This window comes from Zingiber officinale, chromosome 7B, assembly GCF_018446385.1.
Source record: "Zingiber officinale cultivar Zhangliang chromosome 7B, Zo_v1.1, whole genome shotgun sequence".
Classification (NCBI taxonomy): Eukaryota; Viridiplantae; Streptophyta; class Magnoliopsida; order Zingiberales; family Zingiberaceae; genus Zingiber; species Zingiber officinale.
Genome location: NC_055999.1, coordinates 75,019,306 through 75,091,394, shown reverse-complemented (window position 1 = coordinate 75,091,394; position 72,089 = coordinate 75,019,306). Strand labels below are relative to the sequence as shown.

The 72,089-nt window shown below is 38.6% G+C and overlaps 2 protein-coding genes across 2 annotated transcripts; both read right to left on the bottom strand.

The window, feature by feature from the left end:
- Window positions 1-29,323: 29,323 nt before the first annotated feature.
- LOC122003835 (non-specific lipid-transfer protein 1-like) lies at window positions 29,324-30,075 on the bottom strand. Its single transcript, XM_042558832.1, has 2 exons — window positions 29,698-30,075; window positions 29,324-29,530 (listed from the first exon to the last, which is right to left on the bottom strand). Exons 1-2 carry the CDS (start codon window positions 30,039-30,041, stop codon window positions 29,521-29,523), a joined length of 354 nt encoding a protein of 117 aa, XP_042414766.1. The 5' UTR covers window positions 30,042-30,075; the 3' UTR covers window positions 29,324-29,520.
- A 26,507-nt stretch (window positions 30,076-56,582) lies between these two features.
- On the bottom strand, window positions 56,583-57,310 carry LOC122003834 (non-specific lipid-transfer protein 1-like). Its single transcript, XM_042558831.1, has 2 exons — window positions 56,933-57,310; window positions 56,583-56,789 (listed from the first exon to the last, which is right to left on the bottom strand). The coding sequence occupies exons 1-2, from the start codon at window positions 57,274-57,276 to the stop codon at window positions 56,780-56,782; spliced, it is 354 nt and encodes a 117-aa protein (XP_042414765.1). The 5' UTR covers window positions 57,277-57,310; the 3' UTR covers window positions 56,583-56,779.
- Window positions 57,311-72,089: the final 14,779 nt, after the last annotated feature.

The following is a 72,089-nucleotide window of genomic DNA, read 5'->3' as shown; positions in this document are numbered from 1 at the left end:
CTCGCGCCTTCCTTCGGAGGCGCATGGTCACGCCGATCGCCTCGGGTCCCCGAGCGCAGACACTGATGCACTCCGCCTGCTTGGGTGGACGCCGGCCGAATAGCCAAGATGACTCCCGGGCAGCTCGGCGACAACAACCACCGGGGTATGCTCTGTTTCTTTGTTTACGTATTTAAATTATGTTTTTAACCTGCCCACATTTGCTAGCAGAACTGGGTGGAGCAGATCGCCATTAGCGATCGATTGGCCGAACTGGAGGACGAGTTGAAAAAAAAAAAGCTGCGGGGGGTGCCGGGCCGTCGACGGCCGCTCTGGAGAAGGCCAAAAAACTACTGGATGCCGAACGGAAAAGGGCTTCCGATCTGGCGAGCAAGGTCGTTCGGCTTGAAACGATGATCAAGCAACGAGATAAGGAGATCAAAACGGCGACCACTCGGAAGCAACAGGCCATCAATGATATGGACCGCATGAAGGTGGAGATCAGGGGGCTGGAACAACGCATCAAAGATTTGGACGCCCTGCTAGCCACCGAGAAGGAGAGCCGCTCGGCCGATCTCCAAAGATTTGATGGAGATTTGAAGGATCTTCAGGCCGCCAGCGACGCTGCCCACGCCGCGCTCAAAGAATATCAAGAGGGGGAGTCGGCTCGCTCCGAAGAAGGGAGGAAGGCGTTCCTCCGCTCGGAAGACTTCGGAGAGAAGTTTACCGACAAGATAGCGATCAAGGCGGCGGTGGGCTATCTGAAGACCAAAGGCCACCTGCCTGCCGAGCTAACCATCCCCCCCGAGGACCTCGCGAGCGTGATGGACGCCATCCCCGACGCTCTTTTTGATTTTGATGTGTGAGGAGCGTTTTTATGAACTTTTTTGTATTCCCTCCGTTCGGCCCAACTTATTTCTGTAATGACTTATTTGATTTACCTAATGAGTAATAGATGACCTTCTGCTCCTTTCACTTCTGTTTTAGCAAGGCGTTTTTCCGTCGTCACGCCAAAGTGTTCTTTATATCCTTTCCGCTCGGCACCACACTTCTGTCCGGCTCAATTCGATCGTCTTAATGACATCTATCATGCGACCGCGCAGCTGCTAGGCTTTCGAACGTAAACGCTCGGCATTTACATGCTAATATCCCTAACTTCCACTGACCCACTTTTTCTTTGTGCCTTACCCCCAAAGGGTTTTTCCGTACATTTTTGATAAGCCCGCCACCAGATAACCTGTGCTATCGCTGATTGCATCATGACCGCTATCCGCCGGACGCTTATAGACGCCGCCTCTCGATATTTAACGCCGAGCTCGACGGTCTTCCGCCGGACGCTTATAGACGCCGCCTCGATATTTAACGCCGGAGCTCGACGGTCTTCCGCCGGACGCTTATAGACGCCGCTCTGCCTCGATATTTAACGCCGGAGTCGACGGTCTTCCGCCGGACGCTTATGACGCCTGCCTCGATATTTAACGCCTGAGCTCGACGGCCTTCCGCCGGCGCAGACGCCGCCGCCTCGATATTTAACGCCTGAGCTCGACGTCTTCCGCCGGACGCTTATAGACGCCGCTCGCCTCGATATTTAACGCCGAGCTCGGCGCCTTCCGCCGCTTATAGACGCCCCGCCTCGATATTTAACGCCTGAGTCGACGGTCTTCGCCTTGAGAGGAGCCCGCCGGTTGGAATTTCTTTTTCCCGCCGCTTGCTCTTCCACGCTGATGTATTCGCTCCCGGTGTAGCATGTGATCATAGTCTCGGGGCTTCGGATGAGCGATCGAAAGAAATCCCCATCCACCAGGCCTTGTGTGAAGGCGCTCATCATGGTTTCCGAGGTGGCCGTTGGAATGTCCATCGCCACTTGGTTGAACCCGGATGTAAGCTCGAAGCGATTTATCTACGGCTTCTTACTTGATGGCGAACAGCTCACGCCGTTCTCGTAGCGTGATCGCTTGCAAAATGGTGGAGGAAGGCCGCTCGGAAATCTTTGAAGCTTGTAATGGATCCGGCAATCTCCGAAACCACCGCTGAGCCGAGCCCGAGAGTGGTAAGAAAACTCAGACTTTACTCCATCCGTATTGATGGAGAGTAGTCGTTATCGAACTTACCCGGATGATCATCCGGGTCGGTTGTTCCATTGTACTCGCCGATCGTCGGAGGCGCTAGTGCTTTGGTAGAGGGTCTCGTAGGATAGCCTCCGAAAATTGGCGATTGATCCGCCGGGGTTTTCCTTCGTTATCTCGCCCAGGCATTTCATCCAAGAAGATCCCTATCCTTGGTCGCCACGGCCATGGGTGCGAACAGAGCCCGATGAAATGCGACGGCAGTGGTGCTTCGCCCTACCGCACGACGCCGGGTTGCTTGTCGCCCGGCCACCGGGTCACGCCTTCGCTTTTTGCTCCACAAGTCATGCCCTTATCTCGATCGAGGCCGAGTTCTCACCGAAAGTGTCACCGCTGTTGTCGCTCATCGCCCATTGTTTCCGATCGGATGCGGAGCGTTCCCACGACGCGCCAATTGATCCCGTCCGAATCACAACCAATGGACGCTGGGCACGTGGCGCCTCCTAGTCGATGGCACAGCCTCCAAGTCTGGACGATCCCGCAGTAAGTCGGGCCGAAGGGGTTCCCGCCACCTCCGACGCCAAGTCGTAAGTAGGGAAAAGGAGCTCCCAAGTTGTAGAATGCGTAGCTCCGTGCCAAGTCTACTTCTTTATATAGGGCGATGAAAAGCTCCTACACGCCTACCGAGGCGCAGCGCGATCCGTGCCCCATGCTTCGGTGTGCTCGTTAGAAAACTTACCGACGCCATATCGCATCAGTCCCATCGCGCCTTCGATGGGACAACAAGACACCCCGTTGTCAGACTAGGAGTATGACTTAGTCATGTGACTTGACGGCTATCAGGAGATGTTCCTGTTCTCCTTTACCGCCGACCGGGACGTACGTCTGGACGGCTGGATGGAGAACATCGTCCGGACGGCCTTCATCCCTTGCGCCGGCCGGACGGCACGCCCCTCACATCTCGCCTGTCGCTTGTGCTGAGATGCCGGGGAGACTTCCAGGCGAGTGACTTCCTCTCGGCTCTGAGACATTGTTTCATTGAGCGTCGGAACCCCAACCCGGTCAGGGCGCCTTTTACTACCGAATGTCCATTGGTCGGCCGATCGGCCTTATCCATTTCTTCCAAGTCCGGTCGGCTCACCCTTCTCCAGCGGGCTAGTTGGTCATTTGACCTCCACGTGGCGTTGACCCCTCGTTAGGGGGTCCCGGGCTCTTACCACCGGATCAATCATAATCAACATGTAAGCTAGCAATAACTAGCAGAGCAAGACAACATCAGACTAAATCTAGAAATACCTCAAAACCATAACCAGAAATCGAAATAAGTCACCATAAGAAGCATAACACCAAAGGAAATTGGTTCACCACCTAATCCTTCTTCCGAGCATTATAAAACAAAGTGTTTCAATTTTTCTGAGACATCCAACCCTTACCTCGATGAGTCCACGCCAATAATAAAGGATACGCTTGAAGGATGCACTTGAACCATCCAGGAAAAATTCCAAGAAAGAAATCCTATTCCTTAACAAACTGGAAAGAAAACATCAAGAATCGAAGTCCATACACCGGAAAGAAAAACTACCGAGTGAAAACCAATTAGAATCCATTCCTTAACAAACTGGTTACACAAACTCAAACCAACAGCAACGACACTGCAATTGCAACCCAAAAGAACACCACGAGACATCAAAACGATCTGAGTTTTGCAAAGCATCCCCCATCCATCAAGTTCTTCGATATTCTCATGAGCAGCAACAAATCAAAACCTGTAAGAAACCCCAAAAAAACACAGACATCACCTTCGATCCAACCTTGAAACCAATCATCGACTCCCAAATCCGCAGTATTTCAGCTTCGCAAAAATAGAAAATAAGCCACATCAAAATCAATTGAAAGCTCAAATCCTTGCGGAACTCCAAATAAAGCCATCGTTTGATTAGAACGTCACCAAAATCAATTGCAATCCAAAACAAAAACCTCAAAGGAAACACCCACTGAATCAAGCACAGAAACCGTGAGTTACTTCAAGAACATCGCAAGATAAATATCGAATCGCGAGGCATTCTATCAGCAGATCTTATATTCTATACCTCATGGATCTCGCACTAACATAAGGAATGAACTTGCCTTCTTTCTTCTTGTTCCACTGCCGTAGCCTCGCCTCAGCCGTTGCTGTGCCGCCGGTGTGGTGGTCGATGGACTCCACGCCCGCTCGCAAATCTCCTGCAACCCTCCGAGATGGTGTGATACTGGATCGAGGTTCGGAGCTCGGTGATGAGCCCGATCAAAACTGGTGGTGTTGGGAAGAAGGAGGCGAGATGGTGATTTCGGCGATGCACAGTGACAAGGAGCAGGGGAGTTGCTACCGCTTATACCTAGGTTTTAATCCTTCTACTTAGGGCAATTAACCATAACCTAGGGTTGTTTTCATTTTCTTAGTGTTAGCTTAGGGTAATTTAGGTTAATTATTCCTCTATTTGTCTCCCTTGATCTTGTCGATTCTTTCCCTTAAGCCGTGTCGTACCAGTTCATATATATATATATATATATATATACTCGAGGAGATCTTACAATTCTCACCCCTTTAAAAAAATTTCATCCTCGAAATTTTAACTTACGGAATAATTCCAAGAAACGATTGCGCATATCTTGTTCAGTTTCCTAGGTGGTCTCTTCCATCTGCTGATTTCCCCATAGGATCTTCACCATCTTGATCTCCTTATTCCTCAGTTTTCAGACTTGGCGATCAAGGATCTGTTTCGGCCGTTCCTCATAGGTCAGATCTGGCGTCCATTGCATGGACTCATGTCAAATCACATGAGATGGATTAGCAATGTATCGCCTAAGCATAGATACATGAAACACATTGTGTACCTCGGACAGATTTGGTGGTAGAGCAACCCGGTAAGCTCGAGTTCCCACCCTATCCAGGATCTCAAAAGGCCCAATATATCTTGGACTGAGCTTCCCTTTCTTTCTGAACCTCAGTACCCGTTTCATTGGCGACATTTTAAGGAATATGTGATCCCCTACTACAAATTCCAAATCTCATCGTCGCTGATCAGCATAATTATTTTGATGGCTTTGCGCTGCCTGCATTCTGTTCCGAATTTTCTCTACCAGTTCCACTGTTTGGGTTACTATGTCTGAGCCCAGAACTGCCATCTCTCCGACCTCATCCCAATGCAACGACGTTCTGCACTTTCTTCCATACAACGCTTCATATGGAGTCATACCTATTGTGGCCTGATAACTGTTATTATAGGTGAACTCTATCAGGGGTAGCTTTGACTCCCAATTTCCCTTGAAATCCATTATACACGCTCGTAGCAGGTCCTCCAAAATATGAATCACCCGTTCGGACTGGCCACATCTAGAGATGGAATGCAGTACTAAAAGTGAGTCTGGTACCCATTCCACGATGCAGACTTTCCCAGAATCCGAAGGTAAATTTTGGGTCTCTGTTTGACACAATTTAGGCCGGAATTATATGTAGCCGCACTATCTCTCGTATATACAATTCTGCATATCATGTCATTGTGAATGTAGTCTTTACCAATAGGAAGTGCGCTGACTTTGTCAATCGATCCACGATAACCCACACCGCATTTGATCCCCTAGGTGAGGTTGGTAGTCCCACCACAAAATCCATAAAGACCTCTTCCCACTTCTAGATAGGTATCAGAAGTGGTTCCAGTAGTCTTGCTAGCCTCTGATGTTTGGTCTTTACCTGTTGACATGTAAGGCATTCATGTACTACTTTGATTATATCTTTCTTCATACCTGTGTTGGAGTGTATACTGAGAGCCTAAGCTTTGTAAACATTCATTATGAATAAAGAATCACATTTGGTCTAATTATCTACATTTGTTTGTAGTTGTTCATTTAATTTATATTGTAGATAACATAGTATGTGGTGTCACATACAGAAGATGATGTTATCAGTACCTTATAAATTATAAACAGTAGCTCACGACCAGAATGGAAAGGAACAAACCATTAGAAAGTCGTAGTGTAATTAGGTATTAGTTTATCTTGACTATATAATTACACTAGTACACTCAGAGTGTATTGAGTAGGACCATTTGAGGTCGTTCCTTTTATACTGACTTTATAAAGGAACAAAGACCTCAGTTATTATGGAAGTGTGTGCTCTTAATCCTAATATAATAACAAGCACATATGTTTGATATTTATTTCTTTAATTTATCAATGGGTGAGATTTAGTTCGATGAATCAATAAACCCGATAAATTGGGAAATGGTATCACTCATAGTGTGTGTTGTTGATTATAGAAGGAAACTGTGTCCTAGTGATACTAGGTTGATAATGTCCTCAAGAGGAGCTCATAAAGATTGTCATGTTAAACCCTGCGCAGTGGACTTAGTCCGACATGATAATAAGGTTGAGTGGTACTACTCTTGGACTTAGATATTAATTAAATGAGTTGTTAGTAACTCACTTAATTAGTGGACATTCGATATCTTAAACACAGGGAGACTAACACACTCATAATAAGAAGGAGCCCAAAAATGTAATTTGGGATTGGTGCGGTAGTTCAATGATAGTTCTCTAGTGGAATGAATTATCATTGATAAAATTAAGTTGTGTGTTCGGGGCGAACATGGGATGCTTAATTTTATCGGGAGACCAAAACCAATTCCTCCTCTCGGTCCCTATCGTAGCCTCTTATTTATAGAGTACTATACCCACATATACCCACCTTTTATACCCACCTAAAGGGGGTCGGGAACCAAGCTAGGGACGGCCTCAGCTTGGGTTTAAGGTGGACGGCCCTAAATTGCACACAAGCTAGTAGGGCCGGCCATAATTAAATCAAAAAAGAAATTTAATTTTAGATTTTATTATTCTGTGGAAGATATATTTTAAAGAGAATTAAAATTAAAATATCTCTTTGTAAAGTTTTTAAAGATTAAAGAAAGAGATTAGATCTCTTTCCTTATTTGTAGATTGAGAGTTTTATTTTCTCTTTTAAATTATTCACATGTTAATAAAATTAAAATTATAGATATTTCCTTTATTAACCATGAAGAGATTTTTAAAGAGAAATTTTATTTTTAAATTTCTGAACAATAAGGAAAGTTTTAATTGTTGATTAAAACTTGTCCAATTTGTTTCCTCTTGATGTGGCCGCCATCATTGTTTAATTGGGGAAATATTATTTTATTTTTCTCAATTAAATCATGTCAAGGAAATTAAGGAAAATTTGTTGTAATTAAATTTCCTAATTTACCTAGGCCAAGGAATATAAAAGAAGGGTGAGGTGCCTTCACAAGACACAACATCTATTATTCCTCTCCTCTTTTGCTCCTTGGTGTGGCCGGCCATCATCTCCTTCTCTTCCTCTTGTGGTGGCCGAACCTCTCTCTCCCTCTTGGAGTTCTTGTGGTGGCCGGATACTACTTGGAGAAGAAGAAGAAGAAGGAGAGAAAGCTAGCATCTCTTGGAGCTTGGTTAGTATTTTGTTTTTCCTCCTTGGTGAAGTTTCCCTTTGTGGCCGAACCTTGCTTGGAGGAGAAGAAGGTGGTTGGTGGTTTCTCATCTTGGAAGATCGTTGCCCACACAACGTCCGAGGTTAGAAGAGGAATACGGTAGAAGATCAAGAGGTTTTTTTTTACAAGGTATAACTAGTAATTTCTATTTCCGCATCATGCTAGTTATTTATGGAAATAATACCAAATACAAGAGGCTTACGTTCTAGTATTTCGAATATGTTTTTTCGAAGTTGTGTTCTTTTGTTTCTTTCTTTTCCTTGTGATTTGATTGTTCTCTTTGGTTAACCTAAAGTTATTTTAGGAAATTAAATATTAGCTTTCTATTAAAGGTTTTGTCTAGTCGGTGGTGGTTGCTCCCATATCCAAGAAGGCCATGTGCCTCGCCACGTCAGTACTGGGAACCTTTTATGGAAATTGATATTTAATGGAATTAATAACTTAAGGAGACTTGGGTCGAACGTGTTAAGTTCCGCAGGAGATCCAAGTCAAAACCTAAAAGAACAAATAGATTAAGTTTTGGATCAAACGTGTTAAGTTCCGCAGGAGATCCAAAATTTAATTTAAAAGAACACATGGTAGCTAGGAAAAGGTTCAGACCTTTGTACAAAATTTTGTACAATGGAACCTATAGGCTTTCCGAGTAGCAACCAACAGATTCGGTATTCCGCGGCGGCTCGTGTCGGACTTTGGTATTTAGTTCGTCGGAAATCAACTCGATAAATAGTGCAAGTGTTAATAGTAGGATGTGCTAACTCTATGGATGCAGGATCCAACTATTATGGCTTTTAGTTAATTATGTGTGATTGGACCCTTGGACATGTCAAGGGCAATTTATATGTGTGTGCATGATTGTATTAAAATACAGCAGAGTATTTAGTTTTATTAGAATTTTATTTTGATCTAGATACATGTACATTCCTTTTATGGAATATAGGATCAAAATGTAAAATTTATTTATGTCATGGATCGAATCTTGCAAAGCGTGGAACCTTCTAAGGACCAGAGGCGCAGTGAAACTCGGAGCAAGATGGATGCGACAGCTAGACCGTGGCGATGGCCAAATATGGCAGCTTTGGATGACAACACACGGAGGACAATTAAAGATAAAAGCCATAATAGTTGAAAATTAGATTTTCTATTTATTGCTTTTATATCATGTGTGCATGTTAGTTTACAAGTTTAGTAGGCTAGCATAGTTAAAATTCCTCATTTATAAATAACTAAGTGGGAGAGGGATTTTAAGTAAATCCCATGGTCTCCATTACGGTTTGTAAGTGATGCAAACGAGCTTGCGTTGGCTCGAGTGCCTTCCTCCATAACGGATGAGCTTGTTCATGGATCACTAGAACATACTTCCATTTATGGATGACTATAGGAAGTTAATTAAGAGCGTGTGATCTTCCCAACGGAAGGGGCATAATCTTATTAATGGACTTAGTGTCAAGTAATGGTGTACACTTAGACACATCTAATAGTATCCTCCTCAACGGAGTCACTGCTATTATTTGTGTGACCAAATAATACCAACTATTAATTTTATTTGTCAAAAAGTTAGGTTGACAAGATAATAAAATTAATGGGTTAAAACCTCCTTTTACAAATGTTGAATTTGTCCACACTAACGTGGCATACAAAATTCACGGTGGTTTAAGGTGTTGGTTAATTTAAAATAGTATTGTTTGAGGAATCAATATTATTCTAAATTTAGAGTTCGACCAAAAGTTATTTGTGATTCTTAGGATGACTTTCAACCCATCGTCCATCATACTTCAACAAAATAGACTTACTGGACCAAATTACATAGATTGGAAAAGAAACCCGGATATTGTTCTTATCACTGAAAGCTATAAATTTGTCTTATTGAGCATTGCCTGATGCACCCATCGGTGAATCTACCCAAGAGGAGATTGAATATCATAGGAAATGGGTAAAAGCAGATGAGACGCGGTGTTACATTTTGGCTTCAATGTCAAATGTATTGCAACATCAAGATAAAGATTTACCAACCTTATGATATTATGAACAATCTCAAGGAACTCTTTGGTCATCGGGATAGGGCTTCTAGACAAGAAGCTATGAGAAAGATAATAACAACCACCATGCAAGAGGGTACTCCTGTAAGGGATCATATCCTAAACATGATGGCTTATCCGAACGAAATACAGATACTTGGAGGAGAAATTGATGGGGAAACCCAGATCGATATGACCCTCCAAACCCTACCTAGAAGTTTTGAGCAGTTCCGCCTGAACTATAATATGAATAAAAGGATTTATTCATTAGGGGAACTACTGACGGAACTTCAAGCAGCAGAAGGGTTATTTCACACAATGCTCAAATTCACTATGCTGAAAATGGTTCTACTTCTAAACCGAAAGGTAAGAAGAAGAAGAAACAAACTGGTTCAGAAAGAAAGTGAATAAATCTCGAGTACGGATTTAAAGCTGGAATGAAGAAGCCAAGGGCAAGTGCTTCATCTGCAAGGAGACATGGAAGGCGGATTGTCCTCGTAGGAACCAAAACAAAGGTATATCTCATGCTCTAGTTGTTGAAACATGTTTAGCGGTGTTATCTACCAGCACCTGGTGTGTAGATACGGGAGCCACTGATCATGTCTGCAATTCCTTGCAGGGGTTCCAAGAAACCCGACGACTATTTGAAGGGAAGATTACTGTCTACATGGGCAATGCTACTAAGGTGGCAACTATTGCAGTGGGAGACGTCTACTTATCTTTTAGTAGAAATAGAAATTTGGTTTTAAGAAATTGTCTTTATGTACCCAGTTTTAGAAAAAATTTAATTTCAGTTTCTAAACTGTTTTTAGATGGATATTCAGTTTCTTTCAGTAACGATGTAGTTATTAAAAGAAATAAAGTGATTATCTGTTCTGGTGCATTAGTAGGCAATTTGTATATTTTAAATCCAAATTCTTCCACAAAGCAAAACATGGAAATTTATAATTCATCTTCTAATTCTAATAAGAGAAAAGAACCTTCAGAAATGAACCAAGCATATCTTTGGCATCTAAGGCTTGGTCATATTAACTTAAGTAGGATTCAGAGGCTTATAGCCGATGGACTTTTAAGTTCATTAGAGTTGGAAAATTTTCCAACTTGTGAATCTTGCTTAGAAGGTAAAATGACCAAGAGGCCGTTCAAGGCCAAGGGTATAGAGCCAAAGAAGTGTTAGAGTTGGTTCACTCTGATTTATGTGGTCCTATGTCTGTCCAGGCAAGAGGAGGTTTTGAATATTTTGTCTCTTTCATAGACGATTATTCAAGATATGGATACATTTACCTAATGCGCCGCAAGTCCGAGTGCTTTGATAAGTTCAAAGAATACAAGGCTGATGTGGAGAAACGACTAGGTAAAGTATCAAGACACGATCGTGGTGGCGAATACCTCTTAGAGAGTTTAGGAATTACTTATCGAGGCCGGATTCAATCCCAATTGTCTGCACCGAACACCCCAATGGAATGGTGTAGCAATCGAAGGAATAGGACTCTTATGGAGATGGTTAGATCAATGATGAGTTATTCAGAATTAAAAATTTTGGGGATATGCGCTGAAACAGAAGATATCGTTCTGAACTTAGTACCTTCTAAATCGGTTTCTACTCCCATAGAATTGTGGAATGGGCGAAACCCGTCTAAGACATATTCGGATATGGGGTAGTCCAAGACATGTGCTGAAACCAGATGAATTAGAATCTCGTCAGAAGTTCATGTGTTTGTAGGATATCCCAAAGGAACGAAGGTGGTTTATTTTATAGTCCTAAAGACCTAAGGTCATTGTTAGCACCAATGCCCGCTTTTAGAAGAAGACTATATAATGGATCACAAGCCTAGTAGTAAAGTTGTTTTAGAAGAACTTAGAGAGGACATGTCTACTTCAGCCAACAAGACAAGATGAAGTACCACAAGAGACGCAACACGTGTCGCACATGATACACAACCACAGACAGCGTAGTGGGAGGGTTGTAATGCACTGAAAGATTCATGTTTTTGGGAGAGTCTTCGACTTGATCCCGGTAAACATGAACTGATCCCCATCATATGATTAAGCACTCCAAGATATAGATGCAAGATCTTGGCAAAAGGCAATGAATTCAAATAGAGTCCATGTACTCTAATAAGGTCCGGGAGCTTGTAGAACCACCGATGGTGTAAAAGCCGTTGGATGCAAGTGGATTTACAAAAGGAAAAGAGGGATGACGGAAGGTAGAAACCTTCAAAGCTAGGCTTGTCAAAGGGTACACTCGGAAAGAGGGAATTGATTATGAGGAAACCTTTTCACCAGTAGCCATGCTTAAGTCTATCCGGATACTCTTATCCATCATATGGATTATGAGATTTGGCAAATGGATGTCAAGACAGTTTCCTTAATGGAAGTCTTGAAGAGAACATCCATATGAAGCAACCAAGGATTTATTGAAAAGGCAAAGAGCATCTAGTATGCAAGCTCAATCGGTCCATTTATGGATGAAGCAAGCTTCAAGTCTTGGAACATCCGGTTTAATGAAGTAATCCATCATATGGATTTATTCAAAGTCCGGATGAGTCTTGTGTATATAAGAAGTGTAACGGAAACGTGGTGGTATTTCTTGTACTATACGTAGATGATATTTTGTTAATTGGCAACAATGTCAAGGTATTATCGATGTAAGGGTATGGTTGTCCAAACAATTTGATATGAAGGACTTAGGAGAATGTGCACACATTCTTGGGATCAAAGTTATAAGGGATCGCAAGAAAAGAATGTTGTGTCTATCCCAAGCTTCATATATAGATACAATCCTTGCTCGTTTTAGCATGCAAGACTCCAAGAAAGGTTTCTTACCTTTAGACATGGAGTAGCTCTATCTAAAGAGATGTCTCCAAAGACATCAAAAGAGATAGAGGACATGAAAGCAGTTCCTTATGCTTCGTAGGAAGCCTAATGTATGCAATGCTATGTACGAGACCGAATATCTGTTTTGCCGTAGGCATGGTCAGCAGATATCGAGTAACCCGACAAGGACATTGGATTGCCATAAAGCATATATTAAAGTACCCGAGAAGGACTAGGGATTATATGCTAGTTTACCAAGCAGATGATTTGCTCCCTGGGTTACACAGATTCTGATTTCCAATCGATAGGGATAACAGTAAGTCTACATCGGGCTATGTGTTTACTTTAGGAGGTGGAGCCATTTCATGGAGGAGTGTTAAGCAGAAATGCGTTTTGGACTCAACCATGGAAGTTGAGTATGTAGCAGCCTCCGAGGCGGCTAAAGAAGCAGTATGGCTCAGGAACTTTCTAATGGACTTAGATGTGATTCCTGGTTTGCCCAAAATCATCACAATTTATTGTGATAATACGGTGCATTGCAAACTCGAAGGAACCACGAGCCCATAAGGCAAGTAAACATATAGAGCGCAAGTACCACTTGATAAGAGATATCGTGAAGCGAGGAGAAGTTGTCATCGCCAAGATTGCATCAGCGGATAACCTAGCGGATCCTTTCACTAAGGCCCTTCCGGCGAAAGCTTTCGATCGGCATGTGGAGGGAATGGGAATCGGATGTATGGTAGAAGATATGGCAGCTTAGTCATTAGTATAAGTGGGAGATTGTTGAAGTGTATACCGAGAGCCTAAGCTTTGTAAACATTCATTATGAATAAAGAATCACATTTGGTCTAATTATCTACATTTGTTTGTAGTTGTTCATTTAATTTATATTGTAGATAACATAGTATGTGGTGTCACATACAGAAGATGATGTTATCAGTACCTTATAAATTATAAACAGTAGCTTACGACCAGAATGGAAAGGAACAAACCATTAGAAAGTCGTAGTGTAATTAGGTATTAGTTTATCTTGACTATATAATTACACTAGTACACTCAGAGTGTATTGAGTAGGACCATTTGAGGTCGTTCCTTTTATACTGACTTTATAAAGGAACAAAGACCTCAGTTATTATGGAAGTGTGTGCTCTTAATCCTAATATAATAACAAGCACATATGTTTGATATTTATTTCTTTAATTTATCAATGGGTGAGATTTAGTTCGATGAATCAATAAACCCGATAAATTGGGAAATGGTATCACTCATAGTGTGTGTTGTTGATTATAGAAGGAAACTGTGTCCTAGTGATACTAGGTTGATAATGTCCTCAAGAGGAGCTCATAAAGATTGTCATGTTAAACCCTGCAGGTGGACTTAGTCCGACATGATAATAAGGTTGAGTGGTACTACTCTTGGACTTAGATATTAATTAAATGAGTTGTTAGTAACTCACTTAATTAGTGGACATTCGATATCTTAAACACGGAGACTAACACACTCATAATAAGAAGGAGCCCAAAAATGTAATTTGGGATTGGTGCGGTAATTCAATGATAGTTCTCTAGTGGAATTATCATTGATAAAATTAAGTTGTGTGTTCAGGCGAACACGGGATGCTTAATTTTATCGGAGACCAAACCAATTCCTCCTCTCGGTCCCTATCGTAGCCTCTTATTTATAGAGTACTATACCCACATATACCCACCTTTTATACCCACCTAAAGGGGGCCAGCCAAGCTAGCTTGGGAATTTAAGGTGGCCGGCCCTAGCTTGAACCCAAGCTAGTAGGGCCAGCCATAATTAAATAAAAAGAAATTTAATTTTAGATTTTATTATTATGTGAAGATATATTTTAAAGAGAATTAAAATTAAAATATCTCTCTTGTAAAAGTTTTACAAAGATTAAAGAAAGAGATTAGATCTCTTTCCTTATTTGTAGATTGGAGAGTTTTTATTTTCTCTTTAAAATTATTCACATGTTAATAAAATTAAAATTATAGATATTTCCTTTTATTAACCATGAAGAGATTTTAAAGAGAAATTTTATTTTTAAAATTTCCGGAAACAAATAAGGAAAGTTTTAATTGTTGATTAAAACTTGTCCAATTTGTTTCCTCTTGATGTGGCCATCATTGTTTAATTGGGAAATATTATTTTATTTTTCTCAATTAAATCATGTCAAGGAAATTAAGGAAAATTTGTTGTAATTAAATTTCCTAATTTACCTAGGCCAAGGAATATAAAAGAAGGGGTGAGGGTGCCTTCATAAGACACAACATCTATTATTCCTCTCCTCTTTTGCTCCTTGGTGTGGTCGGCCATCATCTCCTTCTCTTCCTCTTGTGGTGGCCGAACCTCTCCCTCTCCCTTGGAGTTCTTGTGGTGGCCGGATACTACTCGGAGAAGAAGAAGAAGAAGGAGAGAAAGCTAGCATCTCTTGGAGCTTGGTTAGTATTTTGTTTTTCCTCCTTGGTGAAGTTTCCTTTGTGGCCGAACCTTGCTTGGAGGAGAAGAAGGTGGTTGGTGGTTTCTCATCTTGGAAGATCGTTGCCCACACAACGTCCGAGGTTAGAAGAGGAATACGGTAGAAGATCAAGAGGTTTTTCTACAAGGTATAACTAGTAATTTCTATTTCCGCATCATGCTAGTTATTTATGGAAATAATACCAAATACAAGAGGCTTACGTTCTAGTATTTCGAATATGTTTTTTCGAAGTTGTGTTCTTTTGTTTCTTTCTTTTCCTTGTGATTTGATTGTTCTCTTTGGTTAACCTAAAGTTATTTTAGGAAATTAAATATTAGCTTTCTATTAAAGGTTTTGTCTAGTCGGTGGTGGTTGCTCCCATATCCAAGAAGGACATGTGCCTCGCCACGTCAGTACTGGGAACCTTTTATGGAAATTGATATTTAATGGAATTAATAACTTAAGGAGACTTGGGTCGAACGTGTTAAGTTCCGCAGGAGATCCAAGTCAAAACCTAAAAGAACAAATAGATTAAGTTTTGGATCAAACGTGTTAAGTTCCGCAGGAGATCCAAAATTTAATTTAAAAGAACACATGGTAGCTAGGAAAAGGTTCAGACCTTTGTACAAAATTTTTGTACAATGGAACCTATAGGCTTTCCGAGTAGCAACCAACAACCTGGCCACCAGTATAATAATTGCATATCCTTGTACATTTTGGTGCTTCAAGGGTGAACGGAGCAGGGGGTAGTGTGTGCTTCATTCAAGAGATCCTCTTTGAGTGACCCCATCTTAGGCACCCAGATGCGACCTTTGTATCGCACAATTCCATCCACTGTCGTGTAAGTGGTATACCCCTTTTCCTCATCCCTCTGCTTCCATTCTGTTAATTGCTGATCCATCATCTATCCTTCTCGGATTTGATCTAGTAAATTTGATTTTAAGGTCAATGCTGTCAATTTAAGTTGTTCCTTTGGTGCTACTACCTCTAAGTTTAGCCGTCGAAAGTCTGCTATCAACTGTTGTTGGGTGGTTAACTGCAACAACATTGCGGATTTACGGCTCAACCCATTTGCTACCACATTGGCCTTACATGGATGGTAGTTGATGTTACAATCATAGTCCTTCAATAGCTCCAGCCACCATCTCTGTCTCATATTTAGTTCCTTCCGTGTGAAGAAATATTTTAAACTTTTGTGGTCTGTGAAAATCTCACATCGTTCCCCGTAAAGATAGTGCCTCCAAATCTTTAGAGTAAAAATGACTCCCACTAATCCAGATCATGTGTAGGGTAATTCTACTCATGCCCCTTCAACTGACGTGAGGCATATGCAATAACCTTTCCATTTGGCATCAACACAGCCCCTAATCCAGTTTTGGAGGCGTCGGTGTAGACCACAAATTGTCCAGAACCATCCGGTATCTTAAGCACTGGTGATGTCGTCAATCTTTCTTTCAGCTCCTCAAAACTTTTCTTGCACTGGTCTGTCCACTCATATCTTACCCCCTTCTTAGTTAGCGAGGTCAGAGGCAGAGCAATCCGGGAAAAGTTTTGGATGAACCTCCGATAATAGCCTGCCAACCCCAAGAAACTCTGAATCTCGGTAGCATTCTTTGGTGTACCCCAATTCCGGATTGCCTCAACCTTGGCCGGATCGGATCCACTTCTATCCCTTTCCCTCAGATAATGTGCCCTAAAAATGGTATTTGATTCAACCAAAAGTCACACTTGCTAAATTTTGCGTACAACCGATGATCCTTCAATGTCTGGAGCACCGTGGTTAAATGCATACGATGCTCTTGGCGGCTTCGAGAGCAAATTAGTATATCATCAATGAAGACAATAATGAACTGGTCCAAGTAAGAGCGAAAGACCCGATTCATCAAATCCATGAATGCTGCTGGGGCATTAGTAAGTCCAAATGGCATAACCAAGAACTCGTAGTGCTCGTATCGGGTTTTGAATGCTGTTTTGTGCACATCCTTCTCCTTCACCTTCATATGATGATATCCTGATCTCAAGTCAATTTTTGAAAACATTGTTGCTCCTTGTAATTGGTCGAACAGGTCATCGATCCTGGGCAATGGATACTTGTTCTTAATTATAACTCGATTCATCTCCCTGTAATCGATGCATAGACGCATAGTCCCATCTTTCTTACGTACAAACAACACCGATGCTCCCCATGATGATACGCTTGGTCGAATAAATCCCTTATCCAGTAATTCCTACAACTGCTCCTTCAATTCCTTCATTTCGGTTGGCGCCAGTCGATATGGTGCTTTTGACACCAGTGTAGTTCCCGGTACCAATTCTATTCCGAACTCCACCTCCCGAATCGGGGGTAGCCCTGCAACATCCTCTGGAAACACTTCTAGAAAGTCTCGTACTACCTCCACTTCCTCCAAACTTGGTCGCCGAGTCTCTGATTTAACCGTGATATTAACTAAGAGGCCCTCACACCCCTTTTTTAGCATTCGTCGAGCTTTACACATTGAAATCATGTGAGGAAAGGTCAGTCTTGGTACTGCATGAAAAATGAAGAATTCCTCGGTAGGTAGCTTCAACCTAACGGTCCGTTGTTTGCAATCGATGACTGCCTCGTGCTGAGTCAGCCAGTCCATTCCGAGGATTATATCAAATTCCACCATATCCAACACAATAAGTTCTGCACCCATGATATGATTTTGCTTCATCATCTGACAGTTTCTTACCACCCTGTTACTGTGTAATTCCTCAACAGAAGGCAAAGAAACACTATATCCCTTAATCATTCGTTCAGGTGTAATTCACAATTTTGCAATGTAAGCCGCAGATATAAATGAATGGGTGGCACCAGAGTCTATTAATGCATGAGCAGGTATACTGGCAACAAGAATCATACTTGTGATAATAGCCGTGTCTAGATCCACCTGCTGTTGAGTCATGGCAAATACCCTTCCTTTGGTTGGCTCCTTGAGCTGAGGACAACCCCTAGCAAAATGCCTTGTCTTCTTACACATATAGCAAACATCGGTACCCATCAGACACTGTCCAGCATGAATCTTCTCGTACTTGAGGCATCGAACTTTGTTCTCAACCTTGGAAGCAGTACCTTCAGCTGGCTGTGATTTCAGAAATTACTGACGTGGCTGTGTCTGTTTAGGCAGTTGCTTGCCCTGATGCTGGCTAGAAAATGACTTCTTCTTGCCCGACTCTTGTTGATCCCTTCCCTGATAACTTAATCTTTTGTTTCGGGCTTCCTTGATCATGTCGTTTCTGTCCCTTTCAGACATCAGTGCTTGGTCAACTACCTCCTTGAAGGTGGTGACCCGACTTAGTCTGACATCATGGCAAATGGAAGCTCTCAATCCCTCTGTAAAGTGCTTCAGCTCCTCGACCGGTTGGCTGGCAATCATGGGTACAAAGTAGCGTCCCCTCTTGAACCTCCTGACATACTCACCCACCATCAAATCTCCCTGGCACAGTTCCAAGAACTCCCTTGCCAGTCGAGTTCTGTTGTCAGCAGTGAAGTATTTCCCGTAGAACACCTCCTTGAAATTAGCCCATGTCAATGTAGCCACATCAACTGTCAACCGTGCACCTTCCCACCATACTCGTGCATCATTTCACAGCATAAATATCGTGCACCTGACCTTGTCCACATTTGTAAGCTGCATGAAGTCGTATATCATCTTCAGAGATTGAATCCATACTTCTGCAACGATCAGATCCGTGGTGCCCTTAAACTCCGTTGGTCCAAGTTCTCGAAATTGCTTGTAGACCGGGTGTGCACTGGGGGTAGGACGTCTAGGTATGCTCTCCTATTCCCTAGCCTGAAATAGTTACTGAATCTGCTCCCCATGAATCCGATTATGCTCCCGTAGAAGTGTTGTAAGTCCCTCTAGGAACTGGTTGTTCTGACCACCAATCTCATCGTTGTTCCTTCGACCAGTCATAACCTGTACATTTCCGGTTTAATCTCATTCGTGCCTCATAAATACATATCAGTATGTCAATCATAGTATGACTATGTTATCATATTAAATAATGAACTATAATAATGTAAATCTTACAAACTTGCTGGCTGAAGTAGTCGAGTTCCTAACGAGATGGCTTGCGCATGCTGTCCCTTAGGAGTATGCTCTGATACCAACTGAAATATCCCGCGACTACCTCTCAAGTTTTTTTGTTACTACTCTCTCATCAATATTATTCGAACAATCATAATGCAGTACCAACAAGGAAACTATCATAACCAATAGAAATGACCATATCACTAAAGGTTTACCGAATAAGAACAGTAATTCCCATAACATTCCCCTCTTATAAAATAAAGAAACAAAGTCCCTTGTGATGAATCCAATATGCTCTGCACTCTTGGACAGCGGACAGTATCATGCATCCATCCCGCCTCCTCGTCTACTCTGTTCGAGGGCCTTCCGTCATATCCTGAGAATCATCCTCACTTGTAATGTAGATATCATGAGTCTTGTTACGCAACTGCAAGTGTACGGTTTCGTCGTCAATAATAAAAATATCGAATCCACAAGGATTGTTGATTAACCACTAAAGATATCGCAAAGTAAGTTATCTAGACAAACCTAAGATTGGTGAGAAAGGAGAGTAAGAGAGAGAGAAGAGGAAAGTGAGAAGAGAGAGAAGAGATAGAATCGATCTTGGAGGGAATGAGCTTTGGGATATGGATTCTAGGATTTCGGTTTCATTATAATACTAGGAGATACTACATAGATTGTTTAGTTTCTATCATCTATGTCAATGCTCTTGCAAGAAGTTAGATTGACCAGTATCCCTAAGTATCACGTAGAGATGATCCCTGTGAAATCCTGTAACGGTTAACCCCTCTGTTACAAGGGCGCCTCGGTAGATCACTGGGATACATATCTAATAAAGAACAATAAGGATAAGGGTAGAGGTTGAGTATGGTTACCTACTTCCTTATGGAGGAATTGCCTCTCCTTTCAAGAGAATGTCCTAGACGTCCGTGAACGGGTTACCCTTGTCACTAGGGCCCCTCGGGTATATGATCTAGAACACTCTCTTTACAAGAGTAGCAGTTCCTAAGGGATTGTCTCTCCTTTTGAGGGAACGTCTTAGACGCCCGGAAAGGGTTACCCCTGTCACTAGGGTACCTTGGTCAATACGCTCTAAGGTATCCCCTTTGCGGGATCAACAATCCTCCACATCAATCAATCAAAGAATAGAAACATAAACATCTCACACAAGCATGAACAAGACATTAACAAGTCATCATATAGAAACAAAGTGAATCTACATAGTTCTACATCTCCATCGCATTACAAATACTCTCTAATCCTAGAAGAGGATGTCTACTCCATTGTGGGGGAAGAACAACCCCAAAACATAAAGAAGAACATACTTACAACCCTTGATATAAGAAGGAAGGGAAGAAGCGATGCTTGCCGAGGTTTCTGATGTCTTGGAGATGCCCCCTTTCTCTGGAGATGGACGGAACATCGAGAGACAGTGGTGGATGAAGCTCTAGGGTTTCCCCCAAAGGATAAAATCATTTCCCAAGGAGAGGGACGAAGTCCCCGAACCAAAGATGATCAAAGAATAGGGTTCTTGACCCTTTTATACCTCCTCTACGCTGCCCAGGAAAATCCGGATTACAAGCGTCCGGTAAATCAGGTTTTTCACCCATTAAACCATGTTTTCTTGTGATTCACCCTGAACTAAATTTTTAGCCCTTGAAATTATCTTAAATCTGATACTTGGATCGAGCCCTGGTTCAAACCGAGCCGAAAGTTATTGCAGTTTGAAGTTTGGTCTACAGTTTGGGCAGAGGTCCAGTTGAACCCGCGGTTGGGAGGCACGGACGTGCCATTTAGCATGGGAAAAAATTCTTTCTCTATGTTGGATCTGAAGCAAAGTTGTAGATCTTGAAGTCAGATACGTTTTGATATAAAGAACAGCCCGAAAATCTAACGGAGCACAAAGTTATGGCTGAATTACGATCGGTCTGCAATCTGCCCAGAATTCAGCACAACTATGTTTTGGCGTGGCACAGCCCGTGTTCTTCATCGCACGACCATGTGGAATCCACATGGCCTCACACGGCTTCCTCTCGGATTGAGTCACACGGCCGTGTGGGGTCACACGGCTGTGTGGAGTCACACGGTCGTGTGGGGTCACACGGTCGTGTGGGGTCACACGGTCGTGTGGGGTCACACGGCCGTGGCCTTCTTCGTCTCTACCGAGGTCACACGGCCGTGTGAATTCACACAGCCGTGGCCTTCCTCCCCTCTGAAATGTTGGCATGGCTGTGCCATTTGGCACGGTCGTGTGCTGCTTGGCCACGGGTTGATTGGCACGACCGTCCCACTCGGCACAGCCAAGGCCCTCTTCATCTCTGGATTGCAAGCACGGCCATGCCATTTGGCACGGCCGGAACATGCTCATGGCCACACGGCCGTGTGGCCTTGCACGGCCTAAGTTCCTGTGTGCACTTTTGCTCCATTTTCGCTCCAAATAACGTCTTGTCAACAAGAAAACAAGCAAAGAGCATATTTCTGAACAAATATAATGTAAGTATGACATTATAAAGAAATATGGTGCAATAAACATAGAATATGCTATGAAATACAAGTAGATGTGCGTCCAAACATGCATAAATGATCACAAGATCTACGCACATCAAGTCTACGACCAAGCAAGCACAACCCAAAATGTCTAACAGGACATCCATGAAGTAGTAGATTAGCAACTAGAAGTCAAATAAAGAAAACAAAACATAACCCAATTACGATATAAGAAAGAGAGATATAACATGCACAAGTGATCCTACGTAGCTAATAGGGTGAATATGTCACATATCCGGTAACCACAATTAGAGTCAGTCAACAATCCCATGAACCTAGAGGTACCTCCTAGAGAACATGCAGTCATTTAGCCAAAGCTAACATTAATAAATTAACAGTCAAATTTGGAAGGGTCCTCCCCGGAGCTTATCCTGGGGCACCCAACCCATACTGTCACCACATATGCTCATAGTCAACCAATTAGCTACATAGATAACATATCCTATTCACTTCTTGTTGGTTGATACTCGGAATATCGTACCGGTTTCCCTATACAAAAATTTTGTACAAGTCTAGAACAATTCCTAACAACCTATTGTGTTCTTTAGAAATTAAATTATGAATCACAAACGGAACTTAACATTATTGATTTCAAATTTAACTTATCTGTTCTTAGAGGTTTAGACTTGGATCGCAAACGATACTTAACATTATTGATTCAAATCCACCCATGTTACAAATTCAATTAAATATTAATTTCAGAGATTGACTTCCAGGTTAAATATGGCGAGGCACTAGGCCTTCTTGGGTATGGGAGCATCCACCACTTCCTAGACAAAGACTTTCAACGAAATTTAATATTTAATTTCCTTATAGTAACCCTAGGTTTAACCAAAAGGAACAATCAAATCACAAAATAAAAAAAATAAAATAAAAGAACACAAACTTGAATCACAAATTCAAAACCTAGAATCATATGCCTCTTATGTTTGGTATTTAAAAATCTATACAAAGAAAACTAGTATGATGCGGAATAGAATTACTAGTTATACCTTTCTTTGTAAGCAACAACCTCTTGATCTTCTATCATATTCCTCTTTTTATCTCGGACGTCGTGTGGGCGACGATCTACCGAGACGAGAACCACCCAAGCTTCCTTCTTTTCCAAGCAAGTTTCGGCCACCACAAGAACTCCAAGAGAAAATGAGGTTCGGCCACCACCACCAAGCTCCAAGGGATGCTAGAAACAAAGCCTCCTATCTCTCCTTCTTCGTGTTGGTGCGGGAAGCATCCGACGATCGAACCTTAGTTTTGATAATGGCAAAGAGATTCAAAGTTAAGTTTGATTTTTATCTAATGTGTATGACTAAGTGTTTCAGGAAAGTCCTAGCTGCGGTTAGGCAAGGTGAAAACTCTAGGGGGTGGTAACCCTAGGTGGGGAAAAGTCCTAGCTGCGGTTAGGCAAAAGGAAAACCCTAGGGAGCGGCAACCCTAGGTCATAGGGGGTGGTAACCCTATGCGGGAAGTCTTGGCGGGTCGGCGCTTCGGGCAAAAATCCTAGGGCTGGTAACCCTAGGTTAAAATCCTGGTGTCGCGAACCGGGTAGAAGACTGGATGGGTCGAGGACCGGACATCCAGCATGAAGACCGGAAGCATCGGACGCTGAGCAAAAGTTCAGTCGATCTGGAGGATCGCACTGGCAAAAGGTAAAATCTCCTGAGTGGAGTAGGTGAGGACGCGCTCCCCGTAGAGGGAACAGTAAGCGTCGGGTCGACCTAGGGTTTCCGGTCGGAAACTTGAAGTTAGACCCGGTCAGTCCGATGACTGACAATTTTATTTATCGTGTTATCTTTTTGTGTTCTAACTCTGTTTTGCAGGTAACTAACAGTTTTATGCAGGGTTAGAACTGACCAGGATCGGTCGACCGAACATTGGGATCGGTCGACCGAACCTCCAAGCTACCACATCAGATCTCCAGAAGCTGGACCGGGTTCGACTAGGGATCGGTCGACCGAACCTGGGATAGGTGTCGACTGGATCAAGCCGAGGTGTGCGGGTCAGAGGAGACTAATCGGTCGACCGAACCTTGGGATCGGTCGACCGAACGCAGGGATAAAGTTTGACCAGATCGAAGCGGAGCGACGGATCGACAGATGAGATGCGGTGGAGATCATCTGATCGATCGACCGAACATAAGGATCGGTCGACCGATCCGCTTCGGGTCAAATCTGATCCTGAGACTTGGGGATCTGGATCAGACCTTACAGAGCTATAAAAAGAGGCCTCGAGGTGCAGCTCAGATCATCAACTTCGAACAGAAAACTCTGCTCTTCCGTGTGCTACTGCTAAACGCCTCAACAACGCTCTGCTACTCCAACGAATCAATCCAAAGTTCTCTATTCTCTTTTTCGTTGGTATAGTTTCGTTTACTGCACTTACTTGTACTTATTCACTTGTAAAGATTTGCGCTATATAGTTGTTGCCCACCGAAAGCGGTCAAGGACCGTGGGCCTTCGAGTAAGAGTCGAAATAGGCTCCGAACGAAGTAAATCAATTGTGTCTTTGTATTTACTTTACTTTTCATTTCCGCTGCGTTACTTACTCGAACGATTTTCGTAAATCGCTAAAATAGCCACGAGCGCTATTCACCCCCCCCCCCTCTAGCGCTTTTGATCCATCAATTGGTATCAGAGCGGGGTCATTTTGAATCGGTGCAACCACCATTCAAAATAATTTTTCGTGGTATTTTCAGATTTTTCGGAGTCAATTAGAATTTAGCTTTATAGCTACATTTTAATTCTTTTCTCGAATCGGTTTCTGCTTTAGGTTGGTGCAACACCACCCGAGTTCGTGTTCTATTTTCTTCTTCCCGCACTACTAATCCAGGACCAAGTCCTGGGATTTTCTTGCTGTTTATTTTTATATAGTTGATCTAAAATGGCCCTTCAAGAATGCTACAGTACAGCCCGCCTCCCGCTATTCACTGGAGATGACTTCGGGTACTGGAAGGGTCGGAAGATCTACCTTAGATCTACATGAAAAGAGAGTATACCTTTGTAGCGAAGCCCTTCGCTTATCCCGCTCATCCAAAAAGATGTCGGATCTCGTATAGTGTCAAGTGAACACTCCTCTACAAGTATCCACACGGACAAAAGGTGGAGAAGAAACCACTTAGAGTGTGCTAGTACTCTTGGTGGTCACGGCAATGGAGGATGAGAGGGAGAGTAGAGAAGAGAGGAGGAAGAAGATGACTTCAATTAGCACACAAAAATGCTTAATGCACACAATTAAGTGGTCGACCACTTTTAGAGGCTTTTAAACCTCCATGTAATACCAAAAGTCATGACTCTTGGTCTCCCTCATGAGGTGGCACACACTTGATGTAGCCTTGATGATGTGGACCATCATCATTGGTCGGCCCCCATGCCATGTCACAATGAAGTGGCATTTGGTCAACTCAAACTTGACCCTTCATTTTCCCTCTCAAGTCAAGTCAAACTTGACTCATTTATCTCCCATGGTTGATCAAATCTAACCATTGGTTCAAGTCAATTTGATTTAATGAATCCCTATTCATTGAATTAAATTGATTCAATGAGTCATAATCTAAATTAGACTCATTCAACACATGAATCAAATTAAGTCCAACTCAATTAGTCTAATTTGGATTACTCTTAATCCAATTTGGTTCATCACATGAACCTAATCCTCTTGGTCCATCATATGAAATTATTCTCCATATAATTGCCCTTTGTGTGTGACCCTATAGGTTCTTGTAACGTTGGCAATGCTCCTAAACTCATTTAGAAGAATAAGTAATGAGCGGTATCTAGCAACACATCATTACTACCCAAGTAACAAGAATGTTGAGGTCCAACATCACCTTTGTGACTACTAATTGTGACTCTTACAATATATGACAATGTCCTTCTATCATTGACATCTAAATTGATCAAATGAGGCATAGACCATGCCATCCTCTAATCATTTTATATCTTGAACTCCAAGTAGACTCACTCTAAACAAATGAGCTCAATATCTCATATTGACTCATTTGGACATGACTATGCACTTAGTGGTCTCGCTCTATCAAGAATCATGATGTCACTCCCGTCATATCGGAGGGATAGATCCCATCTACATCACTCATATCCCTCCGCATAATTTGTTACATACCCAGTAATCACCTTTATAGTCCACCCAGTTATGGGTGACGTTTGACGAAGCCAAAGTATGCAACTCCTTATGTAGGGAACCATGGTGACTTCAGGTCCAAGGACTGATAGTCATACTATTAGTCACATGAGAAAGTAAATGATACTCATATAACGATCCATGATACTTTCTCATGGCAGGTCATTCAGTATACATTCTCCAATGCATACTCATGTGTCAACTTGATATCTTTATATCCATGACTTGTGAGATCAAGTCATCTAGTTGACTTACATGCTAGTCTCATCACATTGACATTGTCCCTGAATGTTAATACTTGACTAGGAATGATTAAGAGTAGTGTTCTCTATATCATCTCACTATCAATTCAACTAATCGATTGATATAGATAAGAACCTTCTACTCAAGGACGCTATTATACTTAGTTATTTGGCACCAATACAAGTAAGTATAATAACCATAAAGAAATGTCTTTATAAATATATATAGGAATATGATACATCGAGTCCATACAACGATCATCATATGATTGGCTCTAGGGCTCTAACTAACACCTCTAACCCCCCAATCTTTTCTTTATAAATTTTACCCTCGATAAATAGTTGATGGTCTATTCCATTTTTATGCCTGTCCTAGAACTACTATTTTTACCACGATGCCTCTTCAAGGTACTGAGTGGAGGGATAATTATTTCTTTATTCTACTCAAGGCCAACCAGTTGTTCTTCTGTGCCTTATACGTCTACTCGATCGACCTGACCAACCAGCCCTAATCCTCCGTGAGAATTCTCTTGCCGACAGGAGAAACATAGTGGCACCATCTTCCACCCGCTCAACACTACCAATAGACCTTACCCCGAGCGTCTCTTCTTCCTGGCCGAATTGTCCTCTCAACCGAGACTGCCAATTTAATTTCACTTGTGGTTTGCTATCCCAATATGGATGATTTCTACTTTCCCTTCTTATGGGGTAGTGAAGTTACAAGGATCATTGGCTGAGGCTTGGGCAAGCATGAGGAGATGATTGAGGGACCTCTCTATTTTTGAATGTGATGATGAGTATGCTCAGACTACAACCATGGTAGGTTTGTGATATTACTTCTTTAAATGGGTAATATCTTTCTAATAACATTCTCAATACCATTATTTTCATTTTTATGCCATCGAGTTAAATTTAAGCTATCTAGTGGTGGACTTAGAGAGAGATAACAAAATTATGAAGGAATGGGTGGAGGAATTGGAACTCTCTACTTCCAACACGAGCACAAAGATGGTCAAGTTGAAAAAGGAAGTAGACTATCAAGCTGGGCTACTATTAGGCATAGAGAATACTGATAACTAGCATTTTGATGCATTATTCCTGCCCTTAATTTCCATATTTTATTTCTTTCATATGATTAATTATGGATTCTTATCATGTTTATTGAGTTGGATTCATATTATGGGTTTTGTTATAATTCTTCATATTTTTATGAATTTCTATTTATAATCATGTACTTTTATTTTCTAGGGATTGAGCTCAAGTTGAACCAAATTGAATCTCAAGACTTGAGTCAAGGAGAAGTCCAATCTGAAGAAATTTGAGTCATTGGATCAAATCTAAAGGAAATTAAATAAAAGATTTAGATCTGATTAATTCTAGCCGTTCATCAAGATCTGATTGATTTTGGTTAATCTGTGTAGATCTGGGATGATCTGAGCTGCTCATCTTGATCCAGACATCCTAACCAATCAACAGGCTCTAGTTGATCTCTACCGTTCAATCATATTTGATCTCAGCCGCTCCATCAGATCTGAATTGATCAAGGCTGTCAGATCGGATCTGGGAGATAAAACTCAAGAAGCACAGTGGACATCTCTTCACTGGGTTTCTACGCTAAAAAAAATGTCGCACGCCACTTCTTCTGGCTTCGTCATCCACTCCACCAAAGGGGCTGACGGTCCACCTCCACTCCACCGCCGTTGCCCGACCATCTTCCTCTCCATCTCAATCTACGCCGCCATCCCTTCTTGGTCTCGATCTCATGCCATTCGCCGACGCCATCGACTCATACAGGTGCATCTTCCCTTCGACACCCGATACCACCGCAAGCTTCCTCTTCGTGATTAGAGGAGGAGGATTAGTTTCATCCGCACCTCTGGCCACCTCTGAGCTTCTCCGATCAGCCACTATTGGCCTCAGTTCATCCTTGTTCAGATCTGGCCACCATCTACCATCTTCGAGCATCCCTCTTCAGGTTAGATGAGCGGAAGCTTCTTTATCGACAGTTCTTACTTCTTCACATAGATCTGGATAGCAAGCTTCTTCTTCAATGGTTGATATGTTGATTTGCGTGGTTGATTGTTTAATGTTTCTGTACTTAAGCTGTTCTCCCATGTTTCAAAGCACGTACTCATGTTATTTTGATTCATGCTCATAAGGTGTTCGACAAAATGCTTCTTCCAATAGTTTGGTTTAAATTTGCGCACTTTATTTTGGTTAATTTTTTCTTTTCTTGTCTTGTCTCTTTTAATTTCTATAAGTTCTGTTCTTCGTTTGGATGTAATTAGGTTAAATTAGATTTCTTTAATGCTCTAGATTTCATTCAATGCTTACTTTATGTTACTTTAATTTCCTTGCAACCATAGTTTAAGTTAGACTAGATTTTCATACTTGCATTGATCTTTTGTTCGTTAGGTTTAGTTTCATACTTGTTTTGTTATTTCATATCATAGTTTAGAACTCAAACCAATCTCTCCATTTTTATGTTAAAAATTTAAAGCAATAATCAATCCTGAAGATATCATCCTATCATTATATTCCTTGTGAGACGATCAGAATCATTTCTATACTACTTTAGTGTAGAGGGGTTCGGTAACTTTAATTATAATTTGATAAGCTCTCGTAGTACAACACTCGAGAGCGCGTATCAAATTTTGGTGCCATTGCCGGGGATTTGAAGTGGTGTTTGATAATTTTAGGATTACTTCTTATTTTTATACAAAAAATTTGGAAAAAAATATTGTTAAGTGTTTTAATGTTTATATATCTATGCATTTGATATCATATGCTTATGTGTCTTCTAATCTTGTCGGTTAGTGTTTCAGTATAAGACCAGGATAATTCTTTCAGTTCAACATGGATCTCTATCTCAATAATTTGGAGATTTCAATGAATATCATAATTTAAATATGGAGCAAGCTAGCACATACGTACTAATTATGGCAGTCTTTCTCATCCAATTGCTATAATCATAGTTGCAAACTAGCTTTAAACCCAGCCTCGATATTCTATTCGAGAATTTTATGCTTAATTTATTTAACTTAAAAAGAAAATATTTCAATTCTTTCCATGAATATCATGTGCTGTCTATTTAATTTGAAACATTAATTAACAACTACTCAGGCTTATGTAAAAAAATTAAATAATTTTTTTTTAAAAAAATAAAAGCAATGAAAAAGAGTTATTAACAAGCAATAAATTAAGTTTAATCATCAATTGATTCCGATATTTTATTTTTCCCATATTCTACTAATATTTTCTAAAGATAATAATAATAATAATAATAATAATAATAATAATAATAATAATAATAATAATAATAATAATAAAGGATTAGAGTTCGAAAATTAAGAGTATATATTTTAATTAAAAAAGAAGAAAAAGTTAAAATCAAATGAATATAATCACGATCGAGTATGTCCGTATCACATTAGATGTATGAAAGAGGATGTCTATTTACTAAAAGTATACGGGAATTTCACACGATATGAGCGAGAAATATATATTAGAATATCTCAATAGACGTAATAAGACGATGATATATAGAACGATAACAAGCCTCGGCATCGATCGATCGAAGCTATAGAGGCGATGGGAGTATCACAAGTGTAAATCTCGACCTCCCATTTTATTCGATACATCTCTCTATAACTCGGCTAGTATCTGGTCCACACGGTCCCGTCCATCAGCTCACACTGCACGATCAAATTCACAAACATAACATATGATGACGATTAGTAAAAGTTGACCGTCAAATAGTTAGAATATAACACGACTTGATAATATAATATAATATATTATATATATAATGATGACGATTAGTATTATAGGTTTAGAAAATATATATAGTTATCTTAATGACCTGGAGCAATCAGTGGAGGCACTAATGGGGAATGGGAGGTGGACGCCGCAGCTGCCGGGGAGCCCGGAAAGGCGGTTGGGCTGGAGGCCGGAGATTCCAGATGCCTGTGAGCGGATGCAATTGCACGCCGCACGGCGGTCGGCGGTGGTTTGCGCGGCGCTATTCAGGCCCTTCACCCCGTTACAGCAGGCTGGAGGCAGCGCCGACACCTGACCGGTCACGTAGGGAATGCACGGCCGCAGGTCAGAGGCCACTTGGCCACAGGTGACTGCGGCGTCGGCTTGGAACCCTGCCAGGAGGGCGATGAACACGAGCACCACCACCAAGGCAAGGGATCGAGCCATCGATTAAGAACGGGAGAGGGAGTCGTCCGAGTTTGTGGTGTGGTGTGTAGGGGAATGGGAGCAGGGAGGGTGTTTTATAGTGATAAATTGAAATAGAATGTCTTAATTGCATTAATGATATATGGAGTAGTTGGTAGTTGAGAGTAAATTCGATCGATAATAATAATGTATCCAAACTAATTTCCTTTATATTCCTGGGAATACTTTTATGAATAAGTTTAATATTATTATTATTAATATAAAATATAATTAATGGATCTAATGTGTTTTTAAATGAATAATTACATATGAAGACATCAAATGAATAAGAGAATAAAGGCCCTAGCTCCACCAAATATATATAAGGTTCATTTAAGAGAGAGTATAATTTTTCTTAGCCAAATGGGCTTATTTTGAATTAAAGTTCAATCCACTTTAGTCTTTAGGTTAGTATGATTCACCTCGAATGAAGTTTTAGTTGACTCAATTATACACATCAAACAATATTAATCGATATATATATCCCTTTACAGACATCTTTATAAGTGAAAAAATTAATACAACATGTCTTATTGGATTTTAATGTGAGATCTTTAAGTGCTGCTATCTAAAACTAGTATTGGCTAGGTGAGGAAAATCTTTAAAATAGTAAAAGAAAGACAAAAGTCAAATATTAGCCTTACCTAAGATTTTATGCATCGACACTACACATAAAAAAAGATAATTTTCTAGGATGAATTTATAAAAAAAAATTCACAATAAAAATTTTTGGGACGAAAATTTGCCAACTTGACGACGAATTTGGGGATGAATTTGACGACAAACAATAATTTTATCGCCAATTTTGCAACAAAATAATATTAATCACAAAATTGACGCAAAATTTGGGATGAAATATGTGACAAAATTGGCAATGAATTAAAAATTCATTGCCAAATTCGTCGCCAATTCTGTAACAAAAATAATATTTGTCCTAAAATTGTCATAGCTAACTTTGCGAAAAAATAACTTTTATGACGAATATTATTTTTGTTGCAGAATTGGCGACGAAAATAATATTTTAAAAAATTTATGATCCGTGACAAATTAATTTTCTTCCAAAATTTTGGGACGAAAGCATATTTAAGCTACCCACTTAAACGAGGAAAAGTTTTATTTTTTTTTTCCTTTTTTCCTTTTCTTTTCTTCTCCCATCGCCGAACCCCTCACCCGCGCCATCCCCTTTCTCCCGACGTCGTTCCGCTCTTGCGACGCCGAGCTCTTCGGCTTCCCCAACTCGACGCCAACCTCTTCCCTTCTCCTCCCACGCATACAAAGCCTCAAGCCCTCTCCTTTTCTTCTCGTGTTACCTTCCTCTTGCCTCTGCTGATTCCCCCTTTGATCCTTTCTCTTCTATCTAAGTAATTAGTATATTTATTTAAGTTCATGTCTGTGCAAGCACGAACTGTCAAATGACCAAAGTAAGAAGACGAGTGGGCAAAAATAGGACTTGAGTCAAGTCAGTCGCTTACACCTCTTTCGACTAGACTTGAAGGGGAGACTAGTGATACAGGTTATATCGAGCAAATCTAGAAGATGATATGGAGGTTAAAGTCAAGGTGATGTAGCGGTCAAGTTAGGGTAAAAGGAGCATTCTGCACTTGGTTCTGTTGATCGTTTAGCCTTAAAGTTCTTGGGTCCTGCCCGCATGGCCCTAAAGCAGGACACTCGGATAAGGCTGACCGGTTACAAAGCCGATTAGATATAAGGACTCTAGGACTTTATGTTGAAAATAAAGAAATAATATGCTTGGTTAGTAAATGGTCAGTCGGGTTCAAGAGAGCTCGGCCAGAGAAATGGCCGATCGGGCTCTAAAATTATTTATACTCGCGAGCCCAAATAAAGGTCGATTGAATATAAGGCTCTTTGTCTATGCTCGCCGGGCAAAGACTGGGCAGACTTAAAGACACTTAGCCTCATAAACCTCTTTATACTAGATCGGTCGGATAAAGGTCGGTCGAACATACGACTCTCTATGTAAGCCCGACCTAACAGAGATCGGGCGGGCTTAAAGACATCTAGCCTCATAAATCTCTTTATACTAGATCGACAAGATAAAGGTCGGTCGAACATAAGGCTCTCTATGTATGCCAAGCTGGACAAAGATCGGGAAGGCTTAAAGACACTTAGTCTCATAAACCTTTTTATACTAGATCAATCGGATAAAGGTTAGTCAAACATAAGGCTCTTTACGTAAGCCTAGCCAGGCAAAGACCGGGCAAGCTTAAACACACTTAACCTCATAAACCTCTTTATACTAGATAGGTCGAATAAAGGTTGATCGAACATAAGTCTCTCTATGTAAGCCCGGCCGGACAAAGACCGGGTAGGCTTAAAGACACCTAACCTCATAAACCTCTTTATATAGATCAGCCGAATAAAGGTCGGTTGAGCATAAGGCTTTAGGTGTTCGCCCGGTTGGGCAAAAATTGGGTGGGCTTAAAGACACTCATCCTTAAGAAACTCTGCATATATTGTTAGAAATGGGGATAGTGGGGAACGTGGCCCATGTTCCCCACTACACATAATGGAAATGTCCATTATGCCCCTAGGGTATTTCCCTATATAAAGGGGGTCCGTCCAAGGCTCAGGGTGAAAAATCGCGATCGTGCGACGAGAGTCAGAGGAGAACATCCAAAGCGGCGGGATTTGGTTTGTGGAATTGCGGAGGGCTTTCCGATCCTGTGATCGCTCTTCCGATAGCAAGTTTCGTCATTGCCGATTGCAGATCTGCGGGAGATCGCTGTAAGTTTTTACCGCATTTAATTAATTCGTCTATCATGCATTTAGATTATAAAATCTACATTGGTATCAGAGCGCGTAGTTCGTTCTAAATGCATGATAAATCCTAAAACCTTACCTCTGCGTTGAATCAAAATTATGACTTAGTTCTGTTCATTCTATTTGTTGGACGAAATCACAATTAAGTCGTGATCAGCGATAATAATCGCTGCCCTGAATGGAGTCAGTCTCCGTCTAGTTTTGCCGTAGCCGAGCAAGATTGCGTCCATGTTGCAATCTGCCACAGTCGCCGGCATCAAAAGCAGCCGTAATCAACGGCCGTTAAAAAGGCCTCGAATGAACACTCATGGAGTTTGTCTCTGTGTATTGGCCGGCGGCGTATTCGAGGCTGCCTCTTGCAATTTCTGCACAAAAGGGGAGGCGGTGTGTGGCAACCAGCGTTCGTCGCTGTGAGATGATGTGCGGCGTGGGTTCGTGGCGAAGAAACGAGCGGAGGCGGTATAGAACGTGGAGTTGCAGAAGATAATTTTTTAGAGTTCACGGTATAAACTGAATTTTTATCCGTTTAATGCATGCTGTGAAGAATTAAATACATTTAAAAAAAAATAGTAACGTTACATTATAAATCTGCATGCATTTACAATTAAGAAACATAATATATTTATGTTTTTTAATTAAAATATATCTTTTGCCAAATAATGCCTACTGTAGCATTAATTTTGCTCGCTCGTTAATTAATTGAAAATTGAGTTCAATTAATTTCATCATTAATGATAAATGATCCAGAGTAATTTTGGTCCACTTAGATCTGGTTCAGATTTAAATCATTAGTTGGTTTAATTGAACCAATTTGATCCAAACCCGAAGTTAATTTGGGTTAAGTAATTGGGCTTGGACCAAATATGATCAAATGACCAGATTTGTTCTAATGGGTCAGATTTGATCATAACAATTAGATTTGTTCTAATTGATCGGACTTAAACCAATGGACATTGGTTTGATCAAACGGACCTGAGTTTGATCAATAGGTCTGAAATTGGTAGAAATGGACTTAGAGAAAAAGTAGCAGAACATAGGTACAAAAATCCCTGTCCAATTAGATTAGTTCTAATTAAGGACAAAGGACTGAGCTTAGGATCTGGATCCCTAATCAACCGATCCAATGGGTTTGACCAATTAGATTAGTTCTAATTGTCGACTTGAACTCCTAAAATCGAGAAGATTTATTTTTCTTGATTTATTATGTTGGTACTATGCCTGTATAAATTGAAATAAGCCGGTTTTGTCCTGGTTAGTCGGTTTTGTACTGACTTATTTATTTTCAATTTTTCAGATGGCACGGACGATTACCACATTGACTCGTCGCGAAGTGCGACGAAATCAGCTCAGGGAGGAGATTCAGGAGATAGAGTATAACTCTACTTATGGAGTCGACGGACACATTGGACGGCTTGATGATCTGTTTTGGAAACTTGAGCGAGAAGAGTTTCCAGTCTTGGACAGTTATAGGATTTGGGCCTTGATGCAATCATTGCCAGAAAATCCTAGGATGATAGCAGACTATATTTGGGGACGTCATCAAGGACGCGTCACATATTCTGTATTATGTGAGGAGCTGCTTCATCATATGACTGAAGAGGATCCGGAAGAGTTCGAAGAGGACCCGGAAATGATCGAGGAGAAACCAGAAGAGGATCCAATTGTGGATCCAATAGAGAGTCTTGAAGCTGTCTTGCCTGGGATTACCCCAAATGAGTCCAGGCTGAGAGGGATTATATTAGCCACTGCACTAGTGTCTGTCCTAGTGGGAGTGGTAGTTGCCTATCTAGTTTATTAGAGTTCTGTTATTTTTATTGTCGTTTTGTATGAACAATAGTTAGTCCATTTCATTCATGTCAGTTGGTTATATGTTAACAATTTGCAGCATAATTTTATATTAATGATATGTTCATTTATTTATGCTGTTTGCTTGACATGATGCATGATTAGTTCATGATGTATTAAATGATTAGTTCATTTAATTAAAAAAACATGATATATTAAATGATTAGTTCATTTAATTAATGAATTCATGATATTATAAATGATTAGTTCATTTGTTGGGATGTATGTAATAGAATTGATTAATATTAATTTGATTGGTCATACGGATGATGAGTGAAAACATAGTTGTCACTTGATTTTGTAAACCAACTCAAAGTAATATTAAGTCAATCATAAATTGCATACATATGATATACACTGAATACTAAATAATTTGTTTATTTATGATAGATTATGGCAACCAAAAACATAATAGCTGAACTCAACAAAAGTGAGAAACTTAATAGGGATAACTACAAGATCTGGCACCTCAAGATACAATATGTACTTGAGGAACAAGAAGTTCTAGAGGCTGTAAATCAGGTTATGGAAGTACCTGTAGATGGTCCCACTGCACAACACAGACGAGATCTTGATGCCTATAAGGCATGGAAGAAAAAGGACTCCACTGCAAAGGGTATATTGATTAGTTCAATGGTAGACGACCTAGTTTTCGAATATGAGTCATATCTTACGGCTCATGAAGTCTGGGTTGCCCTTAAAGAAAAATACAGTGGAGTAAGTCTGAGCAAGCTTCGACAGCTGACAATTAAATTTGACAGCTACAAAAAGCGTCCGAATATATCAATGGTTCAACACCTCAGGGAGATGTCGAACATGATTCGGGAGCTTAGAACTGCTGGTCATGAGTTGACTGATGAACAACAGGTTCAAGCAGTTATTCGTTCACTTCCAGATTCTTGGGAGACCATGAAGCAGACCTTAACTCACGGTGAGAGTATCAAGACTTTCACCGATGTCTCACGCCATGTAGAATTGGAGGCGGAGAGAGTTGAATCCGCAAGGATTTCTGGACAAGCCTATGTGGCTGTAGGTTCTGCAGGATCATATGGATCCAAGAAGAAATGGTTCAAGAAAGGGAAGGGAAAGAAGAGGGAAGCTGTTAGTGTGGGACAAGGCCCAATCAAGAAGATAGTCAAGAAGACTGGAAAGAAACCTAAAAACAAGTTGACTTGTTTTAATTGTGGCAAAAAGGGCCATTTTGCTCGGGAGTGCACTGAGCCGAAAAAGGTAAATCCAAGTGTGTCTTCTTTTCAAGAGCATTTTGTTGCTAGTTCAGTGTTGTTAGCTGATTCTTATCCTTTGTGGATTATAGATTCGGGAGCAACCAACCATGTAGCTCGGGAACGAGTTACATTTGTTGAGTACCGTCGGGTACCAGCTGGCAACAAGTGGATCTATGTGGGAAATAATGCAAGAGTTGAAGTCAAAGGAGTCGGCACTTGCAAACTCAACCTACGTGGTGGTAGAGTTTTATTTCTACATGATGTCTGTATGCTCCTGAAATTCGACGGAATCTTGTTTCCGTTACGTGTCTTCTTGATTTAGGGTATTGTATTAATTTTTACAGTCGGTCTGTTGAACTTAAGATTGACTCAGTGTCAATCGGATATGGTTTTTTAACAAATGGTTTTATGGTTCTTGATGTAGAACCAGATGTCAATTATGCTATTGATGGTTGTTTTTCAAACATTGCTTTAACTAGTGATGCAGATATAACTGATGAGGTTTGGCATGCTAGATTAGGACACATAGGACAAGAACGTATGAATCGATTAGCTAAAGAGGGTCTATTGGGCACTCGAGCTAAGATTCAATTGTCTATATGTGAGCATTGTCTTGCTGGAAAAGCAACTAGGAAACCATTTGGTAAGGCTATTAGATCTGAATCAACATTGCAGTTAATTCATTCGGACATTTGTGGTCCAATGAATGTGAAGGTTAGACATGGAGCTTCCTATTTCATTACATTTATTGATGATTTCTCTAGGTTCGGTCATGTGTATTTGATTTCTCACAAATCCGAAGCATTAGATTGCTTCATTCGTTATATGAACGAAGTTGAAAATCAAACGGAACGTAAAGTTAAGACTTTACGCACGGTGGGAGTATTTGTCTGATATGTTCAAGACAATATGTAATGATAGAGGGATTATTAGACAGTTGACAATCCCTGGAACTCCACAGCAAAATGGGGTAGCTGAAAGAAGAAATAGGACTCTTCTTGAAATGGTTAGGTCTATGATGGCGCAAGCTAATTTGCCAATTTCCTATTGGGGAGATGCATTATTAACTGCAGCCTATATACTTAACAAAGTGCCTTCAAAGTCAGTTCCATCTACCCCATATGAACGTTGGACAGGCAGAAAACCAGATTTGTGTAATCTGAGACCCTGGGGGTCAGCTGCTTATGTTCATGATAGTTCTCACAAGTATGGAAAATTGGGGCCTAGAGGTAAGAAATGTATCTTTATAAGATATCATGAGACCTCCAAAGGTTATGTTTTCATAGGTGAGCAACAAGATGGAACCATCTCTGAAATAGACTCGAGAGATGCGACTTTTCTCGAAACAGAGTTCCCAATCAGAGGTGATGTTGATAAAAATGTTCCTCTATTTGAGGAGGATGAGATATTATCAACAAGAGAGGTGTCAAAAGGGATACCTGAGTCTAGTCAACCGAGTGGGAGTGATATGCCGAGTCATGAGTTGACTTCTCAACAGCCCAACTTACGGAGAAGTGTTCGTAAGATCAAACCTAAGAAGAGGTTTGATATTGAGAATGAGGCATTGGTTACACTTCCAATTGATGACGACGAGCCTCAATCCATTGAGGAAGCATTGGGATGTAGAGTTAGAGAAAAATGGAAAGCTGCAATGGTTGAAGAGATGGAGTCCATGATTCAAAATCATGTTTGGGACTTAGTCGATCTTCCTCCGGGCCGAAGGGCTATTGGGAATAAATGGATTCTCAAAATAAAGAGGAAAGCAGATGGATCGATTAACAGATACAAAGCTCGTTTAGTTGCAAAAGGATATACCCAAATGGAGGGTATTGACTTTGAAGAGACATTTTCTCCCGTAGTGAAATTTGTATCAATAAGAGTTATTTTGGCCTTTGTGGCACATTATGATTTAGAATTACATCAAATGGATGTAAAAACCGCTTTCCTTAACGGTGATCTTGACGAAGAAATCTATATGGTTCAACCAGAAGGTTTCATTGCTGAAGGCCAAGAGCAAAAAGTATGTAGACTTAGAAAGTCTATATATGGGCTAAAGCAAGCGTCAAGACAATGGAACATAAGATTTAACGAAGTCGTTTTATCTTATGGTTTCGAGATGATCAATGAGGATCATTGTGTTTTCCTGAAAAGGGAAAAAGGAAAATATGTCATTTTATTATTATATGTTGATGATATGCTGATAGCTGGAAATAACTTAGGATATGTGAATGAAGTCAAGCAATGGCTGTCATCACAATTTGATACAACAGATATGGGAGAAGCTGAATACATCTTAGGGGTGAAGATCATAAGAGATCGTCCTAAAAGACTTTTGGGTATGTCACAAGAGTCTTATATAAATAAGATGTTACATCATTTCAGCATGTCTAATTGCAACATAGAACATACACCTATTGTGAAAGGTACTGTGTTGAGCAAGAGTATGTGTCCTAAAACTCCAGAGGAAATAGCTGAGATGAATAAAAAACCATATGCCAGTGCTATTGGTAGTTTGATGTACACTATGTTGTGTACACGTCCCGATATCAGCTATGTTGTGGGCTTGGTCAGTCGCTTCCAGTCAAACCCAGGACCGAGACACTGGAAGGCAGTAAAAAGGATATTCAGATATCTGAAGGCGACAACAGATTATTGTCTCTGTTTTCAAGGATCGGATATGAGTCTGAAAGGTTATTCAGATGCAGATTGGGCTGGAGACCTAGATGATAGAAAATCCATATCAGGCTATGCATTCTTGTTGAATGGTGGCGCCATCTCCTGGAACAGCAAGAAACAAGCTTGTGTAGCTTTGTCGACTATGGAAGCTGTGCAAGAAGCAGTCTGGTTGAGAAGGTTTCTGAAGCATCTGAAAATTGCTGAGGATAGTGGGAGTCCAGTAACTGTCTACTGTGACAGTCAAGCTGCAATAGCTTTTTCCAAGGATCCCAAATATCATAGCAAAGGCAAGCATATAGAAATTAAATATAATTTTGTAAGGGATATTGTGGCTAAAAGAAAAGTCATTCTTGAGTATGTCCCTACACGTGTTATGCTTGCAGATCCTTTTACTAAGCCAATGACTAAAGAGTCATTTAAAGAACATGTAAAGTCTTTGGGACTTCGTAGAATGTAACAATATTGAAATAACAATCAGACTTTGTGTTATGATTGTGTCATTTGCCATAATTTATTCAGTGTATATGTTGTATTTGTTACATTCATGTAAGATCTCGGTGAGCATGTTGGCAGGTGGAGATTGATCCACTCACATGGACAATCATCTCTGTTTGTTAAGTACAAATAGGGGTAAGACCGTTACTTATGAAACAGCTTACGTAGCTGAAATTATGAAATTAGAGACAGATTCATAAGTTGAGGTCGTCTTGATAATTGTGTCAAGATGAGATCATTTATGTGTAAATAATGATCGAAGTAAATGAACCCACCATTTACTGAACTTGTTGAAAGCCAGATTAGAATTCATATGTTGAATTCAGGATTAGACGTTAGGTATGTCTAGATCGAAATCTGTACGATGTTAAATTTGAAGACAACATGCACTCTTTTTAGTAAAGAGAATAACATCGTAGCATGTGATTCATACCACATGTGCTATTGCGACAATAAAGGTAGTAGGAGAATGAATCCCTGTTTCTCTACTATGTGAGACATTTGAGATTATATGTTAATCTCAATTTTTTGCCTTAGTGACTATTTAGCTGTCTCCTTGAAGTTTTAATCAGTGTCTGCTACTTTAGCGTGTATCCTATGGCTATGGATGATTCGGTCTATGGAGCATAACTAGGAAAGCGACTGATTAAAATGAATTGATTCTAGCTAAAAAGGAAGATTAAATAGATTTACATCTTTTGTTGTTATTCACTGGTCGACCCATTTTACTATGTATAGAAATGAATGTGAATATTGGATATGGAACATGCTCATGACATAATGGTCATTATAAGGGATTAGAGATGTTCATATCGATGTAAACGAAAATTATTTAATCTGGGTAAATAGCAAGACATGGATATCTTCAAGATAATGGCTGTGTGTCACTTGAAGATTGGATGGATTCTGGATAAAGGCTATGTGCCACCAGGAAAGAGGCTATGTGCCATGAAGAGTGTGTCTCTAATTTATTTGAGCAGCTAAGCAAAGTGTAACAACTTTATTAGCATTGATTGCTCAACGAGCGGCTAAGTCAAGGTGTAACAATCTTCTTAGCAACTATCGCTCAGTGTGCTTGTTGTCGCACGAACCATTTTCTCTAAGTATGGATTGGATGTTCTCATATGGTCTATGTGACCAAACTCTCTAATAGTCTATGTGACTTATTAAGTCTTTGTGACTTACCTGAATGAACTAGTCTTAGTGACTTATCTTGGACGAGTGGGAGATGTTAGAAATGGGGATAGTGGGGAACGTGGCCCATGTTCCCCACTACACATAATGGAAATGTCCATTATGCCCCTAGGGTATTTCCCTATATAAAGGGGGTCCGTCCAAGGCTCAGGGTGAAAAATCGCGATCGTGCGACGAGAGTCAGAGGAGAACATCCAAAGCGGCGGGATTTGGTTTGTGGAATTGCGGAGGGCTTTCCGATCCTGTGATCGCTCTTCCGATAGCAAGTTTCGTCATTGCCGATTGCAGATCTGCGGGAGATCGCTGTAAGTTTTTACCGCATTTAATTAATTCGTCTATCATGCATTTAGATTATAAAATCTACATATATAGTCGGTCAGGCAAAGGTCGACCAAGTTTAAGTTATTTGATATCATATTATCCCTAAAATAAAGTTCTAATATACACGATGTATCATATGACTTTTTGAATAGATCTTTGACATATTATGTGTACTATATTAGTCTCTGAACATATCTTGGAAGTATTTAATATATGATAGAGCATATTGATACAATGACAAGCAATACAGCCGACCTTATGGATCGGACGAGATATATTCAGTAGACAAACAATAAATAACATTATAACAACTTAACAAAATTTGTCGGGGAATATACCTTTAAAACCTTCTTCAAAGGTTATTATGTCTCTTATATGTAGTTGATCACGACAGCATATTCTCTTAACCACCTTAATAATGACACGAAGCATAAATGACAAAAGAGGTACATCTGTGGATAGAAAAAAGATTTCTCGAACTATCATTGTGGAACACCTAAATTATATTTTTTTCCATCATCTAACAAACTCTGATGCAAAAGGCCACCTTACGATTATAGAGGTTATGGGAGGTGGTATATAAAGGGGGGATTCTCTTCGTTAGTGAGGTACGCAAAATCCAACATCTAAACCTTACTCTATTGTTCTTCTTCTTCTTCGTCCACTCATCGAAAAATGTACTGACTTGAATGTTGAAGGGTTTTGTCATGGACTCCTTTTTTTAATTTTTGATCACTAACGTTTTATTGAATTATCATATTATGTGAATAATTTATTGAATTATCGGATTATGTGAATAATCTATATGTCCGATAGAGAAGTCTTAGAATATTAAATATTTGTTTTCATAAAATTAGCTAATGCCCGAAAGTATTTTATAAATATATTTATTTTGTAAATTGGGGTGGTATAAGCAATCAAGTTTTGGAAGTATTAATAAAATAGAATAAATTCAAAAGGCACTTTATTATAAATTTCATTTAAAGATAACTTTTTTTAAAAAAAATATTAAAATAAAGCTTTAATATATTTTAATTTTAATTTAATTAAAATTCATGGATTATTATAATATTAAAATATTTTTTTTATCAATTTAATTAAAAATATTTAAACTTAATCATATTATTTTAACTTTATTAAAATAGTTTTAAACTATTTTAATAATTATGACTACTCTAATTGCAGCGTCATAATTAATAAATAGTTTAGAAATAGTTCACTAAAAAAAGACAAATTTGGGGATAAAAGTTTGGAACGAAAAAAATTCGTCCCAAAATTGGGACAAATTTACCAACAAAAATAAAATTCGACCCAAATAACCAACAAAATTTACAACAAAAAAATTTCGTTTCAAGTTTGCAACAGAAAAACATTTCGTTGCTAAATTCGTCCCCAAATCTGGAACGAATCCAGAATTCGTCCCAAATTTAGGGACAAATCCTGGATTCGTCCCAGATTTTGGAACGAATCGAGGAATCATCCCAAATTCTGGGACGAATCTAGGATTCGTCCCAAATTCTGGGACGAATTTATGATTCATCCCAAAGATGAAATTATTTTTTAAAAAAAGACAATCAAACACCGAAGGTTTATATCTTGACCTAGAGTCATCGGAAGTTCATGAAACAAGTTTCTATGCATTCGTATTATTGACCTGATCGTAAATATGTCATCATCCATAATTTTTAATTAATATGTTCAGTGATTCAAATTTTTAACACCAAAAATAGGTCAAATTGGGATTAAAAAATTCTAAAAAATAAATATATTCAGTAAAAAATATTTTTATGGATATATTTACGATTAGGACAACGATACGAACGCATAAAACTTGTTTCATCAAATTCCGATGTTTCTAGGTCCGTATTTAAGGCGCCCCATTTTGTCCTATTTTTTTAAATAATTAACTTTTTGGGACGAATCTTTGGATTCGTCCCAAAGTTTGGGACGAATCTAGGGATACGTCCCAAAATTTGGGACGAATTCAAGATTCGTCCCAAAACTGAAAATATTTTTTAAAAAATAAAATCAAACACCGAAGGCTTATATCTTGACCTAGAGACATCGGAATTTGATGAAATAAGTTTCTATGCGTTTGTATCGTTGACCTGATCGTAAATATGTCACCAACCATAACTTTTAATTAATATTTTTATTGATTCAAATTTTTAACACCAAATTAGGTCAAATTGGGATTAAAAAATTCTAAAAATAAATATATTTGGTCAAAAATATTTTTATGGATGTATTTACGATCAGGATAATGATATGAATGCATAGAAACTTGTTTCATCAAATTTCGATGTCTCTAGGTCCGTATTTAAGGCGTCTCATTTTGTCCTATTTTTTATAAATAATTAACTTTTTGGGACGAATCTTTGGATTTGTCCCAAAACTGAAAATATTTTTTAAAAAATAAAATCAAACATCGAAAGCTTATATCTTGACTTAGAGACATCAGAATTTGATGAAACAAGTTTCTATGTGTTCGTATCATTGACCTAATCGTAAATATGTCATCAGCCATAATTTTTAATTAATATTTTTAGTTATTCAAATTTTTAACACCAAATTAGGTCAAATTGGGATTAAAAAATTCCAAAAATAAATATATTTGGTCAAAAATATTTTTATGGATGTATTTACGATCAGGACAATGATACGAATGCATAGAAACTTGTTTCAACAAATTCCGATGTCTCTAGGTCCGTATTTAAGGCGTCCCATTTTGTCCTATTTTTTTAAAATAATTAACTTTTTGGGACGAATCTTTGGATTCGTCCCAAAACTGAAAATATTTTTTAAAAAATAAAATCAAACACCGAAGGCTTATATCTTGACCTAGAGACATCAGAATTTGATGAAACAAGTTTCTATGCATTCCTATCGTTGACCTGATCGTAAATATGTCACCATCCATAATTTTTAATTAATATTTTTAGTGATTCAAATTTTTAACACCAAATTAGGTCAAATTAGGATTAAAAAATTCCAAAAATAAATATATTTGGTCAAAAATATTTTTATGGATGTATTTACGATCAGGACAACGATGCGAACGCATAGAAACTTGTTTCATCAAATTCCGATGTCTCTAGGTCCGTATTTAAGGCATCCCATTTTGTCCTATTTTTTTTAAATATTTAACTTTTTGGGACGAATCTTTGGATTCGTCCCAAATTTTGGGACGAATCCAGGGATTCGTCCCAAAATTTGGGACGACTCTCTGGATTCGTCCCAAATTTGGGACGAATCCAGGATTCGTCCCAAAACTGAAAACATTTTTTAAAAAATAAAATCAAACACTGAAGGCTTATATCTTGACCTAGAGACATCGGAATTTGATGAAAAAAGTTTCTATGCGTTCGTATCGTTGACCTGATCATAAATATATCACCATCCATAATTTTTAATTAATATTTTTAGTGATTCAAATTTTTAACACCAAATTAGGTCAAATTGGGATTAAAAAATTCCAAAAATAAATTTATATGGTCAAAAATATTTTTATGGATGTATTTACGATCAAGACAATGATACGAACGAATAGAAACTTGTTTAATCAAATTCTGATGTATCTTCGTAGATATTTTTTAAAACATATATAGGTTGCTACTAATTAAAAGGGTGTTATGAGTGAATGGTTGTAAAATAGTGTCCAAATGCTTAAATATGGACCTAAATACATCAAAATTTGATGAAACAAGTTTCTATGCGTTCATATCATTGACCTGATCGTAAATATGTCACCATCCATAATTTTTAATTAATATTTTTAGTGATTCAAATTTTTAACACCAAATTAGGTCAAATTGGGATTAAAAAATTCCAAAAATAAATATATTTGGTCAAAAATATTTTTATGGATGTATTTACGATCAGGACAATGATGCTAACGCATAGAAACTTGTTTCATCAAATTCTGATGTCTCTAGGTCCGTATTTAAGGCGTCCCATTTTGTCCTATTTTTTTAAATATTTAACTTTTTGGGACGAATCTTTGGATTCGTCCCAAATTTTGGGATGAATCCAGGGATTCGTCCCAAAATTTGAGATGACTCTCTGGATTCGTCCCAAAACTGAAAATATTTTTTAAAAAATAAAATCAAACATCGAAGGCTTATATCTTGACCTAGAGACATCAGAATTTGATGAAAAAAGTTTCTATGCGTTCGTATCGTTGACCTGATCATAAATATGTCACCATCCATAATTTTTAATTAATATTTTTAGTGATTCTAATTTTTAACACCAAATTATGTCAAATTGGGATTAAAAAATTCCAAAAATAAATTTATTTGGTCAAAAATATTTTTATGGATATATTTACGATCAGGACAACGATACGAATGAATAGAAACTTGTTTAATCAAATTCCGATGTATCTTGGTAGATATTTTTTAAAACATATATAGGTTGCTACTAATTAAAAGGGTGTTATGCAGCGAATGGTTGTAAAATAGTGTCCGAATGCTTAAATTTGGACCTAAATACATCAGAATTTGATGAAACAAGTTTCTATGCGTTCGTATCATTGACCTGATCGTAAATATGCCACCATCCATAATTTTTAATTAATATTTTTAATGATTCAAATTTTTAACACCTAATTAGGTCAAATTGGGATTAAAAAATTTCAAAAATAAATATATTTGGTCAAATATATTTTTATGGATGTATTTACGATCAGGGCAACGATATGAACGCATAGAAACTTGTTTCATCAAATTTCGATGTCTCTAGGTCCGTATTTAAGGCGTCCCATTTTGTCCTATTTTTTTAAATATTTAACTTTTTGGGACGAATCTTTGGATTCGTCCCAAAGTTTGGGACGAATCCAGGATTCGTCCCAAAACTGAAAATATTTTTAAAAAAATAAAATCAAACACCGAAAGTTTATATCTTGACCTAGAGACATCGGAATTTGATGAAACAAGTTTTTATGCGTTCGTATCATTGACCTGATCGTAAATATGTCACCATCCATAATTTTTAATTAATATTTTTAGTGATTCAAATTTTTAACACTAAATTAGGTCAAATTGGGATTAAAAAATTCCAAAAATAAATATATTTGGTCAAAAATATTTTTATGGATGTATTTACGATTAGGACAATGATATGAACGCATAGAAACTTGTTTCACCAAATTCCGATGTCTCTAGGTCCGTTTTTAAGGCGTCCCATTTTGTCCTATTTTTTTTTAAATAATTAACTTTTTGGGACGAATCCAAGATTCGTCCCAAAACTGAAAAAAAAAATTTTAAAATAAAATCAAACACCGAAGGCTTATATCTTAACCTAGAGACATCGGAATTGGATGAAACAAGTTTCTATACGTTTATATCGTTGACCTGATCGTAAATATGTCACCATCCATAATTTTTAATTAATATTTTTAGAGATTTAAATTTTTAACTCAAAATTAGGTCAAATTGGGATTAAAAAATTTCAAAAATAAATATATTTGGTCAAAAATATTTTTATGGATGTATTTACGATCAGGACAATGATACGAATGCATAGAAACTTGTTTCATCAAATTCCAATGTCTCTAGGTCCGTATTTATTCCTTATGATTTTGTTTCTCTTTTATTTAAAAAAATTTAAATTCTGGGACGAATTCCTGAATTCGTCCCAGATTTTGGGACGAATCTAGGATTTGTCCCAAACTTTGGGACGAATCTAGGATTTGTCCCAAACTTTGGGACGAATCCATGGATTTGTCCCAAACTTTGGGACGAATCCATGGATTTGTCCCAAATTTAGGGACGAAATTGGGAAGAAAAAATATTTGATGCTAATAACCCTAGATCTACACTTCAACCCGATTCTTTTTTCCTTCCCTCATTTCTTTCCTCTCTCTCTCCCCCGTTCCCCCTTCCCAGCTGCGATTTCCAGGGTTTCAGCCACATCTCCGACCGACGACGGCGTGATCTGCGACGACCGCTTGATCTCCGGCGGTGGAAGGTTTTCGTTTGGTAAGCCCCCTGCTCTCAGATCTCCCTCTCTCGGCGTCGTGGGGCTGCCTGCTGGCGCGGGCTGGCCGCGGCCAGGCGACGCCTGGCCGCCGCCAGGCTGTTGCCTGGCCGGCGTGTGGCTGGCCGCTGCCAGGCGCTGGCCGGCCGGCGTGGGCCTTCTGAATTTTTATTTAATATTCGAATGTTATTGCCTGAATTGATAATGTTGTTTGTGCATGTCTCATTTTGGCGTGATCTCAGTGTAGTTGAAGATAGCTGTATTTGTTGACCTCTTTTCGGTATTCTTAAGTTCATTAATATGCATTTACTGATTTGTATATAAAGTTAGCTTTCAATAATTATATTATATTTGATTAATTGCGTTTCTTCTTTTTGATTAGCTGTTGTTTGTTGTTTTGTCTTCAATGATAAGATTTATCTATAGTAACTTTTAATAATGTTTAACTGAATAGTTGAATTCAGGTAAAATGCAGAATGAGCGAAGTTGGATGTATAACAAGAATTTGCCTAATCGTCAGGGGTTAACTCCTGAGTTTATCACTGGCCTGAGGCAATTTTTGAATTTTGCATCTAGTCAAGTTATGTATATGGATGGCAAGAAGATAAAGTGTGCGTGTAGAAAATGTCACAATGGGAAATTTTTACCCACCGATAAAGTTGAAGAACATCTTTGTAGATTTGATTTTACTCCGAATTATTATAATTGGACAAGTCATGACGAACAATTCATATCTGATGAGGATTATGGATGGAATTTCCAAGCCTCTACTAGTGGGGATCAGAGTTATTATGAACAATTCAATCCATATCAGAGGATGGTAATTGATGCAAGTTGTCAGAATTATATTCTCGAGACGCTTGGTGCAAGTTCTAGTTTTCCTCCAACAAGTGAACAAATGTTTGCCACTAATACATTGTCATTGGAGGAGCCTGATGTACCAGGTCTGGATGAAATATATTACAAATTTCAAGAAGTATTGAGTGCTGCAAATGAACCATTATATTCCGGTTGTGACAGTCAGACTAAATTATCTCTCACCTCCAGACTATTAAATATAAAGGCAGATCATAATATGTCGGAAGATTGTTTTAATGATATTGTTCAAGCGTTTGACGATACATTGCCACGTGATCACAATTTGCCTCTTGATTTTTACAGTATGAAAAAACTGGTGAAAGATTTAGATCTTCCGGTTGAAAGAATTGATGTTTGCAGAGATGGTTGTATGTTATATTGGGGAGATGATGCAGATGTAGAGGTTTGTAAATTCTGTAATCAAGATAGGTATAAGACAACCAGAAGAAGTCAACAATGACGTAAAGCACACAGCTAGTTGTTTTATTTACCTTTAACTCCTAGGTTACAAAGATTGTATGCATCAAAGGCAACTGCGGAACACATGACTTGGCATGCAACTCATCAAACAGAAGAGGGTTTAATGTGTCATCCATCAGATGCAGATGCGTGGAAAAATTTTGATAGAACATATCCAGATTTTGCAAAGGAGACTAGAAGCATTAGATTATGTCTCTGTGCTGATGGATTTGCTCCGTTTGGTAAATCGGGAAGAAATTATTCTTGTTGGCCAGTTATCTTAACGTCGTATAATCTTCCACCTGGGATGTGCATGAAAACACCTTATATGTTTTTAACATTGGTTGTACCAGGTTCGCAAAATCCAAATAAGTTAATAGATATTTATATGCAACCCCTGATAGCAGAACTTAAACAACTATGGGATGAAGGTGTTCCTACATACGATGTTCATTCTAACCAGATGTTTATACTGAAGGCTGCTCTTCTTTGGACCATAAATGACTTTCCAGCTTACGGTATGCTATCAGGTTAGAGTACTACTGGGATCTTGGGATGCCCAATATGTATGAAGAGATCAAAGTCATTCAGATTGAAACACGGAAAGAAACCAAGTTATTTTGATTGTCATAGGCAATTCTTACCAACAAATCATAATTTCATAAAGAATAAAGATGAATTCACTAAAAATAGGATCGAAAGAACACTTCTGCCATTGAGATTGACAAGTCAAGATATTTGGTACAGAGTGCTTCACTTTCCATCTGTTATTGAACAACCATATGGTACAACATATGAATATGGGAGTACACATAAATGGACTAAACGAAGTGTATTTTGGGATTTGTCATATTGGTTTAGTCATTTGATACATCATAATCTCGATGTAATGTATATTGAGAAGAATGTTTTTGATAATCTGATAAATACTGTGATGGATATCACCGGAAAAACAAAAGACAATCTCAATGCAAGAAAAGATATGCGACTCATATGTAAAAGACCCACTCTTGATGTCGATGAAAATAGTAGGGGACCAAAGCCAAAGGCAGTTTATACATTAAATAAGGATCAATGACGTGTCCTATGTGAATGGTTGAAATCTTTGAAATTTCCAGATGGGTATGTCTCTAATCTTGGAAGATGTGTCGATATGAAAGAATGGAAGTTAATTGGTATGAAAAGTCATGATTGTCATATCATAATGCAAAGACTGATTCCTATTGCTTTTAAGGAACTCTTACCACAATTTGTATGGGGAGCGATTACGGAGTTAAGTATTTTCCTACATGATATTTGCTCAACAGTTTTGAGACGTTCACACATGGAGAAGTTAGAGAGAGATATTCCAATCATTTTATGTAATTTGGAAAGGATATTTCCATCCTCTTTTTTTGACTCCATGGAACATCTTTTGGTTCACTTGCCATATGAGGCCAAAGTTGGAGGACCCGTCCATTTTCGGTGGATGTATCCATTTGAAAGGTAAAGTGTCTTATTTGTATAATTCGACTATTTGAATGCAAAAAAAAAATTACTTCTACTCCTGGATCATTTATATATATATATATTTAATATAATTTTATATATATTCAACAGATTCTTATATCATTTGAAGAAAAAGGTGAAAAATAAAGCACGAGTTGAAGTCTCTATTGTTAATGCATACATTGTGGAGGAAGTCACCACTTTTGCATTATATTATTTTGAACCTCATGTTCAATGCAAAAGGCGAAGAGCGGGCAGAAATGATGAGGGCCCTATTGATCCAAATGTTACCTCATTTTCAATTTTTAACTACCTTGGTCGACCAAGTGGACCATGTAAACAAAGATACTTAACTGGTAAGAATGCGGGCAACCCAAACATATATTTTACTAAATTGTCCAGAAGTATCGTCCTATTATGAGTAAGTATATATTTTTATTTTTATTTTTTTTTATTTTTTTCAATTGTTTGTGTAACAATATGTTTTTTTGAGTAGGATATTTACCAACTTATATTCTGAATTATCGACACAAGAGTTCGATCAATTTTGTGAAGAAGAATTTGCTGCATGGCTCAAATCATATGTAAGTAAAAAATCTATATTTTGTTGATACATATGCATACTTTTAACAATTTGTGTTTTGATCTTAGGTTCAAGCTAATCAAGCTCACCTTGAGCAAGAATGGCTAATCCATCTGTCATGGGGTCCAAATTCATGCGTATGCACTTGGACAACATATTTCATAAATGGATATAATTTTCATACTCAAGACTATGGAATGGGCAAGAATACCATGAATAGTGGGGTGTGCGTATCGTCATCCAATGAAGGAGGTGCAAGCAATGATTTTTATGATTTGTTGGATGAAATTATAGAAGTAGAATACCCAGGGCCACAAATGCAAGTTATATTATTTATGTGTCGCTGGTTTGACCCTGTTAGAGGGATGAAAGTGAATCCACATTATAATTTAGTTGAAATAAATTATAAGAGATTTTATAAGAGATATGAAGCATTTGTGTTGGCACAACAAGCAATTCAAGTATTCTATTCTTCATATCTGAGTTTGAAACGCGATAAGATTGATTGATGGGCTGTTTGTAAAACCAAAGCACGAAAAAAAATTGAGGCACGTTGGGAAAACATTGCATATCAACAAGAGGAAGTTTCAAACACCTTTCAGACTGAGGAATATATTATTCTAACTTTACGAGATCCCAACGGTGTAGTAATAAACGTGGATAGAAGTGAAATTGATGATGATGATGATGAGGAGGAGGAGGAGGAGGAGGAGGAGGAGGAGGAAGGAGAGGAGGAGGAAGAGGAAGAGGAAGAGGAAGAGGAGGAGGATGATGATAATGACAATGATGACTTTGATTTTTGATGATGGGTAAGTTTTGTTAGCTTATTTAAAGAAATTTCTTATATTTTATTGTATATACTGTCTCTTTTATAATTTGATTTACTTTATCTGTTAACACATTGTATTTGTTCCTACAGGTCATCAGAGGTGACATTTCATAAATTTCCACTCCCCCCTTTTTCAGAATCTTTACATAAAAATGGTAAGTTTTTAATTATCCTTTGTTATGTATCAGATCTGTAATTAACTTTATCAAATTATTGGAATTTTCAGCATATATTTCGACGTGATGGACGTAGACGGCGGTCACAGGACCAGACAAATCCATCACCTGCTAGTGAACCTATGCCACCCCCTAATCAGGCAGGACCATCCCATGTGTCTTCTCCACCGGTATCATATTCCCCTGTCAGTGTACCTATGCCACCCCTTCATTAGCCGGGCCCATCTCATGTACCTTCTGCACCGGTTTCATATTCGCCGCCGCAAGTACCATACCCAGAGCAGTTACCTATCCACTCAGATCCTCCTGACTCAGTAAGAAACTCATTTGCTGAGTTTAGGAATGATAGAGCTCCTTTAGTCCCTATCGGTGATTCGTAAGTACTATAAAATATTTTATTTGTTAGGCCTATCTTAATTATTTAACATCGTTATTTTATAATTTAATGCAGATTTGAAAATCTGGTACAAGTTGTTCGAGAAATAAATAGAATCGTGAACAACCATTGGGGAGGGGATTCTATGACATATTCAAGCACTCCATCGGCCACAAAACAACTTTGGTGGAGCGAGTTCAAAGTATATTTTCTTGAGTTTACTTCAATTTTATAGTTAATATATAATAAAACAAATTTCCATTTCAGCACTTAAATACTTGGGACCCGAATGACGAAATGGAGATACGAAGAATATTTAAAAAGAAATGTGGCGATCACATTAGACATGTATTAAGTCACGCAAAGAATCGGGGGAAAAAGCCAAACTTCATCATTGAAGAAAATTGGGAGAGGATCACTATATTTTGGGCAACGGAGGAGAGGAAACAAAGGAGTGACTTGAATAAAATGAATCAATCTCACAATTCTGGTGACTTAAGTGCTATATATGCGGGAGGCTCCATTAACATAGATGAGCATAAACGGAGAATGGTAATTTTTTCACTGTTTCACAAATTTTTAATATATATCAAATTATTTTATTATTTGAAATAATATTTTTTTAGACCAAGGAGATAGGGAAGGAGCCTTCTTTCATTGATACTTTCACCCGCACTTTAAAAAAAAAGATAATACATGGAGTGGGGCGAGAGCAAAAGCAGTCAAGGTTGGAATTAATATTTATTTTATCTTAATATATGGTTTAAATTTAATTAGTTACGTACCATTATTGTCTTAATATTATATGTGTTTCTATTATATCTAATCAATATCGTATGTGTTTTACAAAACAGGAAAAATATGATCAACTCGAGCTAGCCCAAACATGCTCACAAGCTGGTATCGATAGTCAGGGGTCTGAGGAGTCTGTTGGCAATAATTTGAGTTTATGGTTAGAGGCCAGTGGAGGAACAAAAGGGGGAAGGATATTGGGGATGAGTTCCTTGAGTAGAACTCAAAGATTAGTTGGAACTTCTTCCTCCACATCAGCACTTACGACCCAAATAAATACCTTGACTGATGAGGTTAGCCATCTGAAGGAAATAATATCGCAAAGAGACCAAGAAAGGGTGCAAAGAGACCTAGAACGGGCTAATTTGGAGAAAGATATTAGAGATATGGGCCGACAACAAGAATTAATCATGCAACACCTTCAGTTGAGCTCCACTCAAAGTTAGAATCCTCCCAATGACGACGATGATGATGCCTACGATGATAACGATGATGATGGTGATGGTTTTTGATGATTTTAATAATGTATGATGAATTTTTTTTCTCATGTTTACTGTTTTACACATTAATCAATGGTTTGTTAACTTTTTTAATTTTTAATTTAATTAATATTGTCAATTTGTTTTTAACAGGGTTGGTGAGGCGAGCTAAAGGTCGGAGAAAAAAGTAAGTATTAAGTAACATGTTAAACTTTTAATTTTATTTATTTTCTAATTGCTTTTATTTTATTGAAATTTATTACTACTGCATTATTAGTTCAAATTCCAAATTATGATTACAGTTTACCTAGCAACCAAGTAACCATGAGTACTAAAAGACTAGTATCACCAAATTAAGCTTAACTAGTTTGTGTTTTCTTCATTTGAGCTATTTTCATATGTTAGGAAATTTTAAGATTACCTTTCATTCTCTCCATGTCACATGGACATAGAATATTTGTAGCTATTGATTGATATGGTGAAATAGGTATTATCATAACAATTTCAATAGTTAAAACTCATTATCATTGTAAGAAAATTGTTGTCTATTTACAATATTTAAGATAACAATTAAACATAAAAAAAACCATTTGACAATAAAATATTTACTACATTCAATCCATCGCTATATTATGTTCAAAATCTCAAAATTATTTATACACATATGAATTGTAAGATAATATAGCTATGTAAAAGAAACTAAAAAATATACCAACTAAGATTTTCAAAATTATTTGTACACATCTGAATTTAGTACTATCAACCCATAAATCAACTTTTTTTCATGATATGTATCTTTTCCGTATTAAAAGGCATTCTAATTGAAGCAAAGTCAAGTTCTTCTTGCATCTCTCTTGTCCCCTCAAAAAAAGACATATATATCAACTAAGATTTATAAAATCCATACAAAAATTCACATGTTAACTATGCTTTTAAGATTGTTACATGTATGTTTAAACCACAGAAGCATGACTATTATTTTATGCATCAGTGAGTTTTCAAGAATCATCCAGAACAGAAAATAAGCAAAAGCGTGCAAGGTTAAAAAAATTCTAAATCTAGAAAAATACCACAAGACATTATCAAAGTTGGTACCAAAGATGTTGTCATTCCTAGTGAAAATATTATTGAACTGATCCAACCCACTTTATTATCTAATGGTGCAATTACAATTTATAGAATAAAGAACACCACCATAAATTAAATAACTTTTGCATAGAGGAAAAATGGATAGAAAATTATATATTTTTTAATTATTATTTTTATGGCATATTCAGATATATAAAAGTTCTGAATTTGATTTATGTACAGTCTCAAAACTATATAGATACATAAAAGTTCTATATTTCATCTAGAATTACATCACACCATTCTAAAATTCTTTACTAGATAACGATGCATCCTCCTACCTTAATATTTTGCAAAGAGTTGTTAAAGATGTGCTAAAGCTAATCTATGAAATTGTCAACTAGTTAACACAATGAAAGGAGCAATTATTTTAAACATCCTTTAGTTTACATTAAACACCAAAACACAACTCAACCAAGGACAAAACTATAAATTCAGCAAATTAAAATGAAAAATAAAGTTAACTAAGTGAGGAAATTTGAACCCTAATACCATACTTCACAAGATCTCTCTCTATATGATGTGTCAATTATATTAGGTTGTATCATAGTTACGATACTTGTACTTAGCTTCAAAATAATTCTTATAATTTTATTTACCATTGCTATGACATGAATGGTTCATATCGTTGGTAAATAGGGCATTTATTTGAATGTTTAAGGAATTTCACAGTTATATCTTGTTTCCAATCATTCTTGTTACATGGCCATATCGTATCATATTTACAATCTTTCTTGTTACACATGATCTGGTTTATTTGTTTGTTGTTATGTAGGCAAAGGAGATTTGATGGGGAGCAAAGCTTTTGTGGCAAACGAAGATGACTTGATGTATTCTTAGTTTATTTACCTTCTTGGATGGATGATGGACTTATAAAACATTGGGTTGTTGAACTTTGTATAGTATTTTCTAGAAACTTGAACAAGATGGATCTTGTAAACTTTGTTGAGATCTTTATATTTGTTGAATTATGAGTTGAGTTCAATTGTTAATATTGTATGTGAAATTAGGATGTGTTGAATGTATATTATTTGTTATTTGAATTTGGTGTTTATGTATTTATGGATTGTATTGCAGAAATAAATTGAATATGAAAAAAATATTTAATAGAGGGACGAATTTGGCGATGAAAATAATTTGTCCCAATTCTATCGTAATTAGGGACAAAATTATTTTCGTCCCAGAATCTGGGCCGAATTCTGGGATGAATCCACAAAATTCGTCCCAAAATTCGTCCCAGAATCTGGGACGAATTCTGGGACAAATCCACAAAATTCGACCCAAAATTCCTCCCAGAATCTGGGACGAATTCTGGGACGAAAATTTATCAAATGCTTATGAAATTTATCAACGAATTTGGCAACGAAAATTTAAATCGTTGGCAAGTTTTTGTTGCCATATTCGTTGCCAATTTTGCAACAAATTTATTATTCGTTGCAAAATTAGGAACAAAAATGGCAAAAAAAAAAATTTTGTCACCGAATTTGTCCCCAAATTCGTTGCAATATTAGGGACAAACTTGACAACAAAAAATAATTTGTCACCGAATTCGTCCCCAAATTTGTTGCAAAAATAGAGACAAATTTGGCAAAAAAAAAATTATGTGAATTCGTCCCCAAATTAGTTGCTAAGTTTGCAACAAAAATAATTTTCGTTGTAAATTTATATACTTTTTTGCAACGAATTTGGGGACAAAAATTTTATTCGTGGCCATTTTTGTCCCCAAATTCGTTGCTAAATTTGCAACAAACTATAATTCGTTCCAAAAGTTGACATCAACCATTTTGGGATGAAAAAATTTCCGGCCCTGATTTTGTCCCAAAAAATTTTGCAATGAATTTTTTAAAAAAATTCGTTCCAAAATTTGTCCCAGAATACCTTATTTTTTATAGTGATTTTAATCAAGTTGAAATGAATTTAATCTAAATTTAATTAATTTTAATTAAGTTGATACAAAATATTTTGATATATCATTATGAATAATATTTTTTATAAAAGTGAATTGATTTATATTAATATATATATATATATCATAAAAGTAATTATGATGGTAAGCTAACACTGTCAACAATCAAACTCCTCGATGACTAATCGTAGTTGCAAACTCGCTTCAAATCCAGCCTCGATATTCTATTGGAGAATTTTATGCTTAATTTTTGTCGGTTAGTGTTTCAGTATAAGACCAAGATAATTCTTTCAGTTCAACATGGATCTCTATCTCAATAATTTAGAGATTTCAATGAATATCATAATTTAAATATGGAGCAAGCTAGCACATACGTACTAATTATGGCAGTCTTTCTCATCCAATTGCTATAATCATAGTTGCAAACTAGCTTTAAACCCAGCCTCGATATTCTATTCGAGAATTTTATGCTTAATTTATTTAACTTAAAAAGAAAATATTTCAATTCTTTCCATGAATATCATGTGCTGTCTATTTAATTTGAAACATTAATTAACAACTACTCAGGCTTATGTAAAAAAATTAAATAATTTTTTTTTAAAAAAATAAAAGCAATGAAAAAGAGTTATTAACAAGCAATAAATTAAGTTTAATCATCAATTGATTCCGATATTTTATTTTTCCCATATTCTACTAATATTTTCTAAAGATAATAATAATAATAATAATAATAATAATAATAATAATAATAATAATAATAATAATAATAATAAAGGATTAGAGTTCGAAAATTAAGAGTATATATTTTAATTAAAAAAGAAGAAAAAGTTAAAATCAAATGAATATAATCACGATCGAGTATGTCCGTATCACATTAGATGTATGAAAGAGGATGTCTATTTACTAAAAGTATACGGGAATTTCACACGATATGAGCGAGAAATATATATTAGAATATCTCAATAGACGTAATAAGACGATGATATATAGAACGATAACAAGCCTCGGCATCGATCGATCGAAGCTATAGAGGCGATGGGAGTATCACAAGTGTAAATCTCGACCTCCCATTTTATTCGATACATCTCTCTATAACTCGGCTAGTATCTGGTCCACACGGTCCCGTCCATCAGCTCACACTGCACGATCAAATTCACAAACATAACATATGATGACGATTAGTCAAATAGTTAGACTTGATAATATAATATAATATATTATATATATAATGATGACGATTAGTATTATAGGTTTAGAAAATATATATAGTTATCTTAATGACCTGGAGCAATCAGTGGAGGCACTAATGGGGAATGGGAGGTGGACGCCGCAGCTGCCGGGGAGCCCGGAAAGGCGGTTGGGCTGGAGGCCGGAGATTCCAGATGCCTGTGAGCGGATGCAATTGCACGCCGCACGGCGGTCGGCGGTGGTTTGCGCGGCGCTATTCAGGCCCTTCACCCCGTTACAGCAGGCTGGAGGCAGCGCCGACACCTGACCGGTCACGTAGGGAATGCACGGCCGCAGGTCAGAGGCCACTTGGCCACAGGTGACTGCGGCGTCGGCTTGGAACCCTGCCAGGAGGGCGATGAACACGAGCACCACCACCAAGGCAAGGGATCGAGCCATCGATTAAGAACGGGAGAGGGAGTCGTCCGAGTTTGTGGTGTGGTGTGTAGGGGAATGGGAGCAGGGAGGGTGTTTTATAGTGATAAATTGAAATAGAATGTCTTAATTGCATTAATGATATATGGAGTAGTTGGTAGTTGAGAGTAAATTCGATCGATAATAATAATGTATCCAAACTAATTTCCTTTATATTCCTGGGAATACTTTTATGAATAAGTTTAATATTATTATTATTAATATAAAATATAATTAATGGATCTAATGTGTTTTTAAATGAATAATTACATATGAAGACATCAAATGAATAAGAGAATAAAGGCCCTAGCTCCACCAAATATATATAAGGTTCATTTAAGAGAGAGTATAATTTTTCTTAGCCAAATGGGCTTATTTTGAATTAAAGTTCAATCCACTTTAGTCTTTAGGTTAGTATGATTCACCTCGAATGAAGTTTTAGTTGACTCAATTATACACATCAAACAATATTAATCGATATATATATCCCTTTACAGACATCTTTATAAGTGAAAAAATTAATACAACATGTCTTATTGGATTTTAATGTGAGATCTTTAAGTGCTGCTATCTAAAACTAGTATTGGCTAGGTGAGGAAAATCTTTAAAATAGTAAAAGAAAGACAAAAGTCAAATATTAGCCTTACCTAAGATTTTATGCATCGACACTAGTTAACACTATATGTGTAGTAAGTATTAATTCGTAGTTATTACAACATATATTCATATCTATTGTAATATTAACTTCATATGAGAAATTATATTAAATTTAAGTTAACATTCATCAATAGCCTATTATATGTGCGCAGGTGATTAAGTTTCCATGCATTTGGATCACCAAGTATGGAAGAGTAATTTAGATAATTAAAATGTGACGGACATTATTTTAATGATAAATAAAAGCATGTCGTTTTTGTACTTGATCAAGATTCATCAAGTTGACCAAACTTAAGTTGACTTAAGTAAGAATTTTGATGTTGATTAATATGATAGTTGATCGAGACGTCTAGTAAGTTAAGGTCGACCAGGTATTTGATAGTCAATTAATATGTTAAGTTAATTGAGAGAAAAGTTAGGTGGATCAAAATTAATCGAATACTTGACAAAATATGAAAAGTTCAAGTAGGTCATGGGTGTTAAGACATTTGTCGGTCCGAAATCCAACATGGAGTTAGCACAAGAAAAAAGTCCAAGTGCATTTTGAGTGATTAGATGTCAGAAGTCAATTACATGAAGTTGGCATGAGGTGTAAAGTCTTGGCAGGTCAATATTGATCAGATGCAAGGTAACAAGGAAGTCCTAGCAGATCAAGTTGACCAAATGCTACGCAATAGGAAGTCCTAAACCCTCATGCCTTTACTTTTTGGCTCTATCCAAAAGGCTTCATTACCAATATAAATATCTTACATCCTTTTAAACCTATTATCTTTTCTATATCTTTCCAATAGTAGAGTTTGATTGTATTTCCAACAACATTTTCCACCATGAAGAGATAATTCAAAGTGACAAAAGAGCAAGTAAAATAAGATTTTCATTGTAAAGCCATTTTTAGTTTCATTTGTATTTACATTCAAGTTTCTTGTTGGGAAAACAATACAACAATAATAATTGAATCGAATGACCATTCATATCAATTATCTTTTTTTTTTCTTTAAAAACAATAATAGTTGTATCGATTCACTTTTTTCGCTATCAAGATGATATCAGTCGACTCATGTCTCTGAATAGTCGAATCAATTTTCTTCTATTCGGTTCTAAGACTGAATTAATTTGATTGATATCAAAATCAGTTGATTTATATGCAAAATCAATTCAACTAATATCAAAATCAGTTGATTGATTTATAGAATTGAACCTAAACAAAAAATTTTCATTTCTATTTGACTTATACCAATATCACTCGAATGGGTTTCATACTTAATAGACTAATGATAGTTTTCGGTTATTCTAACGATCGAGTTTGCCAAAAAAATCTTCCATCCTCATGTCCCAATTACCTCATGTTAAATGAATCTTCTATTCTCTAGACGTTTGACTCATCCTTACATTCAGGTTATAAGATTTAAGAATAATTACTCATATTTTTCTTTATAAAGTTATGATATATATTGCAGTGAAAGATAAGATATATTATATATATACAAGTATAAGATGAGTTCAGCTTGATTTCCCAATCATAAAAATAATTAATCAAATATTCAAAATATAATTAGTTATCTGATCTATAGAATTTGTTATTATCTCAAAATATTTACAAAATCAATATAGAAAACTAAATAATTATTAATATACACAATAAATTAATTCATCTAATATACCCCCTCAGGATAGAGCTCCTGTGGAGTGTCCAATCTATAAACACCCTACATTAATATTGATGTGCTCAACTAAGTTAAATTTAAGTCCTATGTTATTTTGATGCCAAGAACTTAGAAACACAAAAAGTGAAGTGGAAAACGTGACCAACGAGAAGGGTGGTACGGGAAATAAATTGACGAGCTTGTTGCATCCGAGGGACGAAAAGTTATGAAAGAGTACACCGATAGGTGAAAAGGACATGCGTGTATTTAAGGAACTAAAAGTCAGTGAGGAAACCTGCTCAAGAAGAAGATTGGAGTTGGATTCCAGTGAGCTCTATTCTGAATGACCAGAGCATCATCCAAGCGATTAGAGTTGTTCATTTTTAGATGAACAATGCTCGAGGTGCCTCCAATTGAATTAGAGATGCCCGTGCACCTCTTCTTGGAGGTGCCTTCATGCCACTTCTTGAAAGTGCCTTGATGGAGGCTAGAGACACCCTCGCACCTCTCTTGGAGACTCCATAGAGCTTCTATATAGGCACCTTCAATGAATAGTAGTCGTTGGCTGACCGTTGAAAAGTGGATAAAATCTTATCTACTTAGAGGCACCCTAGATGGCTTTGATGACACTTCCAAGCAATAGTAACTTTTTCCAGGAGGCTATAAAAATACCCCTAGAACTAGGAATTAGATATTAACTCTTATATTCATTTCTTAAGTAACTCCTAAACATTCAAAGTCTATAAGAGGTTACTCCCCTTCACAAAGAAGTCTTTTTAGTGGAGCTTTTCAACTATATTAGATTAACAACAACCTAGATTTTAACCAAGTAAATTTCTCAGCTTTTTTAGTTTTTAAGTTATTGCTTTTATGTTAGTTGTTTATTTTTAATTAATATTGTGTCCTTGCTCTATTCAAAAGTAAGAGATTATTCTAACTTCTTTTTAGGGCTATTCACTTCCTCTCTAGTCGGCCTCACCTGGACCTACACAATCTTGATCTTTAAGAATTAAAAATGAGTGTGCGAAGAGTATTAGTGAAGACATCAACTATTTGATCTTTTGAGTAGACATGGGTGATGTGTAAAGCTCCACTTTTTTACTTGATCCCTAATAAAATGATAATCAATCACAATATGCTTCATGCCTAAATGGAAGATAGGATTGGAACAAAAATTAATTACACCAGTATTTTCACAATAGATAATCGGAGCAGTAGGAATATGGACATCAAGTTTAGTTAAAAGAGAATAGAGCCAATGTAAATTAGCAGTTGTAGCAGCAATTGAATGATATTTAGCTTCAGTAGAGGAGCATGCAACTGTGTGTTGTTTCTTGGAGGACTATAATATGGGATTGCTACCAAGATACACATGCAATATAAGCACTAGTGGAGGTGTAGTTATCCTTATTACCGGCCTAGTTAGCATTGAAAAGGAATGAAGAGAAAGCAACGTGTGACAGCACAAGGCTAGACCGTGATTAGTTGTACTAAAAAGGAAATGAAGCAAGTGTTTGTTAGCATTCCAATGATCAATAGTAGGTTGATGGATGAATGAAGACAATTTGTTAACTGTATATACAATATCAAAACGAGTAAGATACAAATATTGAAACTGCCAATAATGGTTTAGTAGTCAGAAGAATCAGTTAATGGAGTTCTAGAATGTATTGTAAGTATTAGCTCAGTGGCATGAGGAGTAGTGATAGATTTGGCCCCAGTCATATTTATATGAGCAAGAAGATATATTATATATCTCCATTGAGAGAGAACTAATCCAGTGGAGGTAGTGTCTCAACACCAAGAAAGTATCTCAAATCACCAAGATCTTTAATGAAAAATCTTTTGGCAAGAAGGTCAATAAAATGTTGGATGGTAGTAGCATTGCTGCCAGTAAGAATTATGTTATCAACATACACAAGGAGATAGACTAGAAAATCATCATTGTGAAAGAGAAAGAGTGATATGTCTGCACATGAGTTTTAAACCGAAAGGCTACAAGAAATTATTGTAGTTTATGGTACTAGGTTCTTAGTGCTTCTTTGGGATCGTATATAGCTAATGTAACATGCATGCATGCGTGGGATTATCACGATCAATAAAACCTACTGGTTGTAACATAAAAACGTCTTCAAGGAGATAACCTTGTAGAAAGTCATTGTTGACATCAAGTTGAGGAAGAGACCACCCACAACTAATAGCTAGACTGGGCACCAAGTAAATACTAATAGGCTTGACAAACAGACTGAACATGTCTTGATAATCAATACCAGGATTTTGATGGATTTCGTTAGCAATGAGTCTCTCTTTGTACCTGTCAATAGTGTCATCAGGTAAATGTTTAATTTTAAAATTTCATTTACAACAAACAATTATTTCTCGTTGAATCAGCAAGGACAAGTTCCCATGTTCCATTCTATACAACATAATCAAACTCTTCAAACATAACTTGACGTAATTTAGGATCTTTGAGACCTTGGGTCATTGACGACGGTCAATGTGATAATGTAAAGAGATGGTACAGGTAAACTTAAGTTTTTGGATGAGTTTATAGATATTATGATTAGATCGAGTGGTCATTGTGTGTGTATTGGTGGGTTAGTTTAGGAGAGGGGGAGTGGGTGGGTTCTGAGGAGAGTGACAAGGGAGGGGAGGGTTGTTTTTGTATGCTAATGGCGACACCACAACTTGTTAAAGGAAATCAAAGGAAAGGGTTCAGTCAGTGAAAGTTTGGATAAGATCAAATAGGGTTTCAGTAATTAGACATGAAATCCTATATGATGTGTGGTTGAATGAGGATGTGGAATGGTTAATGGGAGATGGACAAGAAGATGGAGCCAAGCTAGGGGGCGGTTGAGGACATGTGAGTGGCACAACCTTAGTGGAAAGAACTGATGCTGATGAAAATCAAGATGAAAGTGTTTCTAAACTAGGATGTTGAAGATGAGTTTGAATGGATTTGAATGGAAAGACAAATTCCACAAACTTGGCATGATGGGATATGTAGATTTTTGAAGTAGAGAATCAAGATAGAGATATGCACTTTGGATGAGGGTGTATCCAACAAACACACAAAGGATGGATCGAAAATAGGGGCAAAGCCATCGATAGCATAAACAACCTGTTGTGCTGAAAATGATGTCCACATATCTCCATAATGACATGCTATTGTCCACTTTAGGCCTAGACCCTCATAGCTTTGCTCTTGGGCTCTCCCCAAAAGCCTCATGCCAATGGAGATACATTCATCCTTTTAACCCCATGATCTTTACCAAATCTTTCCAATGTGAGATTTTGATTGAACCCCAACAATCCTTCCCCTCAAACAAAGGACTACAATTACCCTTATGGTCTGGGCCTCCCCGTGAGCATCTGGTCACCCTGATCTGTTCTGGGCCTCCCCGCTTGTAACGCCCGCCCTCCCACTGCTTAAGGATAGACGGGGTTACCTACTTACATACGTGCATACATATAAAATCATGGCAGCGGAAACAGTTATTTAATTTTTTTTCTACACTAATCATCATGTTTATCATACTGAACATGTAGACTTACTAGTATTCATGCATACAACTTAATTAATACCAACTACTTGAAACATAATTCATGATATCATAAGAATACTAGCCTGAAACATGAAGAACATAAGTGCATAACTATCCATACTAGTTAAAGTACTATCAAAGCATAAAGATAACGCATGGTTCATATGCAAACTTAGAACTTAAACACATATAGTAGTTTTCTTCCACCGTACCACTGCCACACACACTCTTGCCCTTCCTGCTGCTCCTCTTAGTTTAGCCATTCCTTTCCTTTTTCTACAGTACAAGGAAACATAAAAACTATAAGCCCATAGGCTTAGTAAGTCCCTTTCCTACTCACAAAAATCATGATTCATGCATGAACATAAAGTGATGACATGTTTATTTGGTAAATCATAACATAACATGTGAGAGCATAACATAAAGTCATATCATATCATGTGAGAGCATAAACATAAAGTCATATCATATCATGTGAGAACATAAACATAAAGTAGTAACATGATCATATAAACATCATAGACATATCTCAAGAGCATCTTTAAGAAGCATAAAGGAAAACATATAACATGAACTTGTAGATGCAAGATGTTCTTTTGAAAACATGTATCATGAAATGAGTATATGCAAGATGTCCTTTTGAAAACATATATCATATACATACTTAAACATAATCTCAACATGAGGGCCCGGCTTGTACCACATACATACATAAATGCGCGCATCCTAAATAGATCCAAGGTAGCTAATCTTGAACCTACTAGGAACTAAGCCCGTTTCATAGACCATCGACCTAGGGGCAACTTAGGAGCCCATCCCTTTTACTAGACCCGTTTCATAGACCATCGACCTAGGGGCGCTTGTGGAGCCCACCCTTGGTACAAGCCATACAAAGTAAAATAACATGTCATATCATAACATATCATGTTCTTGTCATTTCATAACATTTCATGTTCTTGTCATATCATGAAGAGTGCTCTTGATCCCAACTTAAGGGAAGCATCTCTTAGGCTTTTCATCTTACATAAGCCTTGCATAAACATAGCATGATGGCACCAAGTGCACATAACATATAGCATATCATAAAAACATAACATGATAACATGAAGTGCACATTATATAACATCTCATAAAAACATAACATGATAACATGAAGTGCACATATCAATTAACATGGTGACATAAAAATTCATATCATATCATAAGAGTCAATATCATGTATGATTAAGGTTTTGAAACTTCTTACAAGCCCTAAATCATGCTTGGCCGAAACATATAAACATACATCATGGATTTTCAAACAACATGGATACATGAAATCAACTACCTAAGTCTTCATAATTATTAATCATAGCATGTAAGACCTTAGGAACCCTAGGTAGCTTCTTAACCTCATTCTTCTTATCTTGGCCGAAACATGAAGGCATGTTTTAAATCATTCCCTTAATCAATTTAAAGCATGAAACTTTGGCAAGCTACATAGCATAGCAAGTGAGTCCTTTGGTAACCATAAATGAGGTTCTAACTCTAATATTCAACCTTGGCTGAAACCTCAAGGTGGTATTTCTAGGTTTTTCATGCAACATAAGCCATGGAAATTTAACCTAACATTGCATAGGAAATCATACATCATGGGGAAGCATAAAACAAGTATAGTTTTAGGTCTACAACTTTCTCTAAGCCTCTAATTCAACCTTGGCCGAAACCTAAAGGTAAGGTTTCTAGGTTTTTCATGCAACTTAAGACATGGAAATTCAATCTAACATTGTATAGAAAATCATACATCATGAAAGAAGCATAAACAAGCATGGTTAGATTTCAAAACCTTGCCCTAAACCTTGTATTCATCCTTGGCCGAAACCTAAGGCAAGACTCTAGGTTTTGTTTATACATCATGTAGCATGGAAACTTAACTAACAACATATAATAGATCATGTATCATGAAGGAGCATAAACAAGCATGTTTAGGTTTCAAAACTTTGCTCCAAACCTTGTGTTCCATCTTGGCCAAAACCTAAGGTAAGGTTCTAGGTTTTGTTTATACAACATGTAGCATGAAAACTTAACTAACAACATGTAATAGATCATGTATCATGAAGGAGCATAAACAAGCATGTTTAGGTTTCAAAACTTTGCTCTAAACCTTATGTTCCATCTTGGCCGAAACTTAAGGTAAGGTTCTAGGTTTTGTTTATACAACTTGTAGCATGAAAACTTAACTAACAACATATAATAGATCATGTATCATGAAGGAGCATAAACAAGCATGTTTAGGTTTCAAAACTTTGCTCTAAACCTTATGTTCCATCTTGGCCGAAACTTAAGGTAAGGTTCTAGGTTTTGTTTATACAACTTGTAGCATGAAAACTTAACTAACAACATATAATAGATCATGTATCATGAAGGAGCATAAACAAGCATGTTTAGGTTTCAATACTTTGCTCTAAACCTTATGTTCCATCTTGGCCGAAACCTAAGGTAAGGTTCTAGGTTTTGTTTATACAACATGTAGTATGAAAACTTAACTAACAACATGTAATAGATCATGTATCATGAAGGAGCATAAACAAGCATATTTAGGTTTCAATACTTTGCTCTAAACCTTATGTTTCATCTTGGCCGAAACCTAAGGTAAGGTTCTAGGTTTTGTTTATACAACATGTAGCATAAAAACTTAACTAACAACATGTAATAGATCATGTATCATGAAGGAGCATAAACAAGCATGTTTAGGTTTCAATACTTTGATCTAAACCTTATGTTCCATTTTGGCCGAAACCTAAGGTAAGGTTCTAGGTTTTGTTTATACAACATGTAGCATGAAAACTTAACTAACAACATGTAATAGATCATGTATCATGAAGGAGCATAAACAAGCATGTTTAGGTTTCAATACTTTGATCTAAACCTTATGTTCCATCTTGGCCGAAACCTAAGGTAAGGTTCTAGACTTTTTATTACAACATGAAGCATAAATTGTAAACTTGACAACCATAAGTGACCACAACTCCTTATCTTGGCCGAAACATACAAGGAAATCCCTAAGTTTTTTTTCAAAAACCTTTAAACATAAAGCGTATGAAAACTATTGTACTGCAGGTGAGGGGATACTTACATCTCTTGCTTAATTCTCTAAGAGAAGTAACCTTGGTTGTGAAGCTTTTCCTAGAGAGAAAACCCTTTTGCTTGGTTCGGCAATGGTGAGGAAGAAGGAGCTTGGTTTCGGTGGAGAGGAGGAGGGAGGAGGAAGAGAAGAAAATGAAATTTTCTCTTTCCTTTTCTCCTTTTATTCCAAATGAGAGGAAGAAGGAAAAATGAACTTTTCCTTCCCTTTTTCTTTTACTCATCCTAAATGAAGGGAGGAAGTAAAACTCTCTTTTCATTGTAAGAAGAGGAAGGAAACTTGGACTTCTCCTTCTTAGTGAAGAGAGCATTCACTTTCCTTACCTTTAACCATAATTTCCCTCTTTTCCTATTAGCACACCCCTGCTGGGCTACTGGTTATAACATGGAACCACTTACCAAGAGGTCCAAGGTTCAATCCTTGGTCATGCCTCTTTTTGGTTCTTTTTATTATATTTTCTTTTAAAGAAGAATCCACATGAAACCTATTTAATCATGTATAAATTCATGTAAAATTTCTAGGGATCCTATGGGTGTTACACCGCAGGCATCCACACTCGGTCACCTTGACCTACTCCGGGTCTCCTCGCGAGCATTCGATCATCTTGACCTGCTTCGGGTCTCCCTGCGAGCATCTGGTCACCCTGACCCACTAGCCTCCCCCTGAGAATCTGGTCATCCTGACCTTCTCAAGTCCTCCCTGCAAGCATCTAGTTATCCTGACTCGCTTTGGGACCTTTCCCACAAACATCTGATCATCCTGACCTGTTCTGAGCCTCCCCGTAAGCAGTTGGTTCCGGTCAATTTTGACCTGCTTCGAGCTTATCCGCGAGCATCCAGTTATCCTGACTTGCTTCGGGCCTCCCTGCGAGAATCCGGTCACCCTGACCTACTTGCCTTCTCACAAGTATCTGATCACCCTGACCTACTCCAGGCCTCCCCGCAAGCATCTGGTCACCTTAACCTACTCTGGGCTCCTCGCGAACATCCGATCACCCTGACCTACTTCAAGACTCCTCGCAAGCATCCGATTATCCTGACCTACCCCAGGCTAACCCTCAACTTCATTCAAGGTCACCCCACATGGTATCTGGTCTGGACCATGGCTCTGATACTATTTGTTGTGTCGAAAAGGATATTCACATATCTCAACAATGATATGATATTGTCCATTTTAGACCTAAGCCCTCATGACTTTGCTCTTGGACTCTCCCCAAAAGGCCTCATGCCAATGGAGATATCATGCATCATTTTAACCCCATGATTTTTACCAAATCTTTCTAATGTGGGACTTTGATTGAACCCTAACACAACCAAAGCTACAAAGCTTTGTGTAGTTTGGTGGAGAGTGGAAAAGAGACTCACAAGAAGAGAAAAGAGAGAGTGTAGGTGTGGGCATGCGATTAATGGGATACACAATAGTAGCAAAGGAATAATTCTAGTATGTGACGCATGAGTGAAGAGAGAAATGTCCGTTTCAATGATAAGTCGATGTCGATGTTCAAATCGACCATTATGTTTAGGTGTATGTGGGAGAGAGGTAAGATGAGAAATCAATTAAGAGATAAAAAGTGATCTAATGTTTAATATTCTCTCCCATTTTCAGAGTAAAGAATGACAATGAACAATTTAAAGTAAATTTCTACTAGTGCCTCAAAGCATGAGATTTCTTCTTTAAGGGATAATACCATGTGTAGCGTGTGAAATGATCAATGAAATAATATAATACTTAAAATTAACAACAGAGAAAATAGGAGAGGTCGAAACATCAAAAAATATAACTTGTTGGGATGTAAATTCGGCTTGGATTAAAAAAAAAGATTTTATAAAAAAAATCTCAACCTGAACCTGAAAATAATCAAAAAAAATCCTAAATCCAAATCTGAACCCAGATAATCCGACCAACTCTAATAACTCGATTAAAAATATTTTTTTTTTACTATTTTCTAATAAGTTTTCACTTTTATCACAATATTTTATCATTGTTATACTAATCTTATAATAATATACTCAAAAATACCTTAATTTTTTTTAAAAAAATTTTATTTAACTCTTAGAAAACCATTAAACCCTAAATTCAGGTCAATCAGTGTCAATCTGAATCCAATCCGATCCTAAGACAACCTGAAAAAATATCCCAACCAAAACTCAAAAATCCCCAACCAGAACCTGATATTTTTTGGGTCGACTCGGGTCGAGTTGTCGAGTCGGATTCATTTTTGACACCCCTAATAACCTATAAAAGATGAGATGAAACAATTGTATATGTAGAAAAAGAAAGTTTTTTTTTAACTTTTATTGCTTAGGCAAGCATTGTAATGAGAGTTTTGTGACAAAGAATAAGGTAAAAAAAAAAGGTTGGCATAATATGTTGAAGAATAGGTTATCATGGGTGTCTTTTTCTAGAGTGTCATTCAGACGACACGGTCTTCATTCTGGAAAAGACAATAAGTGAAGAAGACATTTTGTATAGAAGGTTGGTCACTCATAGGTGTCGTCTTTAGTATACCCATCAAAAGGGTTTCCAAGGTTCTTAGGCCCCTTCACATGAAAAAATGTAGGTAAGAATTCAATAGAAACATGATTATTATTACAAAATTGATATATTAAAATGAGATTCTTTTAGTTGTTAAGTACACAAAGAATTTTTTATAAATTAAAAATGCGAACATGAATGGGTGATTTGAGGACTCAAGCTAGCACCAATCATAACATCATCAAACCCTGCATAAGAAGTGATCCGGCGATAAGAATGGGGGATCCACTTCCTGAAGGGTCTCAGCTTGAGGACAGATGGAGGGCTGACTAAGCGGTTAATGGCCGCGCTGAGCAGCTGAGTAGGTCCGAGCGGAATCAAAGATAACCCAGTCATGGGCTGGGGTTTCCGACGCCAAGGCAGGAGAACCGAATGGCCGAGCGGGGCGTCTGCCCGGCTGGGACCGAAGGGCCGAGCGGGTGGTCCGTTCGGCCAGGATAAGGGCGAGGGTACGAAGGTTAGCCGAGCGGCCTATTCGTTTGGCTCAGGATATGGGATGTCAATAACGGCATGTCTGATGATTACGCCATATACAAGAGTGCACGATGGAGGATCTTGCCATCACATCATGGAAAGGTTGATACAGTAGCAGTATGGCCTCATGGATGTCTTTCTGACAGACCCATATCTGGGCATGGTCCTTCTGACAGACCCATACCTGGGCATGGTCGAAAGCAGGTGGTTGCTTTGATTGGCGCGCCCAGGCTTCTTCGAGAGATCTATATAAGGTCTCCATTTCTTCACCGGAGGTATGCAAGTCTTCATCTTGAGGCCACCTTTTTGTTATTCCTCGCCTGACTTGAGCGTCGGAGGGCCGTCGCCGGGACACCCCTCCCGGCTCGGTTTTGCTGCAGGTTCGCCGGAGCACTCGAGGATCCAGCAGGGAGCGCCACGTGCCCAGTGTCCGTTGACTCCTGGTTCGGATAGGATCAAATTGGCGCCGTCTGTGGGAACGCTCCTGCATCCGAACGGGAACGATGGACGAGGCTGGACGACAACACACGGTGGCGCTTTCGACGGAAGAACTCGAAGCTCTGGTCGAGATAAGGGCCGCCAAACTTGTGGAGCAAAAACAGAAAGCAGCGGCTGAACGGCCGGAGCAACAAGCAACATCTGCGTCGGGTGGCCGAGCGGAAGCACCTCCAGCCACCGTCGCATTCCATCGGGCCTTATTTCGCACCCCTGAAGCCGTACTGACTCGAAGAGATAGAGGATCTTCTTCCGACGAAATGCCTAGGCGAGACGACAGAAAGGGGAAAGCCTCTCCCGAGCGGATCAATCGCCAATTCTCGGAGGCTATTCTACGAGACCCTCTACCCAAGCACTACGTGCCTCCGACGATCGGCGAGTACAACGGAACAACGGACCCAGATGATCATCTGGGTAAGTTTGATAACATAGCTACACTCCATCAATATACAGATGGAGTAAAGTGCCGCGTCTTCCTTACAACTCTCTCGGGATCGGCTCAACGGTGGTTTCGGAGGCTGCCGGACGGATCTATCACTAGCTTCAAGGACTTCCGAACGGCCTTCCTCCACCACTTCGCCAGCAGTCGACGTTATCAGAAGACAAGTGTCATCTTGTTTGCCATCAAGCAAGAGCCGAGAGAGTCGCTTCGAGCTTACATCCAGCGATTCAATCAAGTGGCGATGGATATTCCAACGGCCACAGCGAAGACGATGATGAATGCCTTCACGCAAGGCCTTGTGGATGGGGACTTCTTCCGGGCGCTCATCCGAAAGCCGCCCCGAGATTATGATCACATGCTACATCCAGCCAACGAGTACATAAACGTGGAAGAAGCGCAAGCCGCCCGGAAAAAGGAAACTCCAACCGAGCGGGCACCTATTCATGCCGAACGGAAACAGCACGCTACTCATCAACCGCCGAGAGGACCAAGGGCCGAAGCAATCCGCTCCCCTCGGGTGAGGTCCCAAGTACAAGAGGTAGCTGTCGCTCGGCCCAAGCCGAAGAAGAGGTGGACCCCTATGTTCTGCTCCTTCCACCGGACGGATACGCACAACACGAGGGATTGTCGAAGTCTTCCCTTCATGGCTAATCCCGTTCCCAGGAATGCCGAAAGACGGTCTCCTCCCAGCGACAGGAGACAAAGGACCCATGAAGCCGACCAGACCCGCACCGAGAGGCGACATCAACAGATGCCCGATCGGCACAGATCTCCGAGACAGGAGAGAATGATCCGCGCGGGAAGAGGAAAATAGAAGCAATACTTCCCGAGGCGAGATCAACGTTATTGCTGGTGGGCCGACCGGAGGAGACTCCAACCGAGCCAGAAAGGCGGGCGTCCGGCAGCTCCAGATCCACGCGATCGGTTGTAGCCAAGAGCGGGCAAGTGGACCGGAAATCACTTTCGGGCCCGGGGACTTACTGTTAGGATCTCTTCGTACGGCTAGAGAGGGGGTGTGAATAGCCGACCCCAAATCTCTCGCGTTTCTTCCTACAATTAGGTTAGTTGCAGCGGAAATACAAGGAAGAAACTAAGAAGAAGAAAGCAAACCTCAAACGCAAGGATGTAACGAGGTTCGGAGATGAACTCCTACTCCTCGGCGTGTCCGTGAGGTGGACGAGCCCTATCAATCCGTCGGTGGATGAGCCCCCGGAAAACCGGCTAATACAATATACTCCTTGTGGGTGGAGAAACCTCGCCACAAACGTTTGCAACAGCAGACTAGAATACAAGGAATACAAGTAGAAAGACAAGAACAATGTATAAACACTAACTCGCCTTCTCGATTGCCTGTGAAGCAACAACTTCTCGGACAACAGCAGCAGCTGGAAGCTTACTGGGAGAGCTCAACAAAGCTCAGATCATAGCATGACAAGCTAGAAGCGGAAGAAGTAGAAGAAGTTTTCTCCCTGTAGAAGCTCTCGGCCCCTTTATACTGCGAAGAAGAAGCGAAGAAACTACGTTGCGTCACAACGGCTAGAACTCTGATCGGTCTGAGACCGTCGGCGCGTAAACCTTTTGTCACTGATCGGTCCCGGACCGATCGGTGTCGCGATCGAAGCCACGATCGGTGCGTGGACCGATCGAGCAACATCTGATCGATGCGGACCAATCGGGGAAAAGCCTATGTACATTGTCCACGATCGGTCCATGGACCGATCGAAACCTCTGATCGGTCCACGGACCGATCGAGAATCTCTGATCGGTCTACGGACCGATCGAACTTCTTTCTCGCGCCGCGATCTCGCCCGATCGGTCTCCGGATCGATCGGATAACCATCGATAGCATCTTGATCGATCGCGATCGGTCACGGACCGTCGGA

Excerpts from the sequence above, each read along its gene's own strand:
- LOC122003834 (XM_042558831.1), bottom strand. The coding sequence starts at position 57,276 with ATGGCTCGATCCCTTGCCTTGGTGGTGGTGCTCGTGTTCATCGCCCTC.
- LOC122003835 (XM_042558832.1), bottom strand. The coding sequence starts at position 30,041 with ATGGCTCGATCCCTTGCCTTGGTGGTGGTGCTCGTGTTCATCGCCCTC.